The 72089-nt window shown below is 40.1% G+C and overlaps 2 protein-coding genes and 1 long non-coding RNA gene across 3 annotated transcripts in view; 2 read left to right on the forward strand and 1 right to left on the reverse strand.

The window, feature by feature from the left end:
- The first annotated feature begins 8851 nt into the window (after nt 1-8851).
- On the forward strand, nt 8852-57206 carry jph3b (junctophilin 3b). The gene is made up of 5 exons (XM_053505178.1): nt 8852-10280; nt 36071-36875; nt 50526-50650; nt 54011-54810; nt 56780-57206. The coding sequence occupies exons 1-5, from the start codon at nt 9899-9901 to the stop codon at nt 56858-56860; spliced, it is 2193 nt and encodes a 730-aa protein (XP_053361153.1). The 5' UTR covers nt 8852-9898; the 3' UTR covers nt 56861-57206.
- LOC128531366 (uncharacterized) lies at nt 11933-13026 on the forward strand. Its single transcript, XR_008361193.1, has 3 exons — nt 11933-11961; nt 12471-12545; nt 12664-13026. It is a non-coding gene; the product is annotated as an uncharacterized LOC128531366 (long non-coding RNA).
- A 13281-nt stretch (nt 57207-70487) lies between the features above and the next one.
- Nucleotides 70488-72089, reverse strand: part of klhdc4 (kelch domain containing 4) — an 8105-nt gene continuing 6503 nt past the window's right edge. Inside the window, exon 12 of the mRNA XM_053506049.1 lies at nt 70488-70903. Within this exon, the coding sequence (XP_053362024.1) occupies nt 70731-70903 (173 nt within the window). The 3' untranslated portion in view covers nt 70488-70730. The remainder of the gene's footprint in view (nt 70904-72089) is intronic.

Below are 72089 nucleotides of genomic sequence, written 5' to 3' on the forward strand. Positions count from 1 at the left end.
AAAACAATAAGGAAATAGGAAAGCTGGAAAAACTATAGTAATGGCACTAAGGGTATCCTATATTAAAGCTAAATATAATGGTAATATATATAAAGTTTTATATCTGTACATTGTAGTCTAAACTAAACTGTAAGGTATAGTATATCAGAGTAAATATAAAATCACAGTATAGTGTAAAATATACATTTCTTTCACATAAAACTAAATTATTAATTTTTTGAATTCCATACTTTAAATCATATACTATTTTAAATATTAAATTTAATTAATAGTCTTATAAGCATATAACATAATTTTTTTTATAGATTTATTATACGTAGTTTTTAAGTACTATCTACCATAAACTATAGCATATACGTGTATATATATATATATATAAAACTCTCTCTGGAGTATAAAAAAGAAATTTAATATATAATCAATAATAAAAACTTTATTATTAATATTATTAATATAAATTTATAGATTATTAAAAATTTACAATATTAACCAGTGTGTATGTGTATATATATATTAATATATATATAAATATATATATATATATATATACACACACTATTATATGTAAACATTTTAAATGTATCCAGTCCACATGATGGCACTGTTTTATCAAAAAAAAAAATTATTCTAAACAAATAATCAACAGTTATTGCTTGTTTGAGGTTTTTTGAGGTTTTGAGCTATGTTTGGGGTTTTTTGAGCTGATTTGTGAGCATTAAGTCATATACGTAGGTGAGCCAAAAATAATTAATTAAAAATGAAATAATGATTCTTTTTAAGAAACTTTCACCTGCTTTAGAGTATCGTTCCAAATTTTGTTTGCAGATATAAAAGCACTTATACTGCACACAAAATCATCGATAAATACTGGCACCAGGTACACCCTCAGACCACAAAAAAATTAAATCACTACACGCTGCTCTACAAAAGTTTTAAGTATTAATATAACAGTTGAAGTTTTAATATAACCAGAGTGCAGATAATTTTTGACTCACCCCAGATTGTGACATAAGGTCTATACATGGGTCTATTTTACCCACACCTACATCAGCTTTGTGAAAATCATAATAATTTACTAACTTTAACACTTTCTGCACAGTTATACCTCTGTTGTACCACAAGACAAACCTGTTCATTCCGAGCATTCAGGAGGTCAGAACCATTTCCTACAGGACAGACGGCAGAAATATAATCACACAGAATCCCTCTGATAATCCCTCTGAGTGTCACAGATAATTTGTTAATGATTTATATGTAAATAGCTGCAGTTTATGTACTAAAACCTGAGTTCATCCTATTTTCACGAATGAAAAGATCCGTAATGATGTTTAGCTGTTAAATGATGAGCTCATAATAATGAAGTACTATACATTAGTCAGTACATTATAATGAAGAACTTAATTTATTATTTATTTTATGTTATTACTTTTTTTATGGCACGTCATCTAAATCAACACACTGTCTCCTTAGCAATCTAAAATCGAAATCGTTTTTTTTTTCTTATTTCTTATATTTTTGGAGAATTTTTTTATATTTTGTTCTATTTTCTACAGCGAGGTTTCTATAGCTAAACTTATTCTTATTTTATTCCACTTTTGATTTCTTGTGAATAGTTTTTACATCATGAAGGTCATTTCACTGCATATCGTACTGTGTCTGACTGTGTATGAGACAAATAAAACCTGAATTTGAATTAACCTGAAACATCGAGTGTGAGCCAGAAACAAACACAACATGAGGGATAAAGTGAGTTTCTCAGGACCGCCCACCACCTCCATGGGTGATTCTTCTGACCTTTTGGCTACAGAGTACCGCTAAGAGTTTAACACCGCTCTCACCTCCTGTTCATTACACTAACTGTCGCTCACCAGCTCCACCAGTCGCCGTTAGTTACTGTAGTTCCACCAGTTGTGAAAGGAAATGTGTGGGCGGAGCATGTTGATAATAAATGGTGTTTGTGGAACTGATGTATAAAAGCAATTTCACACTCGACGTTGTGCTGTTGTACTGAATATCAGCACGGCTGTGATACCTTCAGTACTCAGGCTGTGACCTTGTGAACTATCCTTACGATTCATTTACAGTACAGTATCTGGACGGGGCTGAAAAACAAACTGTCATTCATTACATACAGTATACTGTACTGCTCTTTACGGAATAATAGAACTTTTTCAGGTTAAAGTTATTTTTCTACAGTATAAAATTGTACAACATCCAGAAATAACTGAAAACTGGCTTCTGTACATATAATTTTTTTTGCCTTGCAATATTTTTACTTGAACTTTATGTTTAAAAAATTAACAGGTAATGCTTCATTTCAAACTGCAGGAAAAAAAACAGTCCTATTTTTATGAAGACCAATAAAAAGCTCATTATGTTTTCCATTTCGATTTAGTTTTGAGCGATTGATACCTGTAGAGGTTGAGGAGATCATTATAAATGCCAGACCCGTGTACACACTCACGTCTCCACACTGACCCAGCACCTGCTCACTAAAACACACACCTGGGCAGGTAGGCAGGGGAAAGGCCGGTATTTAACCTGAATAAGATGTAGCCAGTTAACCCACGTGCTGTCTACCCCGTCCCTGTCCCCGTCCCCGTCCTCGTCCTTGTGCAGGGAGGAGCTTCAGAGTGAACAGCGCTCGGTGCTGACCTCGTGATGATGAGGTAAGCTCTACATTTTCTCTTTTTTGTGAATGCATCGCACTTTTGTTATAAGCCAAGTCTACTTAACTCTCACTGTATCCAGTGTGTCTCTGATCTGGACTTGAAAGCCAACCTGAAAGCAGCCTGACTTATCTTTGTTGTAAGAGAGGACTAAGAGACACCTGAACAAACGTCTCTGTGGTGAGGGTTCGCTTCATGCTTTGGAGTTGAATTTGTACTCTGATAAAATCAGAGCGCTGCACTGGACAGTGTGGTCTGACTAACAGCACGGCTCGGCTGCGTGCGAGGGGAAAGAAAACATCTTTCAGCTCGTCCAATATTGCGTTGCTATGGCAACCGGTACTGCTGAGAGCTTTTAAAGCTGAACTTATGACATGCGGCTCACATTCAGCGTTTGGTCAAGTTTCAGAAAGCTTCTCAAACATGTGCTGCTGAACTTCATAGGCGTTGTAGTATCTGTCATCCTTCTTCTCCATCCCTTTCTGCTCCTTCTTGTCGTCCTCCTCCTTCCCTCCACTTCCCCCCTTCTCTAAGTTCTACTTTCTAATCCTCAACACCAACGGACACAAAGGTGGCAACGCCAGCACAGGATCCAGGATAACTTTAATGCAGGGACTCATGTAGGGAGAGACTGTGTGTGCGTGTGTGTGTGTGTGTGTGTGTGTGTGTGAGAGAGAGAGAGAGAGAGAGAGAGAGGGAAAGCTTCTATATTTATACCTTCTCCATGGATTCCGTGACCTCATCGGCATCGCTGGAGGCTTCCCATTCCGTGACATCATTGTGCTTGTGAGTGCTTTGTGTGTGTGTGTGTGTGTGTGTGTGTGTGTGTGTGGAGAGAACGAGGGAGAGAGAGAGAGAGAGAGAGAGAGAGAGACTCTAAAATGTGTGCAGTTGTGTGAATGGCCAGTATGTGTCAGTGTGTGAGGAGCGCAGCCCGGCTGCAGTTTGGGAATGGAGCAGACTCCATGTGTATCATTAATCACCTCTCACCCCTGGAGTTCAGAAGAACACACCGAGGGGCTTTTCCTGCAGCGTTACACTTATTTTCACAGATCACAATCAAACAAACCTAAATCTATATTTTACATAGAGTTTAATAAAACAAACAAACAAACAAATAAATAATATGAATAGATAAATAAATAGATAAACTTTACACAAAACTCTTAAATAAATTAATAAACATAACTTTATAATTTACATAGACCTCTTTAATAAATAAATAATAAATACATTCATTTAGTAATATTCATTAAATTGATTAATAAACATGTCTAACGTTATAATTTACATAGACTCCTTATAATAAATAAATGAATACACAAATAAAAAATTAATAAGCAAACAAACGTACAAATATACAATAAAAATGTAATATAATTTACATAAAATTCTTCAGAAAATAACTAAACTAATTAAGTTTACACAAGACTTCTTTAATAAATAAGTTTTAATAATATTACTCTGTAATTTACACAGATCTCGGTTTTAAATAAATTATTTCAGTTCTTTAATTTTATTCACTTTTATAAGTAATAATCTTGAACAAAAACTTAAGTACAGTACCGAAGTACAGTTGTTCAGAACCTGCGTGAGAAAAAAGGAAGAATCCAGATAAAAAGACTTTAATAAACAAAAAGGTTTCAGAGACATGTAAAGCCAGATGTTATCGTTTATTAGCAGAACGAGTTGTTCGAGCCAGGGGGTTTTGGATAAAATAAACTACACAGAGTATACTCAAAGTCAGAGAGTAGGCCTTAAATCAGTACATACAGTGAAGTGTAGACTTAGATTTAATTTAGATCCATTGCACTGTTTATATTTGACCACTAGAGGGCAACATCAGCTTTCTATTAAACACACTCATTCCTCCCTGCTGCCCCACCTAGATTTTAGACACTGGACATTCAGAATCTGAGACTTTCCTCCAAATCCTTGGAAATCAGGTCTTTTCCTTGACACTGAACTTCCGACGGGGTGGCACATCTCCAGGGTCCTCAGTTTCATTCTGTGCTCAGATTCGTCTCACAGGTTGTGTCCTGTCCCTGTTCTACTCATGTACACAAGGGTTTCCTTCAGGTTCTCCAGATTCATTCAACTCCAATAGGTGTAATGCTAAAGCAAATTAACATTTAAAAGAAATCAACCAGTCCAGCTCATGTTTATATGATGCTCTATCTATCTATATTATAGAGTCTCATCACGAATTTGTGATCGTGTTAGCTGATGTTCCACTTGGCTGGGATAGTTCAGCGATTAAGGGCATTGAACTACAGTTCAAAGGTCCCAGGTTCGAAACCCCGAATGCACCAGGGTGCACCCTTGAGCAAGACACTTAACTTTTAATTTAATGAGATAAAAAAAAGAAAGAAAAGTAAGTCACTCTGAATAAGGGCGCCTGCCAAATGCCATAATGTAAATGTAAATCTGGCCAATCACTGATCAGCATTGTTTCCATCAGCCAATCACTGTTCACTACTGTTCCCAACAACCAATTACTCATTCCCATTTATCCAAGACTGACCAATCACTGACCAGTACTGTTCCTAAAAGCCCATTACACAGTGCATTTACACGATCTTGTGTAAGTCTGGATAAAAGTGAACTTTTATAAAACATGTTAGTTGAATTAAAATCATGCTAAATGGAATTTCTCTATGTTGCTATGTTTAGCACACCCGTGGTTGGGAGTCGAGCTTTTTCTGCACATTATATCTCAGTCAGACACAGAATTTGGCCTTGGCACTCTCCGCAAGCTCCGCAAAGGAGATAATAATCATCTTAAAGGGATTATTGCACATTTTGGACACCTTCAGTAATGTTTTACAATTTAAAAGGAAATAAAAATCACAAAAGAGTTAGAGGGAGTGTCCAAACTTTTGACGGTTAATGTACCTTTTGTCGCAGTTGTAGAGTCGGACACACTTTGGTCAATAAATCGATTCCTCTGCCGTGCTTGTATAATAGGACATGGACAGTGGTCTAATTAAACGGCCTAGTCAAGCTATAACCAGAGCTCCACTTAACGGTGCTTGGAACTGTACTGCTTGTTCAGCATTGTTCTCGAAAGCTAATAACTGATCACCGCTCTTTGTCTTTTGGTTACGTTTTGATCTTTAGCTTTTATTATTTGAATACAATAGCCAATAATTTCTACACTTTCTCTATTTTCTCTATCTGCCATCACTTTTTAGTTTTTTGTTATAAGCAAATTCAACAACTGGATAAAACCAGGTGGACAGAAAACCCTCTAACACACTTTTATTTCCTGTGTTCTGTTGTTCAGAGGAGCGTTTCATGATAACGCTCTCTTCTTAAGGAGACACCTGTCGTGCTTCACAACCTCCTCTGCATTATCACTCTGGTCTCTCTCGCGCTTTTCTCTCTCACTCCTACGCTCTGCATGCTTCGCTGGGCTCAAAAGACCGACCACACACACACACACACACACACCACCCTGAACTAATGCTAATGAACAGCAGGCCCGAGCTAAAGTGGCGACATCAGCTAAACAGTCTTCTGCGTTTGTGCGGGTTGTGTGTTCATCTGTGTGTCCGACAGGATTTCACGTCGTATTACATATTTATTTAGCCAATTTCAAGAGCTAATAATAGCTAGCTGGCTAACAGGATCTAAAGCTTATGAGAGAATTACAAATCATATTAAACAATTTCGCTGATTTTCACAGATAATTATAGCTAGCTGGCTAAAATGAGCTACATCTGACAGCATTTCAAGTCTTATTACGTATTTATTATCTTCATGGCTAATCAAGCCCAGCTAGCTAACAGGTGTCACATCTGACAGGATTTCTGAAAAGATATTTTTAATATCCATTACTAATCCCAGCTAGGTGGCTGTTATGAGCTAAACAAAGAGGATTTATAACAAAATATAAAATAATACAGAGTTTCAGTGCTAAAGCTACAGTATTTGGTAAATATTAAATAACCTGACAGGATTTCCATGAGGAATTAAAGACATACACTTTGTAGTGTTTAATTAGCTAGTCTTCACTGATAATGCTAGCTAGAGGAGGATGGCCCACATGAAATTTAATGATGGTATCCACTATCTGTTACTATGGTAACTACAGTGCATACCATAATATTCCATAGTATTACATGGCCTTCACATGGACTTTAGTGTGTACCATGGAAGCACTATGCAGAGTACCACAGTACCATAGTGAATGCCTACTGTACCAAGTTGGATACGGAGGGGACCATATAATATATATACAGTATATTTATTCTGTGAATGGGAGGGGGGGGGGCACACATACATACACACACACGGTCACATGATCATTCACACACTAAGGAAACAGGAGTTAGCCTAATCTGCATGAGGATTATTTATGTTAGTAGCATCCTAGTGACATCACACTTTCCAGGTCCAGTGGGGGATTTTTCAGACCCACTACAGGTTTCTAGTCTGTAATGAGGAGGAGTGGGTGGATGGTTGGATACCATTAGTGCAGGACTAGCAGATGCACTGAGATGTCCCCTACACGCTATCCTTTGGGACCAGACAATCCTGATGGTATACTGTACATCGAGGCATCTGTGTATTTATTTTAAGAGGGGGTGAGATCAGGGAATATTTCAGAGAGCTGAAGTCATCATCCATGTTTGAGGAGCATTCCTTGGTGTGTAAGGCAGTGAAGAGGTTTAGCAATGTGAGAAAAATGCTTTAGGGACAAAGAAATACTTGTAGAAATGCTCTCATATGTGCAGTTTTCTGTTCTGAGCTTAAAAAAAGAATGAGTCAAATAGTGTGTGTAGAGGAAAGATTGGTGGTATTGCATGGACCAACTGGAAAGGTGAAGCGGACATTTGTCCAACCAGCCAAGATACTTAGCAAGACAGAAAATGCTAAGTAAAAAAAAAAAACTGCTTTTCATAAGCAAAAATACTACTTATAAAATAAATTATGTAATTAAAATTATATAATTTTAATGTTATATTCAGAAGTCTGCATAATCTATACTGTTAGCAGTAGCTAAGTGCATAACATCATGAGATAATATTCATTCATTCATTCATTCATTCATTCATTCAATCATTCAGGGGCAATGGTGGCTCAGTGTGTGCCAAGTTTGAACCCCAGCTTTGCCAGGTTGCCATTGTTGAGCCCTTGAGCGAGAACCTTACCACTGTCCGCTCCAGGGGCGCAGTATAAGGACTGACCGTGTGCTCTGACCCCAGCCTACTAACAAAGCTGGGATATGTGAAGAATAAAGAATTTCACAGCGCAGTATGATGTATATGTGATAAACAAAGACTGAAATTAATTAGAGGTTACAACCTTTACTATAGGTGTATGTGTGTGATGCTGGGAGATTTGTATCTCACATGTATCAGTGATCAAAATGATGGTTATTATTGCTTTTTATTTGTAGATCTATCTAAAGAAATAAACTGTGATCTCATTATATAAAGCACTTTTGTAAGATATGTGTGTGCATGTGAGATAAAGTGGGGGGAAAAGTGGCATATTCTGACCTGTGAAAAGCGAGCCATTTTACAGGCTATCATTAGCTTATGTCTTATTTCTGTAAGAGTGAGAGAGAGAGAGAGAGAGAGAGAGAGAGAGAGAGAAGGAGGGAGGGAGAGTAAACTGGGCAATTAAAAAGCAATCTCCATGGGGAGAGAATAAAAAAGGAGAAAATGATGCCTGTAATCAGAGTGTCTGTCTCTTTAACTGTACATAGATAGATAGATAGATAGATAGATAGATAGATAGATAGATAGATAGATAGATAAAATCAATCACAGTGTGCTTGGACCCTTAAATCAGAGCTCGTGGTAACATTTATTTATTCATCTGAGGAAACCGGAGAACCCTGAAGAAACCCAGGTAGAGACAAGGAGAAACTCTAACGTGTGTTAGCGATGTGTCTGTGTGTTTTAACTGGAGAGAGATGAATAGGTAGGGAGGGAGGAAGGAAAGAGTGCAAGAGTGATAAAGGGATAGAGGGAGTGCTGTGTCTCTTTAAGTAGAGGTGGAGAGAGAGCGAGTGAGAGAGAGACAGTGTGCGCGGGGGAGGGGAGACGAGGGGGGGTTTGGCTGTGTTGGAACAGTCCTTCTGTAATGAGCAGATCTGAGAGAGAGAGAGAGAGAGAGAGAGAGAGAGATTCAAACACACAGACAGTGGAGATAAACGATAAGAAGCAGCGATCCAAGCAAACCAGGCGGCGCACTCTTCCTGGATACACATCAGAACGGAAGGCTCTCAACCTGGATTTATCACTGATGCGCAAACACTGGATTGTAATGTGGATCTGAAAAAGCGTGAGGAGAAAGAGAGCAAAATAGACAGACAGGCAGGGAGGGAGAGAGGGAGAGAGAGAGAAACAGAAAGAAGCAAAGAGAGACACCGAGCATACGACGGATTATTAACGCTGGATTGTCTGCTGCCCTGCTGATCCATCCATCCATCCATCTCCTGTTACCTAAACGACAGCATTGATACCTAGCAATCACGCACCTCATGTTTTTTTCTCATCCTTCTCTTTCTTTCATCTCTTCATCAGCAGTATCATCCGCAGCGTGATGATGATGTCGGGCGGGGGGTTTGGGTGCTGACGCTTGTACAACAGGACAAGAGCCTTCTCCGTACACTCTTAGGTAGGAAGGTTCTTGGGTTTATTCCTCTGGAGAAACTAGTATGTAGAACCCAACAAGACAAGTTGAAAAAATCAAGAACCGTTAGGAACCCTAAGAACCCTAGAGAACCCTTTTTTTCCCTAAGAGTGTAGAGTAGACGTGTGTAAATGCTGCACAAGCGCTTCCTCCACCAAACAGGTTTCTGAAAAGGTGGAGTCTTGGACCAGTGAAGGATCGGGGCCTGAGAAGCCCTGCACATCCGAGTCGCTGCACTCGTGTCTCCCGGCGCGTGATGGCTGGCGCGGGCCTTCCGCCGTGTCCGTCTCCGAGACGCAGCCGCCGGAGATCCGCACGGGAATAATATCCTCACTCTCCGGGAGCAGGATGGTGTGACCAGCACCGCATTTTATTTTTTTACTTTCAACCTGTTTTTTTCAGTTTCATTCAGTGCAACTGTTGACTGACAGGGATATTTTCAGGTTAACCAACGTCTTCCACTTTGCTTTGGTACCACCATCACCGCCTCCACCTCCACCACCCACTCCCGAGCTTTTTTTTATTTATTTAATTTTACTTTTTCCGAGATTTGTTGACTATTGCCAAGCCCTATTTCATGCATGTCCACTGGGGGCAGGTTCAACTTTGACGATGGGGGGTCTTACTGTGGCGAGTGGGACGAAGGCAAGGCCCATGGCCACGGCATCTGCACGGGGCCCAAGGGCCAAGGCGAGTACGCCGGTGCGTGGAGCCATGGTTTTGAGGTCCTGGGTGTGTATACATGGCCCAGTGGCAATACCTTCCAGGGCACGTGGGCACAGGGGAAGCGCCATGGCATCGGTGTGGAGAACAAGGGCAAGTGGGTGTACAAGGGGGAGTGGACACATGGATTTAAGGGGCGCTACGGAGTGCGGGAGAGCACCGGTGCCAGCGGCAAGTATGAGGGAACATGGAACAATGGCCTGCAGGACGGATATGGGACCGAGACTTACTCAGACGGAGGTAAGAGCACGATTCAGGTTTTCTGGGTACCTGGGTATACCATTTAGGGAAATAGACTTAGCAAAATTGCTTTATTCTACGGTTAATCATTAACGCTTTAAATAAGCCCAATTAATTTTGCGTACCATCCCTCTGGACTAAAAAAAGTTTAAGCCGCTATTACTACACTAGTCTAAATATCAATCATCGCAAAGACAAGTATCATTTCTACACTTTTACAGCTACAATGTCTTAAGGTAACACAGAAATGGAGTCATGCACATTAACAGTACAATGCTAATCTGAGGACATTACTTGCTAGCTACTTTAGACTACATTAGACTCATAGCACTAAACATCATTTCTCATAGCACTAAACATCATGACTCGTAGTGCTAACCATCCTGATATGCGCCTGTTGAGCATCCCAATTCGGATGTCCTGCCCACTCTCCGCTGGTATCTTGAACCAAGTTTGGATCTCTTCCCATAGCAAAGAAACTCCAAAATGAGATTTAGACATTTTCTCCATCTTCTCAAAGGTGTCTCAAATGTGGCTCATTACCTTTAAATCTCACAGATACTGTAGTTCATATTTGTCTTGTGTGCGACTCACATATGCAGAAATAAGCCGTCTTTGAGACTTGAATGAGATTTTAGCCGTTTTCTAAATCTTCTCAAATGTGTCTTAAATATGGCTCATTACCTCTAAATCTCAAAGATAGTTCATATTTGTCTTGTGTGCGACTCACATAATTTTTGTTTTCGCAAAGCAGTGTTACACACACACAAAGTATACAGTATAAACTGTGCATTTGGGTTTCTGATATGTTCTGATATGATCCTTCAAAAAAATTTGCTTAGTCATGCGTGTATAGTTAGTTAAAATGAAATAAAATTGAGGTCTGAATTTTGAAGAATATATTCTGCTGAAAAAATGTCACTTTATATTGCACAATCCTGACTCATATAAAGATTAAAACATAATGCGAAGAATGGCTAAAAATGCTTTTGGGGTTTAAGGGCTAGGGTTCTCTGACAGAGTGTTCAGTATTTTTATATACTTCATCTTACTCCTCACATACGGGTAGATGGAGGGGAGGGTTAGTGGGTTGGATCTCTGAAATGAGGATATGTAGATATGTAGGTTGGTAACAACTAAAGTCAGATACAGAATTGCTTTATAATAGATAAATGTTTTATTTTGAATTTATTGAAATTAAACGGGCAAATGGCAAACTTACTTTGCATTCTGTACAAATGTCATTACCAATAAAGAACTAAAATACAATATACAGAATACGTTTTATCGGGAAATGAAGCAGTGTTCAGTGTGTGTGTTCAGTGTTTTCTATACACTTATCATTTAAGACCAAACCTATTTTGGATTATACATTTATGACTAAATGTTCAAAATTTTTTCATGGCCACCCAAGTAAGCCTACAGTACATAAAGATTCAATTAAGACATAATGTCCCACAATTTCTCCCACACGTGCTCCAAGTCTGTGAATGTTAAAGTGTCCAGTGTGTTAGAGACACGTGCAGGACATCACCAGGCCTCGGTGTCAAGGCGGCAAAAACACGTAATCTATCATTCATCCAGACCTTTAGGGGGCGGTAGCGCACCACCTACACCACCTACACCACCTGCCGCAGATCAAAATGAAGAAAAGACCAGGAAGACAAGGCGCACTGTCAAGGTGGGTTTCGCGCCGAATTTTAAATTAATTATTATTGACAAGGAGTCAAAATGTAGGTTAAAAACCACAGAGTCTGTCGTAAAAAAAAAAAAAAAAACCCTGTGGTATACTTAACTGGAATTTACGTTTGTTCTTAAATGGCAAAAAGAATTCAAATGCAACCTGTGGGCGGATTAGCATGTGGATTAGCATATCTAGGTAACTAATGCTTGTGAGGGTGAAATTTTTTATTTTATTTTTTTATTAATTTTTTTTTGTAAAAATCAGTCAGCTGGATACAGTATTATTATTAGGCTTTTTTTTTTATATTAAGTTAATGTTACTGCATGATCAGTTTTTATGAACCGTAGTTTTATTACAGAGTGCTGAGTGTTTAACAGTAGTTACCAGAACATGTAACTTTAGAGACATCAGTTAATTATATTCTGTAAATAAATACCAATATGTTTGTTTGTGAAAATGTTATCTTGGTAATTTTATAAATTTTACTTTAACTGGGTTCTTCTCAGAAGCATGCCACCTCAGGAGACCTAGACTGCAGGAGAATGTTCCGGAGTCTCCATCAGCACCACGTCACCAGTCAGGTAAACACCAGCCCATGAGTAAGATCAAGCCCACCTCTCACCCTTCAGACAGTTGGGAATGAAGTATCTGAATGGTGTTTAGGTAAATCGCAAATGTTTTATTTTCTTGTTCCATTAGATACTAAGCATCTCCAGGAGTTGCAGACTTTGAACAAACTTGTTGGACGTCCACCACAAGAGAAGACTGATGTAGCCGGTGAGAGAGAACTTATCCAGGCATTGGTCCGTTCCTGTAGCCCTTACACACAGCAAGCAACCAATTTTTCTCTTTCTCCTTTTTGACTGATTCTTTTCACTAGAAGATCGTCACAATGCTGTGGACTTTGTGTAACTCCTGTATAAATCATACTATGAGTTGAGCAGTGTGACACTTAATATCTTTGTCAGGTTGGGTGACATTTTGTATGATTTTGTGTCTTGATTTGCCAGATTTTGCTGGTGTCTGTTATATTGTGTGAATTGTAAATTTATTACACTGTATGCTGTTTTTTTTGAGGATTGAGGATTTTTTTATACGTTCAATAAAACCTTGAATATTTCTTATTTATGTTCCATGCGTCTCATTTATATCTGACTTTAATCTCATTGTGGTCTTATATATGGCTCATTTGCTTCTCCTTCAAATGCAGTTCTCGAGTCGAGATTGTAATGAGACAGCTCAATTCAGTCTCATGAGACAAGAAAGAGCTCAGCAACAAAATTTTGCTGTGTTAGCTCCAGTAAAGGGAAGCCATAAATTCTAGGGAGCTTTTAATATGGATGTGGGTGTGACTACAGTAACTATGTATGATAAATATAATCAACCTACAGTACAACTTGTATTTCCTGATGTGATGGCCTGTAGAAACATCTGTAGACAAGAAAATGTCAAGACAAACACCACACAGTTATATCTCTGTGTACTGCTTAGCAAAAAAAAAAAAGTTTTTTTACTACAAAATAATTTAGAGGCATTTGCTTAGTTTATGAGCTACAGAAATGCATCACTTAGCAAAATTATCTAAAGTTAGGATTAACTTTCTAGCAGCAGCTAGGTGATGTGCTACCAGCCTGGCTAGGATTAGGTTATTATTGTGTAGTTTACCATAGTAGGGCGTGATATAAAGTAAGAATATAATATGACTTAAATTCATTTATTAACAAGAAATAAATTGTATCATTTGGTAGCATGTTGCTGTCCAAAAACTTTGCAACAAATGCAACTTTATTTTTTGTTAATATCAGAATCTGTGTCGTCTTAAAGTGTCATCTTACACCATCTCGCGCTAAAACACAATTACAGTTAAGAAGTTTTTTTGTTTTGTTTTATTACATTTTTCACTTTAAAGAAGTCGTTTCCATATTTTTGGTTTTTCACCTGTTTATTTTCATTTTTATCATGCTTTCTTGTTTTATATTTTCTGTTAAGCTTCTTTCTTTCTTTTTTTGCTTTCCATTAAACACCCAAATTAAGGCCATTTAGAGCGGCCTGCACTCGCTCGCTAACGAGAGAAAAGAAACAACATTACTCATTTAGTAGAAACTCAGAGTAGTGAGGTCAGTCAGATTCACCCACGTAAGCAAGTGTGTAACGAGGTCTCGGCACGCTGATGACCCCGAGCAGAGCGCTGAAGCAGCCCAACTCTGAACACACACTGTACTGAAATATTAAAACACACACTGTTGTAACGCTGAAGGACACGGCTCTGTAATGCTGAAACACACTGCGCTGTTGAACTCAATACACACTATCATGTAAGACTAAAACACACACCGTCCTGTAACACTGAACACACACTGTCCCGTAACACTGAACACACATCATCCCGTAACACTGAACACACACTGCCCCATAACACTGAACACACACACTGTCCTGTAACACTGAACACACACCATCCCGTAACACTGAACACACACCGTCCTGTGACACTGAACACACACTGTCCTGTGACACTGAACACACACAATCCCGTAACACTGAACACACACCGTTCTGTAACACTGAACACACCCTGTGTGGGTCAGGGGTAGCTCAGTGGTTAAGGCATTGGACTAGGGTTCGGAAGATCCCAGGTTCAAACCCCACAACCACCAAGTTGTCCCTGTTGGACCCTTGAGCGCGGCCCTTAACCCTCCCTGCTCAGATGTGTAATGAGATAAAAATGTAAGTCGCTCTGGATAAGAGCGTCTGCCAAATGCCTAAATGTCCTGTAACACTGAACACACTCCGCTCCACATTTTGCTCCTTTGTAACATTAAACACACTCTACTATAGCAGTAACGAGACCAAATCATTTCACTGTACCTCTGAAACACATCAGAACCTCAAAATATATCGTAGTTTTGAATTTTGCTGTTTTAAACAATTGTATGTCCTTTACGTTTATTTTGGGTCGACAGCGACTCAGTGCTTTGCAGTCCTTATTAAAAAATGTGTTCTTATAAAAATTTGTAGAACAAAAATGTGGATGTTGAAACTAAAATTTTTCCAAAATAAAAAATAAAGTGATTAAAATGTGAAATTTTTTAAATATTTGTAAAAAACAAATAGTAAAAAAACATAACCAAATAAAAGTTCGGTACCATGCGCATCTGTAGCCGTGCTCCCAGAACAGAGGTTTAAAATACTGATGATTATTGAAAGCTGAATTACACATTACAGACGTGTGTAAGGGGCGGTGCCTATAACGCTGTCCGGGTAGGACTGAGAGTGTCTGAATCACACGTCTCCTGATACAGACGCTTTACATTTCTTCTTTTACATTATACTGTACATACTACTCATGTCTGTTAGAATGCAGCACTCAGTGTCCTGTTGCATCTTAGTGTATTATACTACTGCTGGACTAAAACAAATATATACAGTATTTATAGACTAGGATTTCTAGGATTTAGTTTTTTTGATTACGGTGCACAACATGGTGTCCAGGTTCATGTGTGAATATGATTCCTCGTGCTTCTTGGAAGATGGCGCGTGCCATCAGGGAAGAAACCCTCCATAGATGTGATCCTCTGGTGGTTCAGTACATCCAGGTGGTCAGCTGACTTCATTTTATTGCCCCATAACGTTACTGAGTCTAGACCTGAGTAACTGATCAACCCCAGATCATAACACTGTCTCCAGAGGCTTGTACAGTGGACACTATGCATGATGGGAGCATCGCTTCATGTCCTTCCCTTCTCACCCTGACACGCCCATCACTCTGGGATAGGCTCAGTCTGGACTCATCAGGTCACATGACCTTTCTCCATCACTCCAAAGTCCAGTCTTTATAATCCCTAACAAACTGAAGCCCTTTTTTAGGAACTGACTTCACTAACAAGTGGTTTTCTTATGGACACACAGCTGTTTAGTCCGAATCCTGTGAGTTCTTGTCACACTGTGTGTGTGTGTGTGTGTGTGTGTGTGTGTGTAAATGCTCTTACTTTCACTATTAAACACAGCTCTGATTTACATTTACATTTACATTTGGGCATTTGGCAGACTCTCTTATCCAGAGCGACTTACATTTTTATCTCATTACACATCTGAGCAGTTGAGGGTTAAGGGCCGCGCTCAAGGGCCCAACAGTGGCAACTTGGTGGTTGTGGGGTTTGAACCTGGGATCTTCTGAACCATAGTCCAATGCCTTAACCACTGAGCTACACCTGGCCCTGATTTCTACCCCTCATTCATGCTTTTTTTTTAACCACATTACGTCTGTGAAGTTGAGGGTTCAGTGCTGTCCTTCCGGGTTTTGAGAATTGTGTTGGACAGTTTTTAACCCAGTTCCAGTAACTGTAATACTTTCTTTGCTGGCTGAGAGGACACGCTGCTGTCCTGACGTCTCTTTATGTAAAGCTTCAGCTTGTTCCAAATGCAGCAGCCTGCTTTCCTTACCAGGAAAAGAAGATCAAGGCTAATTGCACCCATCTTATTCATGCTACACTGGCTAAGGGCTGGAAAATTACTGAGAAGCTGTATGTAAGAATAAGTAAGGATATTGTTTCAATTAAAAGCAGACGAACAGAGACGAAAATGACCTGTATAAATTGTACAGTGTTAAGTGTAAGCTTGATTGATGTAAAAAACTTTTCCTTTTCCACCTATGCAAGTGATCGGTATACAGACGCTCCAGGTTATAAGGAAATCATTTACTCGGCAGGGGGGTGATTATATTATTTCTTTGTTCTTTTTTTTAAGTTTTTAGTGAAAAAGACCCATAAATACTGTAGTATATATATTTTTGGGATAATAATAAAGACAAATGTAATTGGTGTAGCAGCAGAACAGGAGCAACATAGAATACAAACCTGGGACATTGAAAACTTTATAAAAGTCAAAGTGAAATGTAAAAAACACCCTCTTGATTAAAAGTACGCGGATGTTTAATTTCCAATAATATTAACTAAAATAAACAGCTACCAAAATAATAGTTGGGAAAAGGGATCAAATAGTTAAAACTCTCTCTCTGGCTGCAAATTCCTGATCATTGTAAAAAGAAAACAAAAATGGAAGGACCTTCATTGTTGAGCAGCACGTCACAGTGGGGGGAAAATCCTAGGAGGAAAAAACAAATATATATGTAAACGAATAACCAATCGTCTTTAAAAGTCACCTAATTAGTCCGTCAATAGAGTCTGTCTGAGTGTAATTTAATCTCAGTATAAATACAGCTGTTCTATGAAGCCCTCAGAGGTTTGTTAGAGAACATTAGTAAACAAACAGCATCATGAAGCCTGAGGAACCCACCAGACAGTTCAGGGATAAAGTTGTGGAGAAGTTTAAAACAGGGTCCGGTTATAAATAAATATCCTAAGCTTTGAAAATCTCACTGAGCGCTGTTCAATCCATCATCTGAAAATGGAAAGAGTACGGCACAACTGCAAACCTACCAAGACATGGATGTCTACCTAATCGGACAGGCCGGATGAGTAGAGCATGGTATCTCTGGAGGAGCTGCAGAGATCCACAGCTCAGGTGGGAGAATCTGTCCACAGGACAACTATTATTCGCGCACTCCACAAATCTGGCCTTTATGTAAGAGTGGTAAGAAGAGAGACATTGTTTAAAGAAAGCCGTAAAAAGTCCCATTCGTAGTTTGTGACAAGCCATGTGGAGACATGTGGAAGAAAACATGTGGAAGAAGGTGCTCTGGTTAGAAGAGACCAAAATTTAACTTTTTGGCCTAAATGCAAAACGGTAAAGTATGTGTGGCGGAAAACTAACACTGTACATGGTGGTGGCAGCATCATGTTGTGGAGATGCTTTTCTTCAGCAGGGACATGGACAGGGACAGCTGGTCAGAGTTGACTGAAAGATGGATGGAGCCAAATACAGTGTGATCTTAGAAGAAAACCTGTTAGAGTCTTGAACCTGTTAGAGACTGAAGACTGGAGACTGGAGACTTGGAAAAAAAAAAAAACCTGAGGCTGAGATTCACCTTCCATCAGGACAACGACCCTAAACACACAGCCAGAGCTACAAGAGTGGTTTAGATTGGACCAGGTATATGTGTTAGAACCCAGTCAAGGTCCAGACCCAAATCCAATTGAGAATCTGTGGCAAGACCTGAAAATTTAATCCAATCTAACTGAGCTTGAGCTATTTTGCAGAGAAGGAGTAAAAATTTCACTCTCTAGATGTACAAAGCTGGTAGAGACACAACCCAAAGGACCTGTGGCTGCACCTGCAGCAAAAGCTGGTGCTGCAAAGTACTGACTCATGGGGGTGATTACAAATGCACGGCTCACTTTTTCAGATAATAATTTGTAAAAAAAAATTTTCATTTTACGTCCACTTTGTGTTGGTCCATCATATAAAATCCCAATAAAAGACATTTACCGTCGTGGTTGTAGAGTTTACGGGATGTGAATACGTCTGCAAGGCGTTGTGTATTAGGTGTCTTGTTAAGTGCTGAAGTGGAGAACTTTAGGAGCACTGCTAAAAATGTGCAGTACGTTTAAAAATGATGTAATTATAATACAAATAAACCAAATTTGAGTAAAGTTAGCTCGTTAACATGGCGGCGGCGGGCAGCTCCTTATTAAGAACATGATTAGCGCTAGCTAGCTAGTTTCCAATTGTAGCTTTTAAGCGAGCAGTGTATATTTGTTTGTACAGCTAATGTGTGTTAACTGTGTGTGTATGTGTGTGCGCATGTGTTGTGTGTGTCTGCATTTGTGTGAATTAGGTGTATTAGCTTACTAGCATGGTAAGTGTGTTAGTTAGCAATATAAGTAGGAAAAAGAAGAAGTGTGTGTGTGTGTGTGTGTGTGTGTGTGAGCGTGTGTGTTTTAAAACAGTTGTGAATTTCAGCCGTGACTAAGTAGCATAAAGCTAAACCTGCACTTAGCAACAGGAAAGCAAACAAAGCATCATGTCTCTTTCTCTCTGCCTCTTTATTCATATCTCTCACTCATCGTGTGTGTGTGTGTGTGTGTGTGTGTGTGTGGTACAGTAAGTTGCTGTGGAAACCCACTCGGTCTCCCGCAGCAGGTCAGCGTATCATCAGGGACGTGATGCTCCCTCGCTCCGATTGGCCAGCTGACTCTGCTAATGGTGTTTACCTGCACGGCCGTAATCGACACAGTGTAATCACTTCCACACGAGAGAGAGAGAGAGAGAGAGAGAGAGAGAATAGACAGGTAGACAGAGAGAGGGAGAGATGGTGTGGTGTGATGAAGCAGAGTTACCGTGACCGTAACAACTGTGATTATTTTCCTGTAATCTTATTATTATTAATTTCCTACTGAACAGCATGTTGTACTTTTTATCCATTCGAGTTAGACTGAAGCTTCGGCTCATCGTGTTACTGAGGAACCATGAAGCAGTGTGAACTGCTCCGTCCTAAAGATTCTGGAACACTTACAGTTACAGAGTGTTACACAGTGCTGGCACTGGAGACTCCTTACACTGATGTCACAGTAACAGAGAACTTACAGGGAACTTCACCATAACTACACTATAACGCCTATTCTGTACAGGGTCGCGGGTGGGCCTGGAGCCCATCCCAGGTGGGTACAATACACCCTGGACCAATGCATCGCAGGGAACACGAACACAAACACTGTCACACATACTACATGCAATTTGGGTAAAACAAATAGACTAATTGTATGTCTTTGGACTGTGGGAGGAAACCGGAGTACCCCGGGGGAAAGCCACCAAGCACGGGGGGGGGGCAAACTCCACACACACACACACACACACACACACACAGACCAGAGACAGGAATCCCGAAGGTGCGAGGCTACAACACTAACCACCACATCACCTACCATAGCATCAATTATTACTATTATTATAATTATTATTATCATTGTTATCAGTAAAATAACCACCGTACACTACTGTAAATGAGCCGTTGCTATGGAAACGCCAACGCATATGGAAAACAGTTGTGCTGATGTCAGAGATAAAGACCTAAAGCTGTCTCGTTAATATTAATATTATTAAATAATATGCAAATATCTACTTTATAAATATTACCTAGTGGCTGAATTCAGTCGTCTTTTGAAATGATATTTTTATGACATCATCCCACACCTAGCTGTGTGTTTTCTGTGTATACACACACTCGCAGTCCCACAGTACACAGTTACTCTGCACTAAAAGTGCTGACTTGTTGAAGAATGAATAAATGATGGAGAGAGTGGATGAGGAGCCGCTTTACACTCTGCAGGAGTCGGAATCTTCTTCCTTTGTGATTCTCTCTCTCTCTCACTGCAGGAGACGCAGCGGTACGAGCGCTCGCTCCACAAACAGGACGACGAGAACCAAAGGAGGGTGATGCCTTCCGAATACAGACACATACAGTCCTCAGGGCTGGTTTCAATACCTGCATGTCTCTATGTGAAAAGAGAGAGAGATTTAGATTGAGCAGGAATGGAGAGGAAAAGAGGAGAGGACTGGAGGAGAGGGGGAGAGAAGAGGAATCAGAAGAAAAGAGGAGTAGAGAGGGAAGAATATGAGGAGAGAAAAAGAGTGGAGATGGTAGAGATGAGAGGAAAGCAGAAGAAATATGAGACTTAGAGATGAGAAGAGCAGAAAGAAGAGGAGGAGAGGAGGAGGAGAGGAGGAGGAGAGGAGAGGAGGAGGAGAGGAGATGAGGAGAAGAGAGGAGGAGGAGAGGAGAGGAGGAGGAGAGGAGGAGGAGAGGAGGAGGAGGAGAGGAGGAGAGAGGTTGATTCTGGCCAATGTGATGTTTACGTACGTGATTGTTTATGAGAAGAAGAGAAAAGAAAGGGTGAGGAAAAAAGAGGAGAGGAAATGAGAGGAACAAGAATGAGGGGAGAGGAAATGATGAGCAGGATATAGAGGAGACGGACAGACGGAGGAGAGGACGGAGGACGGCTTTTTTCCTCCTGCATGAACCATTTCGTTTCTGTTAGCCGACAGTGAGAGGCGTGGGGGACAAAAATACTTCCGTTTCCTGCAAACAGACGACCAGTGCAGTGAAAAATGTCTCCACTCCCCTCCTCTCTCTCTCTCTCTCTCTCTCTCTCTCTCCTCCCCATTTCTTCGCTCTTCTCTCTCACTGTCTGTCTGTCTGTCTGTCTGTCTGTCTTTCCCCCACCTTTCCTCTGTTCTCTTTCTCTCCCCTCAGTTTTACTGATTCATCTAGAAGAACTTAAAAACCATAGTGTTTAAGTCAGATGTATATCACACATAAATAGTGTGTGTGTGTGTGTGTGTGTGTGTTTCACAGGCCTTACATAGACACAGCAGGTCAATCTCACATTAAAATAAACACAGGACAATCTGTTTAGTAAGTTTTTTTTTCTTTTACAATTCCTTGCACCTCCAGGGTCCGGGTTCGATTCCCGTCTCTGTGTGTATGGAGTTTGTATGTTCTCCCCGTGCTTGGTGGGTTTCCTCGGGGTACTCTGGTCTCCTCCCACAGTCCAATGGACATGCAGATTAGGCTTATTGGCATTCTTAAAATTGCCCGTAGTGTGTGTGTGTGTGTGTGTGTGTGTGTGTGTGTGTGTGTGTGTGTGTGTGTGTGTGTGTGTGTGGGTGTGTGTGTGTGCGCCCCATGATGGACTGGCACCCCCATCCAGGATGTACCCCCACCCTGTATACAGAATAAAGCAGTTTGACATCAAGACAATGAGATGAGACAACGTCCTGTGTGTAAGCAAACAATATGGCTTAAAAATGTAAAAAAACAAACAAACACACCTTTTAAATAAAGTGTTTTGTTTATAAAGTGTTTTGGGTTTTGGTGCGATAAATGCCATTCTGGGACGGTCTACTGTATCTCATTAACAAAACCTTTTTTTGTTCTTTGCAAACCACACTTTTCTTGTGTTAGACGCTTCGAAAGTACAAATTTCTGGCTAAATTCAGCCGTAAACAAATGCTTATGTTGACAAAGAAAAATAAAATAAAAGGCAAAATCATATATATATACTCAGCAAAAAAAAGAAACGTCCCTTTTTCAGGACTGTGTATTTCAACAATAATGTTGTAAAAATCCAAATAACTTTACAGATCTTCATTGTAAAGGGTTTAAACAATGTTTTCCCTGCATGTTCAATTAACCATAATCAATTAATTAACATGCACCTGTGGAATGGTCGTTAAGACCTTAACAGCTTACAGAAAGTAGGCATTTAAGGTCACAGTTCTAAAAACACAGGACACTAAAGAGACTTGTCTACCGACTGTGAAAAACACCCAAAGAAAGACACCCAGGGTCCCTGCTCATCTGCGTGAACGTGCATTAGGCATGCTGCAGGGAGGCATGAGGACCGCTGATGTGGCTAGGGTGATACATCGCCACGTCCGCACCGTGAGACGCCTAAGACGGCGCTACAGGGATGTGAAACATTTTTACTTTATGTCTTATGGTGTTGACTCTTTTAGTGTTCATACAAATATTTACACATTGAGTTACTGAAAGTAAAAACACTTGAAAGTCAGAGGACGTTTCTTTTTTTGCTGAGTATATGTAAAATTTTTTTTTTTTGACATAATAGTTTGCCATTTTGTGCCTTTTAAACTCTTGTAATTTAAACAAAATATTTTTTATATCCCCCAAAAATCACACAAAAGTTTAATATCACACAAAAAAGAAAGAAAAAGAAAGGAAGAACTACAGAATGGACTAACAGAGAGTACCAGAATGGATTAATCTCGTTTTGCAGTGGAACGAGTCATTTATGCCCTATAAGGCCATCATGTGTAAAGGGAAAAAGAAATATCAGACAATTTCCGCACATACCTAATGAATATAGATTTATGACATGACCTTTGACCTTTTGTGCTCATTAGCTGTACACTAGCATAACCTGAACACAAAGCACAGAGAATATTTTCACCTTTCCATTAGCATTTCACTGGTGTGTGTGTGTGTGTGTGTGTGTGTGTGTGTGTGTGTGTTTTGTCCCACAGGCTCGATTTCCAGCTAAATTCAATCAGATGTTCAGCGTTTCTCAGAAACGCTTTCCTAGGAACTGATTATATTGGCACTCGCGTCGCTCGTCACACGCGTCCTCATTAACATTATCAGTGTACGCTCTATGCGGGGAATCTGAATATCATTTAAAGTAACTTCAAGGAGAGAGAGTCTTACTCACGCTATCGCTCCTGAGCCACAGACGAGCCAGACGCGGTTCTGTCTTAGCGTGAACTTTTATAGCTGATTGGCATGTTCAGGTACTTAATGTTCGGCTGTTACTCACCCAGTTGGTTATGTAAAGTTAACAGATGTTATTTTTGTTAGATTATTAACTTTGTTACTGATGTTGCACTCCTTTGAGACGAGTGTGTTTTTGGAAATAACATCTTTTTCCTGTTAGCTGCCATTAATCCCTGCTAAGACACGATGTAGTTTATAATGTCTTCAGACGCTGATGTTCGGCTCGTGAGGAGAAACACTGCAGATACCTCAGAGTTACATCAATAGCTAAATTAATGTTGGTTTCTCACATAGTTTTGGTTTAAACTTAGATAGACCGTGATGGATTGTTCTAGATTAAAGTTCTTGATGGTTCTTGGTGACGTCACAAACCTCCTGTTACTCACTACTGAGATTTAACTGTTGAATTCGAATCTATCAGAGCGTACTGTTTAGTATTTTAGCCTAGCCGTAGTGACCAGTCAAAGCTGTCCATGTCACACTAAACAGGGAATTCTTCTTTTTATGGACTATTCAGTGAGCACACTCCCTTGGCTGAGCAGCGACCCCACACATGAACCATCTCAGGAGGCTTTACTGTTGGCCTGACACAGGATTGATGGTAGCGCTCACCTTCTCTTCCTTGGACAAGCATTTTTCTGGAGGCAACAATTGGAAAGGGGATTCATCAGAGAAAATGAGCCTTAACCCCGTCCCCAGCAGTCCACTCCCTGTACCTTGTGCAGAATATCCAACCGTCCCTATTGTTTTATCTGGAGAGAAGTGGCTGCGTTGCTGCCTTTCTTGAAACACAGTAAAGTGTCCTGAGCCCAGTCATCTGTGAGGTCGCTTCTCCACCAAGGGACGAACACGGCCATGAATAAATGAACGATGTCCAGCATGATGGAGCTCCTCACCATAGGGCGAAAGTCATAACGAAGTGTCTCGGTAACAAAACATGGAGATTTTGGAAATCAACATGTCCAGGGAACTCCCCAGACCGTAATCACATTGAGCATTGATTATGTAAGGATGGGCCGCGCCATCAGTCAGGGTGTGGCCCAGAAGGTGATTGACAGCATGTCAGGGTGAAGTGTTGAGGTCTTTAATAAGAAGATCAACACTGCAGACACTCATCTTTATATAAACAATGTAAATATCAATAAAAGTCTTTAACTCTTATGAAATGCTTGTAATTATACTTCAGTACACCAGAGTAACATCTCATAAGAGGATCTAAACACACTGAAGCAGCAGACTTTGTGAAAATTACTATTTGTGTCATTCTTAAAACTTTTGGCCCCCGGCTGTAATTGTGCCGGCTGCCCCTTTTAGTACAAAAACAGCAGGTATTATTAATAAAATCACTCACATGGGGTGGAATTATTGAAAATCTGCCCTTTCGAGGTGTTCATTCAGTGTGGTAAAGGTCAACTCAAGATTGCAGGTGTTCCTTCATCACGGAACATGAGCGAGAGCTTGGCAGTGTGGAGTCGGATCTGATGTCGCAGGTAGAAATCGCAGGGTCTAGCTGTTAATCCGTCACTGTAACAGTTCATACAACACTGTAACTGTTAATTAGGCAGTGGGGATTTTACTGTTTGTGTGTGTGTGTGTGTGTGTGTGTGTGTGTGTGCGTGTGTGTGTGTGAGAGAGAGAGAGAGCGCGAGAAGGTTTATTCTCCTGGTCCTTTTGAATATGACCTCATTCAGCAGTGTGACGTACATGAGTGTGTCACTTTCAAAGATAGTACAATCATACACACACACACACACACACACACAAGCATAATTTTACCGAATCAGTCAATAAGTACATTATTGTCATTGTAGTTGTTGTTGTTACAATCTGCAGTATAGTGTGGAATTGAGAGTGACTCCGCCTCCTAATTCGGTGTGTTTACAGTGTGTACAGTAAGTGGATCTGATCTTGGAATCTGCAGTAGTTTAGAAATCTCTCAGAATGTATATCTACCGTCCTTTTTCTCAGATCTGGACTGAACTCCTGGGACTTCCCTTTTGTACAGTGTCAATCTGATAAGTGTTAAACAAATCCTGTTTATGATGCTTAAAGACGCTACCAGCTGGAGTCCATCATCATCATCATCATCATCATCATCATCATCATCGCTAACAGGAAGTCGACAGGCTTTGTGTGTGTGACAAATTAAAATTAATTTTAGGACTTTCTTCACCGTTGAATTAATATTCTAGGTGGGTGTGTATATTTACAGTATGACCCTGTACTGTATATAATTTTGAAGGAGGTTTGAGTTTTCTGTCCCAGTAAAAGACCAGTTCAGAGAAATCAGAGACAAGTCCAACATTATCATGGCACTCCTGTTCATGATGAGAGTACAGTATGTAAACCTCCGGTGCATCTGTACGTTACTTAATTGGTACCTTCACTGTGGAATTAGCATAATGAATTAATGTCTATACTAATAGATTAACATCTGCATTGGAAAACTTATATCTACACTCTAAGGAAATGTACCCTTCTACTGCAGATGTGTATTTATGTGTAAGTGAGTCAAGGTTTACCTTTTTGGAATAAACACATACAGTAATCGCAGTGACCTCCAGAGTGTGTGGGGTGAGGGTCAGCACCTCAAAGACTTAGGCCATGGTTCTCACTGGGAGAAGGGTGAGTTGTCCGTTCAGTGAGATTCTGCCTTAAGTGGAGGAGTTCAGGTATCTCAGATGCTTAGTCACGAGTGAGCGACCCTCCTCTGTGGCCACAAGCAGGTGGCAGTGACTGAAAGTTGTGGATACATTTGGCATGGCTTCCTCCACCAGGGGTCTGGGCTCAGCCTGAGAGATAAAGATGAGGAGTTCAGACATCTGGGCGGAGCACCTGAGTCTTCACAACGAGGGACACCGTCTCAGGTGGTTCAGGCATCTGATAAGGATGTGTCCTGGATGCCTACCTAGGGAGGTGTTTCAGGTATGACCGACATGGAGTAAACACACCCCAGGGTGAACCCAAGATGAGGTGGAGAGATTATTATATCTCCCTTTTGGTATGGAAACAGCTCAGGGTCCCCGTGTGTGAGCTAAGAGGAGAAAGTGGCTGGGTGATTCTGCAGAGAAAGAGCGAGAAGAACCATTGGCTCAGTTGTGATCACGTGACTCTCAGCAGACAAAGTGCATATGTACTGTACTACAGTACTCGTATATCAAGACCTTGTTCGTTTAACAAGCCCAAACTTTAAAAAAAATGTAGCTTGTTTTGCAAAACTCTAAATGAACTTCTGGTCCACGGCAGAGGTAGGTTTTGGTCTCGCCCTCCTGGGACGGCCTTAATGAGAGACAGTTTCATTATGGTGCTCGACAGATTTTGCAAATGCACTTGACACAATACTGTTCTTGCAAGAACTATTACAGAAAGACTGACCTCTGTGTCTTAAAATATTAACTAACTGTTGTTTTTGTTGTTGTTACGTAATTACCTAATTCCATATGTGTTATTTTATAGTTTTGAAATCCCCAGTATTGTTATAGAATGTAGAAAATAAATCACTAAACAAAAACAAAGAAGTTTGCAAGTGACCCCAAACTTTTAAACAGTAGTATGCATCCACACACTGTATATATATATATATATATATATACATAAAAAAATCTATATACAGTTCAGGAAAAGAAAAACTTGCATAAATATTTTAATACTAAATTAATTACTTAATGTTTTATATATATATATATACTCAGCAATTTCAGAGGAATGTTTTTTCCTTGTTAAGCCCCACAGTGACCTATGAATCATTCAAGCTTTTAAAAACACATTTTAAGAGAAACAGGTGCAGATGATGACAGATGATCAGGCAGTGATTAGTAACTGCTGATGCTGAATGCTGAGTGAATGAAACAGACGAGAGGGGAAATAAGGTTACAGTGGAACCGGTTTTTCAATTGTACTTTTGCATTTTAGGCGTAGCTCAGTGGTTAAGGCATTGGACTACGGTTCGGAAGATCCCAGGTTCAAACCCCACAACCACCAAGTCACCACTGTTGGGCCCTTAAGCGCGGCCCTTAACCCTCAACTGCTCAGATGTGTAATGAGATAAAAATGTAAGTCACTCTGGATAAGATCGTCTGCCAAATGTCTAAATGTAAATTATGAGGGAGGTCAGGACTTCTCAGGTCTTAGCTAAATGCAGAGCTAAGGAAGTCCATGAGCTTTTCTGAGCATGAAATTATTACGTTTCATACCTGTGATGTCATTAAATAACTTAATAATAATTCCTGTTGTAAATAAGGTTAAGAGACGAGAACAGAGGAAATGGGTTCTGACAGGGTCGGCTACATAAAGAAAAGAAACATGGATTTTTTATGCTTAAACGTGAGAACGTGAGAACGTGCGTGACATGGCAGACTTAATTACGCAGCTGTGTTTAAGAGCGCAGGGCTGCGTGACCGAACACACCCCGCTCTGATCAGATCTCTGTAAGATTAGTTCCACTAAATGAAGGAGATTATTCCGGAACTCATCGCTGCTTTTCTTTCTGTCCCATCAGCTGCGTAAAACCATTAACCAGCCTGAGAACATAAAATAAATAAATCACACGGGGAAATGTTTACTTCCTGTGGATGTGTCCATATTCAACCAGCGCCGAATCTCTACGGAGACAACGTGAATACAGTGGAACCTCAAATTCAAAGATTTTTAATAAATGTACTTTTTAATTTATAGTAAATTAATTTACTGATTAAATAAAAAACGAACAAGTCTTATGAGTAATCAGTATCATTATCGTGCACACGCTTCTTGTAATGACGCCGAGCGTCACGTGATCACAACGGTTTTTACTCTTTCTTGTGCTGTGGAATTCTGGGTAATCGTCTCCCCTGCTGGGAGCAGTAACATCCATGCACTTATGTACTGTTTACTGTAACACTGTGACCGTGTGTGTGTGTGTGTGTGTGTGTATGTGTGTGTAAAACATATTTTATTTTGTGTCTGTATGCGTGTGTGTACAGCGCGCGTGTAAAGCAAAAGCAAGGCTTCATTAGAGAGGTTAAAGATCCATTTTCTCTCTCTGCTCAAGGGTCAGCCTGCAGTTTGTGTCTGAACACAGACCCCTCCTACTTTGGCCTTCACACACACACACACACACACACACACACACACACACACCCCTCCTCACCTCCTCTCCTCGCTTTCACACACACTCTCTGCTCTACACAGAAACACTGCTCTGTCACGATTCTTTTCAGAGGTAAATGCAGGTTAATTTGTTTAGTTTTTTTTTAACTTTACAGCAGTGATTCCGTTAGTATGTGTGTGTGTGTGTGTGTGTGTGTGTGTGTGTGTGTGTGTGTGTGTGTGTGTGTGTAAACAACCCAGATAGGAGAGGAAAAAGGTTTATTGTGTAAGATGAGAGGGGGAGGGGCTGATTCCTCCTCTCCACCTACTTTAGCTTCACACACACACACACACACACACACATAGGGACAGCGTGTTCTGTGTGTTTATTTTCTGTTCAACTTTTTCAATGGGATTTGGTGCATTTTTTTTAGAAAAGATTTATTTATTTATTTATTACAGATTTTTGTATAAATTTATAAACGGTAAACAGACAAAAGAAATGTGTTTATGCTTTTAAATGGAAACACACACACTTTCTCTTCGCACCATAACCCGACACAGCTTCATCTAGGAGAGCTTTAACGCCCCTCTTTAAGACGTCACTTTTTTTATTATACCTGTATGTTTAAATTAGTTTGCCTTTATTACACTAGTAGCCCAGATAGTTAGCTTTGTGTTACACAACGTTACACAAACCTGCAGCTTTTACTGTAATAATCCCAGAAACTTAATTCATTTCCCACAAAATTTCTAATTTAAATTCGTCACAGGCACAAGCACACAGTGAAATACTTACACATCTGCCAATGACCAGGAAAATAAAATAAAGTTTTAAGGAAAAGGTAAATTTTAAAGGCAAGTTAAATCAAACTGAACAAAAAAAATGAAACTGTAAAGTTTGCAGATATTAAAAAGAATATAATGGACATGAAATAAGAATAAAAAGAATAAAATATACAAATCAAATAATTATTTGCAAGAGGAAAATATAAAAACTACTAATGTACAGTAATAATGTGTGAAAGGATGAGTGGCAGCAGCAGCGGTTATAAATCTCTTAACATAAAGAGTTATAGGAGTTACTATTACATTGGAGGGATTGGTTCTGTTTATGGAGAAGTGAAAAGCTCCAGTTTAAAAAAAAAAAAACTGTAATAACTGTGATATTGCATCCCAGAAATGTGTGGTTATTACATTAAAAGCTACGGATTTGTTTTACGTTTTTGGTTTATTGCGTTTCTGGGCTGTTGTTATGCTGGCGGGTGTAAGAGCATGAGAGATACTGCATTTACAAACCACAGCAAGTTAACATTAACAAACGAGTCATTTAAACTTCCAGTCTTGTAACTATCTGGGTAGTTAAAAAGTAGGCAATGTGGAAGAATTTGGGAAAAGTTTAAAGGAGACAGAAGAATGTGGGGGTGGGGGGGGCAGGGACAGAATGAAATAATGGAGGGATGAGAGAAGAAAGAGAGAGAGAGAGAGAGAGAGAGAGAGGAAGAGAGAGAGAGAGTGGTGTGTTGTTTATGTGTGAGGTGACTCGGGTAATAGCAGCATGTTCTAGAAGGCTGAATGAATCACTGGCGTGCTGGGATCATAATTACATCACACACACTTAAACACACACACACACACACACACACACACACACACACACACACACAGATAGACAAAAAATGATGGCACAGATCTAAGTGCTCTGAGAGAGACAGAGAGAGAGAGAGAGAGAGAGAGAGTCACTTGTCAGCACCACGGACAGCACCAAGTCAGGGGGTTTTAGTGAAATAATCATTTATTAAATTAAAATTAAAATTGTCACATACACAGTCATAGACAGTAGGGTATGCAGTGAAATGCTTGAATAAAAGACTATTAATAGGAAATAAATATAAAAAAGAAAAATAGAAATTAATTTTACTAAGAAAGAATAAAATATCTGTACAATACAAAATATACAATATGAGAAAAATATAAGAAAAATAAGAAAAACCTAGAATTGATTGATTTTTTGTGAGGGAATAAAGTTGAATATAAATGAAAATGTCCAGGTGGGGTGCAAATATGCCTGAAAGTGTCGTATTTAAAGTGACTTTTGGGCATCAGGGAAACAGAATGAAATAGAATAAGTAACTAATGTCCACGAATGTGCAGGTGTGCAGTGACCACTAGTGTCAATAAATGTCCAGAATGTCCAGAGTGAATGCAAGAAACATGTGTGTGGACGTGCAAAATGGATCAGTACTGTGTGGTGTACTGATTAAGAGACCGTATCACCTGCTTAAAGAAGCTCCTCCTCAGTCTCTCTGTGTTGGTCTTCAGGGATCGGAATCGCTTTCCTGACCTCAGCAGAGAGAACAGTCCATTGCTGGGGTGAATGAGGTCCTTCACCATCTTCCTGGCCTTGGTCCAGCACCGCTTGCTGTAGATTAAGTGCAGGTCAGGAAGCTCAGCTGATCGCACCACCCTCTGTAGAGCTCATCTGTCCTGCATGGTGCTGTTCCTGAACCAGGTTGAGATGTTTCCCGTCAGGATGCTCTCTATGGTGCAGGAGTAGAAATTCCTGAGCACCTTGGAGGGCAGTCTGAAGTCTCTCAAGCGTCTGAGGTGGTAAAGACGCTGTCGGGCCTTTTTCACCTTGGTGTTGATGTGATAGGACCACGACAGGTCCTGCGTAATGTGAACACCGAGGTATAGGAAGCTGTCCACTCTCTCCACTGGGCTCCTGTTGATGATGAGGGTCTGGTAGTTCCACTCCTGCTCCGTACTAAAGTTTACTATCAACTCCTTTGTCTTGTTGACGTTCAGGAGGAGTTTGGCACCAATTCTCCAGATTTCCAATCTCCTCCAGGTAGGCCGTCTCATCGTTGTCAGTGATAAGGCCAACAATTGACGGTGTCGTCAGCAAACTTGATGATGGCGGTGGAGTTGGTAGAGGCTACTCAGTCGTGTGTGTACAATGAGTACAGCAGGGGGCTTAGAACAAAACCCTGGGGGGCTCCTGTGCTGAGAATGAGGAAGGCTGAGACATGTCCACCCATCCTTACTGCCTGTGGTCTGCCAGTTAGAAAATTGGAAAACAGAATAAAATAGAATACAGACACACAGACACAGAGATGAGCTGAGTCCCAGGAGCTCCAGCTTGCTGGTGAGTGTGGAGGGAATTATGGTATTGAATGCTGAACTGTAGTCGGTGAAAAGCATTTTAACATAATTCCCCCTTCTAGTGTCCAGGTAAGTGAGAGATGTATGGAGAAGATGAGAGATAGCGTCATCTGACCAGTTTCTGACCAGGCATTCAAAGCACTTCATCACTACTGAGGTGAGGGCTACAGGATGATAGTCATTGAGGGAAGCAGGATGTGGTTTCTTTGAAACAGGAACAATGATGGACTCTCTGAAGCATGTGGAGATCACCGGCTGAGATAAGGAGGGGTTAAATTCTTCAGTGAACACAGGTGCTAGCTGGTCTGCGCAGGCTCTGAGGACTCAACCTGAGATGCCGCCTGGTCCTGCTGCTTTCCTGGTGTTCATTCTCCTGAAAGCTCACCTCACATCATGCTCGGAGATGATGAACGCATTTCCCTTGCTGGCAGTGTCTTCCTGTCTGCAGCCATTAGCGTAGCTAGTAGCATCGCTCTCGTCTGCCAGAGTCACGTCCGCGTTCATCATACCGGATGTTGGTGCTTTATAGTCCGTTATTGTCCTAAGTCCCTGCCACAGGCTCCTAGAGTCACTCTGTTGAAGTTGTGAATCTAGTTTTCTCCCTTAGCGTTGCTTCGCCTCCTTCACCGCCTTCCAGACGTTGTATGACGCAGCCCAGTATTAGTGAGATTTACTGTAGCATCACGACACAGAGAGTTTTATTCCTCTCACACTTTTAAATCTGTGCTTTTTCTCATTTGTTGGGGGTTTTATTAAAATACAGATCAAGCACAAAAATTTGAACAGATACAAAAGAACTAGCGCTAGGATATGGGATAAGTACTAATACTAAAGCTAAGACATTAAAATGCAGCATATTGTGGCGTGGGCGGGGCGGCGGCTGACGACCAGCATGCCTTGCGGGGATGTCGGTGTGTTCACCATGATGGGGAAAGGTGTTTGGGTTAGTGATTTCGGCCCTGTTGTGTGTGTGTTGAGGTGTGTGACGTGTGAAATGTGCTCCAGTTCAGGCTGACGCTGAATTAGATGTAGGCTCCTGAGTGAAGGTGCTGCTCATGCCATACCAGCTGTGTGCCGAATAAAGTACTCCCAGCCATTGCATTGGGCAGCAAATAAGCTCACTCGTCTCTCCAGCATTCTTCCCGGCGTAAAAACGCTACAATATATACAGAGACAAGACGGAAACAGTTATGGTCCAATTAAAATAAACAATTTAGCTGTGTTATGTATATTACATTTTTGTGGGATTAATAAATTAAAAGCTGCAGATTAGTTTTGTTGTTTTTTTCTGATTTTGGTTTATAAAATTTCTGGGCTGTTATTATTTAAAAACATTGTTTATTAATTTTTGCTTAATGCTCGACATAGATGTACATTTGGTTAATACGGTGGTCATTTCTTAACAACCAACAAAAGAGGAAGAAAGTGAATCAAGAATAAACCACACAGACCTGAGTGACAGGGAAACAGGGAAACAGCAAAGGAACAGAAAGATGCCAGAAAACTGAAGACACACAAAACAGAATACAGTTTCATGTTTAAACAATAAGTGAGAAACACAAAGAAAGAACATAAATAGAGTATTTTGTTCACGCATGGCTTTTTTTTCTTTTCTTCTAAGGTAGAATTAATTAGACTTCAGCATGTAATGACCTGAATAAACAGTGTAAGATCAGAGCGCTGATCAGAGGCAGCGAGGGGAAAAATAAGTCCTGATTCACATCTCTGTAAAAGAAAGAAAAACAGTAACTCTTATTACAGGCTGGTTTTACACCAAAAGAATTCAATGTGTAAATACACACACACACACACACACACACACACACAGAGAGAGAGAGAGAGAGCTCTTGAAAACGACCATCTGTGTATGAGAGTGGCTTTTTGGTGAGTCACGCTTCATCCAGAGGTTTTATGAACGCAAATAAAAGCGACGAGATTTAAACCTGGGCTTTTTACCTTCACTTTTTACTGTGAGCTTTGTTAAAGACTGAGCTATAATTCTAAAAAAAAAGAGAGAGAGAGAGAGAGAGAGAGAGAGAGAGAGAAAGTATTCATTTAGCCATCAGTAGGATTGTGGCTGAGGAGATGAAGAAAAAAATTCTGTAATAAGTTAAAAAAAAAAAAGTTCTTTGCACAAATAAGACTGAGATGTTTATGAGTTTCTTTTAACAGCAAAAACAAGAATTTTAATAATAATGCTCCTAAATAAATAAATAAATAAATAAATAAATAATAATATCTAATTTCAGATGAGTTTTCATAATTTTCTTTTGATGTAAAGCTGCTTTGCAACAATGACAATTGTTTAAAACACTATACAAATTAATTTTAATCTAATTGAATGAATAATAATAATAATAATAACAATAAGAATAATAATCCCATATAAAGTTTTTATTTAAACATTTATGTAACCTTTCAGGAAGGAGTCTCCAGTGTCAGTGATTTGTAACTTTAAGTTTTAGAGGAGTTTAAACTTTAAACTTTCTTAGCAACAAACTGCTTTTTTTTATTGATGTATGTTTTTTCATTATATAATTTAAGAGAAAAAAGAAAGGCTGGATTCTTATACAATACAGTAAGTGTAAACAGGAACTTGTTAAATAAACATTATAATCTGCTAAAAGTGCAGTAACTATGAATACATAGAAAGTTTGATATTTTGAAAATTAAGAAAAAGAATTTAAAAAATATTATTGTGGCATAACAGTTTATATGTAATTTAAATAATAAAGTTATTAGGATGATTTAAAAAAACTTTCAGATATGTTTATTAATGTAATTTTTTTAGCTTTAACAATGTAACAGTTTATTCCTTTTTAAAAACCACACATCCTGATGTGTTTTTGTTCTTAAATAATTTATGTTTTATTTCACAATTACATTTTGTGGATGTTTTTTTTTTTTGTAAATTACGTCAGACATTCTGCAAACATGAGGACTCGTTTAACGGTTAATGAATTCTGGAGTTGAAAAAATACATAAAATAAAATAAAACTCCGAACACTCCCAGTGTGTAATTATTTTTAATTTTTTTCACTTTTTTGCTGGAGCTCGTGCTTTTCCTGTAGCCTGAATGCCAATAATTAGCTTAGTATGACAAGTTTCTGATTCTTAATGCGCTCGAAATATGTTTATCCCCTTATGTGTGTGTGTGTGTGTGTGTGTGTGTGTGTGTGTGTGTGTGAGAGAGAGAGAGAAAGAGAGCAGATGATGGGTGATTCTAATGATCCAGGTTTGGTAGGAACACACACTCCCATGCTCGCTCCCAGGCCCTCTTTAAACACACACTAACGCTGAGTGTGTAATTAACACAGTCTCTTAAGAACGCTTTAAAATAAGCAACAGCAAGTCCTGGGCTTGGGTTTAATTTGTGTTCAGAGCGCCAGCCTACGAAGGATGAATCATCCAAGTCACCGATCATCTACGCCTCCTGACTCGCCGACTCTCTGTCCGAGGCCAGGGGAAACCCACACGCTTCAGAGCTTCCCTGAATATACGCTCGGAGAGAAATCCAACACACGTTGCTTTCTTATCTGAAACAATTACCTTCTAGATGGAGATAATAAAGGCAGCTTTTGGACCACATCAACATCCTATGATGTAAATATCTGTGTTGATGTAAAGTTCATTATTTATGAATAAACTGTAAAGAGCGAAACACTGTAGGATCATGAGGTCGGACATCTTGCTTTGCTGCCAGTCTCTGGGACCAGTACTGAGGCCGTTCGTCATTTAGTCCCATGTTAACCTTTAACGGTAAAGAATTTCATCTAGCGGGGTTATTAAGATACTGTACCAGGATACAGCAGGAATCAGGTGTTCTACTCATTCATTCATAAAATAATTATGATAATAGTATATAAGATACTCTGTGGCGTAATCCTGCGATACCACTATACAGAGGAAACATTAAATTCATGGTGAGTGACAATTAATGCAACCGGAGCTAAATGAAATGTTGAGAAGAAAAACATTACAGTCAGAATGTTAAAATTTGGGCCTGAATTTAAGCCAGTTGTTTTTTCTCTCCATGTCTGGGTTTGTAAAAATCTGGGGTCACTCGGTAATACCCTTTTTTTTTAAACATCCACAATTATGACACTGTCTCTACGCACTCATCCTGGACACTTATGGACACTTATGGACACATTCATGCATAAATACACACAAGTCGCTTTGATAAGTCACTTTTTGATTCTGCTGATTTGCAGAGCTCCCAGTTATTTAGTTTCTTCATTTTTTTCTTAATTTACACTTAATTTGCACAAGTTCTATATTTTACACTAAATTTGTATATTTTCTATATTTTGCTATATTGTACAGAATGTCCTTATTTGTACAGAATATTTAAATTTTTATCCTAGTTAAATTTATTTTCTATTGTATTTCTTTTTTATTTATATTTATTACTTATCTATAAGCTTATATTTTTTAAGGTCACCGGCGGTCGTATAAGCGTTTCACTGCGTATCTCACTGTGGTTCGGAGTTCGGAGGGTCCCAGGTTCAAATCCCACGACTGCCAAGTTGTGCCTGTTGGGCCCTTGCTTACGGCCCTCAAATGCTCACATGTATAATGAAATGCAAAGGATAAGGGTGTCTGGCGAAGGCCTAAATGTAAAAATCATATCAGCGTATCCTTTCCTGACTCCATGCCATGCTTGTGTTTTCCCTTCTGCAGGTACGTACCAGGGCCAGTGGGTGGGCGGCATGCGGCACGGCTACGGCATTCGGCAGAGCGTCCCATACGGCATGGCGGCCGTGATCCGCTCTCCCCTGCGCACCTCCATAAACTCTCTGCGCTCGGAGCACAGTAACGGCACGGCAGGGACACCCGGCACTGGGGGCGGCATCAGCCCGGCGGCGTCGCGTGGAGGCTTCGTCCTGACGGCGCACAGCGAGGCGGAGCTTCTGAAGGCAAAAAAGAAAGGTCTGTTTTTCCGGCGCTCTCTGCTCAGCGGCCTGCGTCTGCGCAAGTCCGAGTCGAAGAGCTCGCTGGCCAGCCAACGCAGCAAGCAGAGCTCGTTCCGCAGCGAGGCGGCCATGAGTACGGTGAGCTCTGCCGCTTCCGATGTTAACTCCACCATCAGTCTGGGCGAGGCCGAGGGGGAGCTCCTGCCCACCAGCCCCAACACCAACGATGACGGCAACGACGATGACGGCGTGGATGCTACGGCCACCGAGAGCTACGCAGGCGAGTGGAGGAACGACAAGCGTGCCGGGTGCGGCGTGAGCCGGCGCTCGGATGGTCTCTGCTACCAAGGCGAGTGGTTGAGCAACAAGCGCCACGGCTACGGCTGCACCACCTTTCCAGACGGCACCAAGGAGGAGGGGAAGTACAAGCAGAACGCCCTGGTCAGCGGCAAACGCAAGAATCTGATCCCGCTACGTGCCAGCAAGATCCGTGAGAAAGTGGACCGTGCCATCGAAGGCGCAGAAAAGGCGGCCGATATCGCGAAGCAGAAGGCCGAGATCGCTCTGTCCAGGTGAGTGTGAAGCGTCATCGCACGTCACGCTCGGAGTGAAAAGGGGGAGGAGTTATTACTCTATTGAAAGTTAGGATTGTCACAGGAATGATTCTCAGGACTGCCCTCTGCTGGTGAGCCACAACGGCGATTAAAACACCATCTGATCTCACCTCTCTTGTGAGCCATGTCCCTCCTGGATGACTTTATTTACAGTTATGATGTAGCTAGGAGGCGGGGCTTATATATATATTGCCAGAAAAAAAGCTAATCTTAGATCGAGAAAGAAAGTTTCTTAAAGAATCCAGTGAAACTTCAGATTATTATTTTTTACCAACTTCGCTTTTTCTTATAGTGTAATTAAATACAGATCTAGAAACACTTACAGCATGTAATGATACGGTATGTATACATTAAAGTACACACACACACACACACACACACAGCATCGGTAATCCTGCGCAGTGTTCTGCCCCACCTACTTGGCACCTTTAGATTAGTTGATCATCTGTATCTGGTGTGACTGTCTGGAGTTTCGTGGGTTTTAATGAGAAGTTCTCCTGCGATCTGATTGGCTACAGCAGACCCAGACTCGGTGGATTGTATAATCGAGTCGAGTGAGAAATATTTAAAAAAATCCCTGAATACAGTAAATGCAACATGATGCACAAAAGCACTTGAAGCGATCGACACACACACACACACACGCAGGCACCTTCACATCAAAACTAAACCAGGATGTGTTTTAAAGAAACATTCATGGAATTACATTTAAGATAATTATCTTGTGAAATACTCGCTGTATGTATCAGATTATTGGAGCTGAATGAGGCTGGTATGGATCGCTGATGTATCAGCACACTGACAGACATGTGTGTGTGTGTGTGTGTGTGTGTGTGTGTGCGACAGCAGGGGTTTGATCGATAACTGTAACTGAAAGTGTGTGCAGTGTGTTTGAACTGCGTCTGATGTGTGTAATGTAACACTGAGGCTTTGTTTCGAATGGATCGTGTGAGTTACGGCTCACGCCCAAGTGATTGTCTCAGCACGGCTAATCGCACTAGCCTGGTTTTTTAAGGGGGGGGGGGATTATAGGGGGTCTGCTGCTTATAAGTTTATAATCTGTCAGTAAGAAGGTTCACGCTGGAAATCGAGGAAGACGTGAGGTGAGGACGAATAAACAGAAACCCAAATCGCTCTCTGTCTGTCACGTGGGTTTACGTTTAACTTTACATTGTTTCAGGCTTTTTCTCAGCTAACTATACTTTTCCCACGCACAACGTTCTCTATAATCAATCTGTTCATTTGAAACTCCATAAAAATGTAAAAGTTCTGCTCTGCGATGACATCAGTTTTACCTCCCAGATGATGTATGTCACTGTAATTTTTTATAATAATGTTACAACACTTAATGCACCAGCGCTTTGTGTTCAGGAGACAGGAGTTGCCCGCGCTGTGCGTCGCGCGCTGATGTGTTTGTTTAGTCTGGTTCAGGTCACACCACCTTGTAGTGTTAGAAACCTCAGGGGACGACTGACGGAGACGGATAGACATTATACAGTGGACCTGTACCACTGAAGTCAAACTGGTGGAGGACGCCGCTGATGATGCTCTAAACTGACATTTGTGTATTGTTTAAAATCTTTCTCATGATCTTCAACAAACAAAAGGTTGTGTACGCAACAAAATTCAACAATGTTTTTCTTTATTCAATTTCCTGCCACTTTCTTTGATTCCCTTCACCATCACAATCAACACAGGAGTTTGCTGTTATATATTTAAACTTAATAACATTCAATCGATACTAAATTGCATACGTGTATAATTATGAGCAGACCTGCAGGCTGATTTATCCAACGTGTGTAAGAGGTGGAGGTATCGCGTTTTGCAAAATGGCACAGAATTACCACTGATTAAAGACTAAAACCTTTTTAATATAAAAGTATAATTTTTTGACCGCTTGGACCAATCATACAAATTGGACGTGTTTTAGGAGCTGATTAACTGATTAAATGCCACCAAACTCTGGTTGTTATGGAAACGGCAGATTTACACATACAGTTTTGGATCGCAGTGGAGCAAACCAAGAGAGCAATCCAGAAATCACGCTAAACTGCAAGCTAGTTAACATTAGCATGTCTAACCAACCCGCTATGTCCTCTAACTAGTTACTAGCTATTAGCTATCTGCTATTTCTCAGGTATATCACTCCATGTTGTGATGTTATAATAAAATAATAAATGATGACTTAGTGTTACTCCTGTGAAGCTAATTATTTTCCTGTAATAACACGTTCCTGTAAGTGTCTTATTCCTTATAAAAGAGCAAATGTGCACCGATTACAAATAACACATTTATTAAAGAACTTTTCTGTTCATATAAGAAGTTTAACCTCCTCAGTTCTGCAGATTACTTCAAAAAACTTCAAGTTAAAAGCATTAGCAATTTTTTTACTCTTCCTGTAAATGCTAAATAAGCATCTCGTTATCTGTTACTATAGAAACAATAACGTATCAGAACGAGATTCGCCCTTCTAATTATAGGGAATGAATTTACTCCCACTGACCAATCAGAATTGAGAATGTTGAGAATGGACCAGCACTGTGTGGATCAGGCTTTTATTTTAATATCACTGAAGTGTGTGTGTGTGTGTGTGTGTGTGTGTGTGTGTGTGTGTGTGTGTGTGTGAGTGAACGTTCCGAGGTATGCATGCGCTATATCTAGATCCTCACTCACCCTTCAAATCCCATTGACCTGGTTTTAGAGCGAGTGATTACGCACTAACCGCGCTCATCTGCTCACTGCTTAGCCTCCTCTTCTCCCATTCACCCAACAGCATTTCTTAAATCCCCAATATAGACACATTTATTATATAGACACCTTTTGCTCAGGTATAAAATGAACACATAGTACACACACACACACACACACACACACACAGATAAACAAAAAGTAAACGTGTGTATGAACTGAGTTGTTCTTTCTCGTTAGTCTATAATCAAACGTGACTCAGACCTAAATAAATAAACCTGCTGTAAGAATATCCTGAACACTGACATGTTAAACACATCACACGTCACCTCGAATGACCCTGAAACACCCTTTCACCCCACCCCCTCCCCCCCCGCCCCTTTCTTGGTACATATGAGAGTGAAAGGGCCACTTAAAAATAAACAAAATGGGACGTTCATATTGTAAGAGTTTTTACACATAACATGGTAAAGCAACACACATTCAATAAACAACATGTAAATTAATAAAACGTAATTAATTTATAAATGTATTACATTGTGCATCTTTATGAGGCTACGATCCTGAAGAGCGAACGCTAGTTACCATTGATTTATCACAGGTTTAATTCTGTGCCAAATGCGCTGCATGTTGTATTTGATTTACAAAGCTTTTTAAATTAAATGAATATTTTAAACAAAGTTCTCAGATCTGATTCACATTATTACATTTATTTATTTTTTGGTTTTGTTTTTGGTCTGTTAATGTTTAATGCTAGCCTAAAGGGGAAAATAAAAATAGACAGCTGTTGCTTCTTTTATCCTTCATACGCTTAATGCTAACACAATTCATGCTAAGTGCTAATTTTGCTAAAGCACTGACAGGTGTACTACCTAGTTTCACTCTCTCACTCGCTCACTTATCGTCTTTACCACTTTATCCTGTTTACAGGGTCGCAGGGGGCGGAGCCTATCCCAGGAGACTTAGGGCACAAGGCGGGCACACGGGGCACACATACACGTACACACTTACACACCCATTTCCACAGACTATGGGCAATTTGGGAACGCCAGTTACCCTAATCTGCATGACTTTAGACTTTGGGAGGAACCCGGAGAACCCGGAGAACACGGACTCTGGAGGTGCGAGGTTAAGCCACAGTGCCAACTCTTTCTAGTTTGCCTTTGAAAGGCTCGTGAAGGAACGAGTGTTTACGGCTGCTATAATGTGAATCAGAACCGGAACTAATCCATGTCCTGGCGTCTGCCCGGCTGAACAATGCATCTGGTAATTCATCATCTATGTCATCATCATCATCATCATATCCTGATCAACAGTGTTCCCAGAGACAGCGCCTAGAGTAGAGCTCAGTTCCCTAAAGAAACCCTTCAGAAGTCTCTCAGTGGTCCTTAAGGTTTAATTATGCGCTTTTAACGAGTTTTATAAGTTGTGCTGCGTCCTCTAGGTACTCTATCTGGAGTTACAGAAGACATCCCCTTGAGGGCACCACCACAGTGACAAGCAATTAGCTTTAAGAGATACGGTTTAGTAAGGCTCTGAGAGGGTGAAGTCCTAAGCTCTGTGTCTGTACTGGATACAGGTGGCCTGAGGGACTGCAGGAGGACTGGGAGAAGAGGTGTGGAGTTGATATTACTAATGAGGAATGGGAATTGATCTGGGATTGGGTGAGATAAATATGTTTGTCTTTGTAACGGCTCCGAATGAAGCATGGGCTGCTTATCCAACATCACAAGTGCAAACGAGATGGATCCTTCTCTTTAGTAGGGATCATGATGAACACGTCACCAGTTGACCCAAGTCACTCAGCCTGGAAATTTTCAAGTTTCGTCAAAGTTCCATATATTTTTATAAAGTGTGAATCACTATGACGTTGCAGGTATGAAGACGCATTGTTTATTTAAACATACAGCACCATGGACTCTACATACTGTACTGAATGTAAACGGGACGGGATCTGCCTCTAAAGCAGGCCAGTTACTCAGTAGCTGCGTTTACATGTGCAATATTTATACACTTTGATTGAAATCATTTAACTTAACTGCTTACATGGATGCTGATCTGATAAGATGTGTTCACATGCTTAAAGTACTTAATCAGAACATTCCCTCCTTTTTTACATGTACAGTAGTTTACAGTTTTGCTATGAAGCATCTAATTGGCCGTAAATATAACAGAAGTGGAGGTATTGTGTTATGATTGGTCACAAGAATTCAGTTTCCTCTCTGATTGGTTAGATGTTTTACCACGTGTGAAAAGACGAGCTAATCAGAGCTCCTTCCCCAGCCACGTACCCAGTGGATGAAAGTAAAGACGTCCGGGTCAGGGCTGGAAGTTAAATGTCCTTCCTGAAACGTATCACCTGATCTAATGTCACCCCATGTGGGGCAAACATTTGCAGAAAGACTATTTATTTCAACAAAAGAGAAATGATCAGAACAAGTGTTTTACCTAATCAACAGATTATCAGAGGTTTACAGCCCACTCACATTCCCATTGGAAATCCATTTGGATCGGGTCAGACCGTTCCGACTGAGGTGGTCACATGACGCAGGTTTATTCTGATTAGGTGATTATTGACATCATCAGTGAAATCAGTGAGTCCACAAAAACGCACCCAGTACCACACAGGCTGTTTCGTGGTGTAAATGCCGAACATGTGCGGTGACCCGCCTCTCAGCTTTGGGTCAGAACCGTTTACAACACAGCATGAATACGACAGGAAGGACACCAGGGAGAGTGTGACATTTTCTGTAGACTGAAAACACAGTTCCCTGAGAAAGCGAGCGCGCCACAACACTCTGCTAAAGTTCTTAGAATAACCGAAGCCTCAAAAACAGAATGTTTTAACGATTTAAAGGAGGTGGAACATAAGGCATCTTTATTTATAACTATAAACAACATAAAACGAAAAGAAAAGACAAACTGAGAACTGAGACTGAGAACTGCGAGTAGCAACGCAATACAGAGACACGAGTCTTTCAAAACAACAACGGTGAAATAAATCCCTCAGGGGGAATAAAAACAGACCAGGAACCAACTGAAACCTGGGCTTTAAATAAATGAACCAAAACATGGTGCCGGTGATTACGGTGATGATCATGTGACTGAGATGAGGCACATGCATGGACCGTATCCAAAGCGCTGGACAAACCTGCGGTGACGTCGCCTCTGGTCAGCCACGGTTTATCCATAAATGGGCAAATGGGCGGAGCAAACAGAGCCTAGCCGTAGAACATGCCTACTCATCTCAGTTACCACAAGCTAGCTAGATTAGCTTTAGCTTAGCTAAAATGCTAATTTGGCTAATGTTAAGATTGGTATACATTGTCCCGTGTTAACTCCTACATTTCTTGCAGTAAGTTAAACTACAATTAGCTGGTTAGCTAAAGTGATCCATAGCAGACAGCTAAAGCTGCCACTCAAAGTGTCCACACCCCTAATTAAACATAATACTTAACATAATTTACTGATGAGTAACTGATGAGTTACATAAAAATTCACCCCCTGTACAGTTGTCACAGATGGGAAATCTAGTTATTGACACCAAAACCATGTTTTGTAGCAGGCTGTAGACATGTTTATTTCTGTTTGACATTTTAATGTGGCTGTCAATGGGGATTGATTTGCTGTTGGACTCACTGGACCCTATTGGTCATTTGAGGAACTGCATGTTTTGGCACTTCTGCGTTTTTATTTTCCAGAACCGAAGGACGCCAATTGAATGCATGCTACAGTAGGAAGTCGGTGCAAAAATAAAAATTCTTCAAAGTCCACAACAATATTCACCATGATCCAGTATGTATTGTCTACATGAACATGCTTTATCTTTTTATTACATTTCTTAATTTAAATTACATTTATTGAGAAAAAAAGCCCCCATTATCTGAGTAATTTCTAAAGTATTTATTCCAGCTGCTCATACATGCTAGAGCGGTAGAATTGATGTAGAACTGACCTTTAAAAGAGCTCGCTATCAAAACAAATGCTTTGAGATTGTGTTAAAGTTTAATTTAAAAAAACCTTCTAGAACCTACAAATAGGAAACACCATGTCTTTGCACTAGTGTAGCGACTTTATTATGTAGCTATGAGACAAGGAACTAATCAACACTTACTGTACCGTGCTGCTCAACCAAAGGCACGAAGGTGTGTTATAGAATATTATATTAATATTATAAATACTATATGAGCCAGTGTGGTGTGATGAAGTTGATTATTTTCCACTAACAGCATGTTCTGCAGTGATGTACACTACCATTCAAAAGTTTTGGAACACTTTCTAACTCCATGATGGTTCCTGATGTTTATTTCTTTCTACATTGTAAAGGAATGCTGAAGCCGTCCAAAAAATGTTGTTGCAGTTTTTCTTGTTGTTACGTAATTACCTAATTCCATATGTGTTATTTTATAGTTTTAAAATCCCCAGTATTGTTGTAGAATGTAGAAAATAAATCACTAAACAAAAACAAAGAAACTTGCAAGTGACCCTAAACTTTTGAACAGTAGTGTAAGTTCCTGCACACGATGCATTATAGCAGCTATAAAGCGTCAATCCTTTATCAGACTCTCTTTTATTCTCCCCTTTGAAGTTTAATAAGATACACAAACAAAAACACAGCTTGCTACTGTATGTTAATAAGGAAACAGTTGCAGTTTTACTTTTAAACTTCATCGTATGAACAACAATAAATTTTTCGCAGCTATACTTCACCATTTTTTTGTTTATTTCATCACTGCCTCTTTGCTTAAGCTCTTTTTAAAATATACTTTTAGAATTTATTCTTTTAAAACCTGAACACAGGTGTGTAACTTGATGCAGGGCATTACGCACCAGATTTAGCTCTTAATTTGTTGTTTTAAGAACATAAGACAAGCCACAGAGTGTGTGGAGTTTCATACAATTTAGCAAAAGAATAAATAACGGTGTGTGTGTTTTACGCTGTGACACGATGATATTCAGCTCTCTATTAGACTATTTTTAAAAAAGAAATTTAAAGAAGAAGTGACTGATCAACAATAATAAATCTAAATAAATGACGTTTAAATTAAAACTTCCCCAATCCTATGCACGTTAGGTCGGATGCTAATGAAAGACGATCCTACGCTGCAGGTATTGCGACATTCCTTGCTAGTTTTTCTACTCACCCGCACTTCGTACGTTTATTAAACGTGAACAGGAGAAAATTTAAGCTTGGAATGAAGTAGCAGAGATCGTGGTATCGTGGATGGCGCTAGTACTGCCTTGGTAAATTTAAGCTAGTTAGAAGCTAAAAGCGAAACGTTTACAGCAAATCAAGCAAACGATTATCACACTGATAAGTGCATCATGCAATTTGGGTTCCACTAGCTAGCTTACCTTAGACAGGCCACGCCCACAAACCTGTTTAGTTCAATTAGTTAGATAAAATTTGATTTGCCAATTTTTTTTTTGCTTTTCCTTTAATATTAGTATTAAACTAATATTATTAATTACCTAATTAATATTAATTTTAAGTGATTTTTTTGTAAAACTTAATAATCAAAATCGCTCAGGTGGTTCTTATTATATTAGCATCCACATTTCAAACAAATCGCAGTGGTCACAACCTGAGTGTGTCACAGATTAGAGGAGATCTGTTTGTGCAGGATGTGAGCTAGCGGCTAAGCCGATTAGCTTCTGGGTCATCGCTGTTAGGTGCAATAAAGGAACCCAAACGCCTCCTGATGAGCTAACACCGGAAATTAGCATGACTCAGCGCCACATCAACGCACGTTAGTGGTGTCGGATTAGAGCTACATCACCGACGTTTATTATCAAGGAGCGCGCGTCAGGGGCTTCTGTGTTCCCTGGCTAGGAGTTTAACTCCAGGTTCTGTTAGCATTCAGAGCTGTGTCAGGTGAGAATGTTGACGAGCACAAGGCTGGAGATCATTATGTCGGGCTGATTGGGTTAGAATGGCAGACTTGACATGTTATAAGGAGGGTGATGCTTGAAATCATTGGGATTCTTTTGATTGGGTGAAGCTGCTTTGCGACAATGACAATTGTTAAAATAAAATTGAATTGAATTGAATTTAAATGGTGTAACACAGTAAATGGAACGTGAATAAAGTGTGAATAATGTCATCTATTTAAAAAAATGCCTTATGTGACATTGTTAAACTTCGTAACTTAATTATTAAACAAGCCGATGGAAGAGAACGTAATTTCATTGTTATTCGGATCACTTCTGGGTTTCTGCTGTTAAGGGGGCGGAGTTATGAATAAGTGATTTCACTCCTCCAAAGCCATTAGTTATACACGTGGACGTGGTTGATGAAATCACTCCTGAGGTTTACCTGAGACACATTTCCTCCTGTTTTATGTTGCAAATCAGTTATTTTTACATGATGTATGAAATGAGACGGAGAAACAGCCCACCTCGATGAACCTCGATAAACCAACTGAACTGACACATGGGTCGATCCAGTGATATGTCCTACAGGTAAAGAGGTTCTGCACTTCACCCACAGGCAGGATAAAGACACTCCAGGAGGCACTTAACGCTCTTTCTTTTTTCTATACGGCCAAAACACAGCATGGGCGCTTAAAACTGTCTTATCTAGGTGAAGAAAGTGAATTTTCAGATAGGATCATGTACAGTTACACCATGGTACATAATTCTTAATGCTTTTTATTTCCTGATCCATGCTTAGTTTTTTGTTAATATGCATACACATTTTTTTTTTTATTAGATAAAAGAAACACATTAGCTAAAAACACATTTCATGTCATTTTCTGTAGTGTCCGTAACTTTTTTTAATTTAAATCTTTCAACTTAATCTCAATTATCATTCAGATGAATCTTGGCCAATTTAGATTTTACATGTAAAGTCATAAATCTAAAAAAGTGTATTATTCTAAAATGCTACATTTTTGGGGTACATACTGTATAAAATCATCTACTCAAAACCGCTGAAATTAGCAACCTAAAGGGAAGCGAGATTCCTCAGCGAGATGTTACGTAAACTTCTTTGGCACACACATTTTCTGTATTATAAGTATAACATCAAAAGACAAATTTAGCAAATAATTCACTCCTACCCCAGAGGACTCTGTCCTGCCTGTCGATATGTAAATACTTTAGAGCACCACCTGTAGTATTATAGAGGAACAGCAACATTTTACCACCTTAAATAAAACTCTCTTTCGGCCACTCCTATCAGGGGGTCGCCAAACCGATCGGCACAGAGCACAGAGATTAGAAATTTATTTTAAACAGTTGATCTTAGTGGTGTGTAAACTAGCACACAAAATTATGTGTAACTATGCAACTGAATCAATTTATTCTCTTATCTTTAGTTACTACTGATATAAACCTTAATCTGAAAAATTACAAAATGACACTATGTATTTTTCTTCTCTTTGCTTTATTGGATTATTTTTTACTTTCTTTTTTAAAATGTCCGTTTGTCTATTGCATAAATTGTTATTTATGTTGTTTATTTCTGTTTTGTGCTGTATTTGCAATTTTTGCTCAGAAACACTTTCCTGTAAAAATGAGTTTCATTCCACTTTGATCAATATTTCACTTTTTAGACATGACATCCCACTGCAACCAAATCTCTGATATCGACTTCATCATACTGAAAATCTACCTGATTTATCACCTATAAGATGTTAATGAAATAAATGGACGAGGCTTTATCATGTGTGTCTGGGATCGGTTCACTGTTACACGATTCACACCGAACATTCAGCATCCAGCTCTGACTTCTCTTCTACGTGTTAATGAAGGAGACTGTGTGTGTGTGTGTGTGTGTGTGTGTGTGTGTGTGTGTGTGAGAGAGAGAGAGAGAGAATACTGTGCTTAGGTGTGAGAGGCGGGGAGCTGCGTGTTAGGGAGGGTGTGTGTGTGTGTGTGTGTGTGTGTGTGTGTGAATGAGAGGAAACTCTGATGTCATGCACTGATTAACTCATTAACAGTCGAAGTGATGGAGCTGCTGCTACTGAGGAAGGAAACAGAAAGAAACAAGAGACTTAGAATTAAATATCACAGAGCTACATGTTATAGTTACACTTTATTATATTTTATAATCATTCACATGCGTCTTCTGTAAATACACACGCTGCTTAAAAACAAAAGTGTGTTGCAGTGCATAATGGGTAAAGCATCAGTGACTTGCCTCAGGCGTGATCAGCCACGCCTCCTTGACTGAGACTGAGACACAGAGGCCACGCCTCCTTCACTTAGACTGAGACAGAGGCCACGCCTCCTTGACTGAGACTGACAGATACACAGGTGGTCTTTATCAATGGTTGTTTGGTGAGAAATTTTGCTCTTCTACACTGAATCAGTCCGAGTGAGTGAATTTGATTCTGAATCATTTGAGTCGACTCTCGATTCACAAACCCTGGACTCGAATAACGGACTGTTTTTTTTTACCCTTTACGTCTCTGTACTGTGTGTCAGTGAGCAATCTTTTAAATAGCTTATACTCGAAAAACACAATCTACACTATCTAACACACACACACACACACACACACACACACACACACACACACACACACATCTCCAGGAAACTGACTGAAAGTGAATAAATGTTTTATCATGTCCACTCTCGTCCTCCTACTATCCACCTGCCTTTTTCTTTTTTTCCCAGCGCAGCATCTCTCTCTCTCTCTCTCTCTCTCTCTCTCTCTCTCACTCTCTCTCTCTCTCTCTCTCTCTCTCTCTCTCTCTCTCTCCCTCCCTCTCTCCTTCTTTTCGTCTCTCTCCCCCTCTCTCTCTGTCTCTCCGTCTTTCCCTCTCCCTCTCTCTCCCTCTCTCTCCCTCTCTCTCACTCCATTCCTCCCTCACACATTCTCCTACGGTTGCCAGGACAACCAGAAAGGCCTGTCCCACCTCGGCTCACCTCACCCTCACACACACACCCACACGAACGGTGAAGAGAAGCCGTCACAGCTCGATCCCACTCAGCACAAATCACACGCTAGCACACAGCATGCCCACACACACACACACACACACACACACACACACCTGACCTGCTGCCTGAGAGAGTGAGAGAGTGAGACAGGGGACCTGAACTGAAAAGAAAGAGGGAAATGGATACGCGGTCACGTGCAGACTCACACCAAGACACAGGAATAAAAGACCGTTAGAGAAAATAATCAATAATCATCTTCTGTTAAAACAGTGTGTGAGCCGAAATGTTTAAATTCTCGTAACAACTGAAATATTGTTATTTGCTGAAGTTCGTTACATCCTGTGTCGTTGAACGACTTCTGAGAAACGTGAAGTTTTACAAAGTGGTGAGTTTAAAGCGCAGGAGCGTTTCGGATCTCGTCCACTGTATTGTTTATCAGGTGGAGCCTCATGTTGACACACACACACACACACACACCAAAGACGCTCCTGGTGAAGTTTATGTAATATGGAGGTGACCGATCTCGCGACAAATCACTCCCTTCAGCCGTTTTAGAGAGATGATTGTATATGTGGACATTTTCCAGTGTTATACTGTCTCACTTCAAACGATAAGCATTTAAAATCATAATTATTCATATTTCTTGAAATGTTGTATTGAAGGTAAAATTGGTGTAAACGTTAAAACTGTAAAAACTGTGACTTAAATTGGTTTTTGGTTAAAGTTTAAAAAGCAAAAACATCTGTAGTGTCAGTAACCCTGTCTCAATATCTTTACAATTTTACAATAATAGACTTTTTCAGATTTATGACTTTTCATGTGAAATCTAAATCGGCCAAGTTTCATCTGAATGACAAAATAATTGAAAGATTTGAATTTTAGTTACGAACACTACGGACTTTAAAGGGCAAATTATATTTGTTATTTATTTCGAGATAAGAAACATTAAAAATGGTGAAACATGATCCCATCTGAAAACTTTTTCACCTACTGTAGGTGAGACGCTTTTTAGCACCATGTTTGGACTGTGAGTCTTTAGATGTCTCTCCCAAAGAGAATCACAGCGTCTCCACCTCTGACGCCTCCAGCTCTGCTTCCCGTCTCCAAACTCTACATCTGCTTCCACACAGGGCACAAACTGTTTTAACACTTCCTGATGAAATCCTGAGGAATGAAGAGTGGAAGTTATACAGATGGATAGAGAGAGAGAGAGAGAGAGAGAGAGAGCATGGGAGCGTTAGCATGTTAAGATCAGATCCAAAAGGAGACAGGAAGGTACAAACATTGGAGATTGTAGGCTCAAGCCACAACTGAGCTCTGGTGCTCTGGTGCTCTGGTCCTACTCCGTGGTCCTTGAGATGCTTCTACAGTTCGACTGGAGTCCACCTGTGCCTAATTTAGGTCATTGGACAGAATTAGAAATTAGAAATACAACAACCAACAGTCAACAACCAAACTGAGAAATCAAGGGTGAAGAGACTTGGACCCATGAGGGGGGCGGATGGCCTGGCCAGCCCCAAAAAAACGCCCGCTTCCTGCGACAAAGCGCTGTGGACGTCGGGAGGGGAGGAGCTTCTGAAATTCAGGTTTTGGTAGAAGGTCGTGGCCACGGCAGGCCGAGTGTAGGGAGCGGATTAGGGGAGGAACACGTGAGAGCGGTCACCGGCACTCCTCGACCAATCAGAAGGTGTCGTCGAGGGAGAAGTGGGCGGAATGGACTTCACACCAGATGAAGCGATCAGCGATGAAGTCTCTTGCTCCGCCCTTATAAAATCTTTTTTTACTCCATCGGACCACACTAAGAGGTTTTAACTAGTGCGAGTTTTAGGTTCACTGATTACAGAACATTCTGTCTTATTTTTATTTATTTAAAACATGTTTCTTTGTCCATCTCTTACGAGAGAAATCTTACAAAGTAAGGCTGTTATAATAATTTGTATTCGTTTCTGTATTTTATTTTTCTTTTGTAACTGATTAATACAGTGATGATGATGATGATGATGATGATGATTGTTGTTATTGTTATTCCAGGACGGCCCATGCGAGGGGGAAGGCGGAGGCGGCCATGACGGCGGCACAGAAAGCGCAGGAGGAGTGCAGGCTGGCCAGAATCGCAGCTAAAGAGTTCTCACCTTCGTTTCAGCATCGAGGAAACGGTGAGAACCCGAAACACGAACTAACACGCTTACACTTGGTCAGATCCCAGCCGAGCTCAGACGTGAAGCCCTAGTGGGTGGACTGAATCAGCCGCACTAATTAAATATATAAAAGTATTAAATAACACGGCGTTCGATCCTGGATTCTGATTGGTTTATTCTCTATAACAGCAGTTCTGGCTGTAGTGTGGGTTTATATTAACACACTCGTCCTGATACGATAGAGTTCCTATAGCGACGACTCGCTCGCGGGGAAGTGAGGAGATGTTTGTTTATGGAAAATGTATGGAAGGAGTCTCCAGTGTCAGTGCGTCGTACCACTCAAGTGTGTTTACACATATGGCAACCTTTATTCATTATAATATATTTTATACATTTGCTTATTTTAAAAAAAGGAGACTAACGACAAAGCTTGGAGTGTCGACTGTAGTAGAGATTTTATAGAGATTAATTTATAAATATATATTTTGAATTTCAATAAATGTAGCGTTTAAAATGAGTAAATGTGTTTAAATGATGGTTAGACTTGAGCTTTTTGACTGCTGTGGGTGGTATAAGGGAGCTGTGTGTGTGTGTGTGTGTGTGTGTGTGTGTGTGTGTGTGTTTGGGTGAGGGCGGTGTGGGAGTGAATGATGGCACAGGCAACAGGAAAATGAGGGGAGGTCAGGATTGACCTTTCTAATGCGCCCACGCGTATCAAGCTTAAACCCACACACACACATATACACACACACACACACACACGTATACACACGCACACACATTCACACACATATTTCCTCTCCCTTTATGTGAACCCCCTAGCAACCAAAAAGTGATTGTGGCTCAAATAAAATAAAATCTGTGAAAACACCGGGCTTGTAAAGACACTTATTATTATTATTATTATTATTATTATTATTATTATTCTGTGGACCTATGTTCGTTTGTTTATTTATTTATTTGTTTATTTATTTTCACTAAATCTCTACACAGTCACAGCAGCAACACACAAGCACATAAGTACAATAATGTACACCCACATTTACACTGTATGTTATATATATATACTGTACTGTACTGTACGTCCACGTGGAAAGGATTCACAGCGCATCAGTTTTTCCACATTTTATGTCACAGTCTTATTCTTAAATTCTTTTTTTTTCTCAGAATTCTACACACAACACCCCATAATGACAACGTGAAAAAAGTTTACTTGAGATTTTTGCTAATTTATTAAAAATTTAAAAATTGAGAAATTACGTGTATATAAGTATTCACAGCGTTTGCAAAATTGAGCTCAGACACATCCTGTTCCCCCTGATCATCCTGTTTCCCCTGATCATCCTTGAGATGTTTCTGCAGCTTAATTGGAGACCACCTGTGGTAAATTCAGTTGATTGGACATGATTTGGAAAGACACACACCTGTCTATATATATATATATATATATATATATAAATCCACCAATTGGTAGAGCGGCCAGAGAGTCTCATCAGACCTGAGTATTTTGTTTCTCATGGTTTGAGAGTTCTTCAGGTTCCTGATTGGTGGATTGCTGCAGAGATGGTTGTCCTTCTGGAAGGTCCTCTTCTCTCCACAGAGGAACTCTGGAGCTCTGACAGAGTGACCATCGGGTTTTGGTCACCTCCCTGACTAAGGCCCTTCTCCCCCGATCGCTCAGTTTAGATGGGCGGCCAGCTCTAGGATGAGTCCTGGTGGTTTTGAACTTCTTCCACCTACGGATGATGGAGGCCACTGTGCTCATTGGGACCTTCAAAGCAGCAGAAATGTTTCTGTAACCTTCCCCAGATCTGTGTCTGGAGACAATCCTGTCTCGGAGGTCTACAGACAATTCCTTTGACTTCATGCTGGGTTTGTGCTCTGACATGAACGGTCAACTGTGAGACATTATATAGACAGGTGTGTGTCTCTCCAAATCATGTCCAATCAACTTAATTTACCACAAGTGGACTCAAAAACATCTGCAGAAACATCTCAAGAATGATTGGGGGAACAGGATGATCAGGGGAAACAGGATGCACCTGAGCTCAATTTTGAGTTTTATGGCAAAGGGTGTGAATACTTATGTACTTTCAGATTTTTTATTTTTAATAAATTTGCAAAAATATCAAGTAAAATCTCAGTATATATAAAATTCAATTTCACTATAATGTTTTGGCACACTCACCATGTATCCTTATATGGTCAGAGGTTCCTGTGCTGTGTCATAAATGTTGCCTTAGAAGTGCACTGAAATCCATCGTGACCTCTATAGTAATTATACAGTAACGTATTACACTGGAGACGTCCTCTTTATGTTGTCATTACAGGAAACATCCTCCGCCTGTGTCCCGAGCGAGAGCTGCTACTAGAGAAATATTAAGCCTTATGGTATAAAGAATATAAAATAAACACACTGCCTGGCCAAACAAACATAAAAATAACACACAGTGTGATGAGAACCCACAGGATTGGGACTAAACAGCTGTGTGTCCATAATAAAACCACTCGTTATTGAGACTTATCAGAATAAAGTCTTCAGTTTGTTCGGGATCATAAAGACTGGACTTTGGAGTGATGGAGAAAGGTCATGTGACCTGATGAGTCCAGACTGATCCTATTCCAGAGTGATGGGCGTGTCAGGGTGAGAAGGGAAGGACATGAAGCGATGCTCCCATCATGCATAGTGTCCACTGTACAAGCCTCTGGAGACAGTGTTATGATCTGGGGTTGATCAGTTACTCAGGTCTAGACTCAGTAACGTTATGGGGCAATAAAATGAAGTCAGCTGACCACCTGAATGTACTGAACCACCAGAGGATCTCAGTGTTAACCTTAGCGAGTGATTCTGGGAGCATGAGCCATCATTTTCAGCTCAGTGAATATCTGGAGAAGACTTTACGGAGCGGTCCGACTTCCCTCTTATCAATACAAGCCCTCGGCCGAACATTAATGCGGCTCTGGATGGAAGTGAATGTTGTGTTGCTGCAGAAGGTTGTTGAGAGCGCCGCAGTGAACACACACCCTCACCAGTGAAATTTTACAGTGAGCAACTTTAATTTTTTTGGCCAGTCAGTGTGTATTTAATAAGTATAAAGTCTGCATTGTATTTTATTCTAAGCCATGTTTTCCCCAGCCGTGCTTTTCTAGTGCCTGATTTTTTTTTGTCCTTGTCCTCATCCTTAGTGTTTTATTTTTAGGATTTTTTTTGTTTTTGATCCCGGACTATCAGTTTATTTTTATAATACATTACTGCACTCTGTTTTTGCCACACTCCATTATAATTGTTGGTAATTCTCTGATTAACGAAATAGACATTCAGTAACTGCAGAGAAAACTGAACAAAAAAAACGTGTGTGTGTGTGTGCGTGTGTGCAGGAGTGGAGTGTGAAAGGCCGAAGCCGCAGCCCTCGAGCGACAATGACGTGGAGATGATGTCGAGCGAGACTCAAGACAGCACCGAGCTCTACATGAAGGGCTCGACTCCCACAGAACTCACTCCAGACGCCAGCCCGGGTCCAAGTCCCACCTCCAAAGCTCGGGCCCGCCCCAAAAACGCCCGCTTCCTGCGACAAAGCGCTGTGGACGACGAGAGGGGAGGAGCTTCTGAAATTCAGGTTTTGGTAGAAGGTCGTAGCCACGGCAGGCCGAGTGTAGGGAGCGGATCAGGGGAGGAACACGTGAGAGCGGCAAACACCAACGGTCACCGGCACTCCTCGACCAATCACAAGGTGTCGCCGAGGGATTACGGCACGTCCAATCACAAGCCGTCGTCACGGGAGAAGTGGGCGGAATGGACTTCGCACCGGACACAGACGCGACTTCTCGAGCAAGACGAGGAGAAGCTGAGCAACTACGAGATGGAGATGAAGCCGCTGCAACCCATGGACTCCAACTCCCAGAAGCCCTATGGGCAAGGAGAGGAGCGCCACCGGGGCAAGAACCGGGGCAAGAACCGGGACCGAGAAAGAGACAGGGACAGGGAGAAGGAGAGAGAAAAAGAAGACACGGAACGTCCCAGTGTGGACCCGGTGCAGAAGCTGGACAGTCTACGCACGGGGGAGAAACTGGAGGCTCGGCCTCTGCGCAGGGACCTCATGCTCTCGCCCCCACAAAAATCCTCACCCATTGCACTAGAACACGACAACGGGAACCGCACACAGCTCAAAGCCAACTCGGTGAGTGTGTGCGCGCACAAACACACACACACACACACACACACACACACAATTAAATTCAATTTGTGTTAAAACTAAAGTTGACTGATTGCTTTACAGCTGAGACGAGTTTAAGAGATCTTTAGGAGAGATTTAAACCCATCAGTAGTGCACAAGGTACGAGGGAGAGGAAATAACCGTAAATAAACAGAAGAGAACATGTGACCGTGCTTTACATTGTAGCAGATAGAGGGGGGCGTTCAAGTCAAAAAGGGACTTATGATGACATTTCTGGTGGAGGAAGACATAAAAGTGATTGACGTGTACAGAAGACTTCGGTCACAGTACGGTGATGAGACTCAGTAAGACATCAGAACGGTGCGAAGGTGAGAGAAGTACGTGTGTGAGTGCTGATCTCGGCCGAGGTGACTCGGAGCTCACTGTAGTCGTTCACGTGAACGTTCAGCGGGTGGAAAACGCCCGGTCACTGAAGATCAGTCGTTAATAACTTGCTAAAGAGACGCGTGTGTGTGTGAACTGTACACACACTCATTCACCAACACCACTCACACATCACAGGAACTCGGCTGGGAGTTAACATAAACTCACAAAGAAGAAGAACTGAGACTTTGATTGATTCTATTTTAAAGCGTTTAACGTTTGTAAATTTACCTAAATTACTAGAGGGTAAGATGTGAACCGATTCTGACCGTTGATTCGGTACATCAGTGAAACTGCAGGATACATTTGAACGCTGGAGACGTCTCGACCCAGGTGTGTCTGCGTGGCGTCTCGGTCTGGAGCGCACGTGTCCTGGGGTTAACCCTGATCTCTGAGAACTTTAACTCCTTTATGTGAAAACAGGTGGACGGAGAGAGCAATACAAGGCAGGCCAAACAACTCACACACACACACACACACACACACACACACTGCGCCGGCGGCCGCGTGCACCTTGGTAACAGCAGCTCGCTAAAGTGGACTCCGATTGGCTGCTTCACCTTGTTGCTAGGGAACAGCTTAAGCATCGCTCTGATATTAACCAATAGTAGAGTGTGTGCAGCTTACAGAGTGTGTGTGTGTGTGTGTGTGTGTGTGTAGATAGCTGCAGAGAGGCAGGATAGTTGTGTTAAACAGGTTTACATGACACACCAGCACACTAAACACACACACACACACACACACACACACACACTCAGTGTGTGTTTTATATATATTTTTAATAAATCTGAAGTGTTTGTTGTTAAATATATTAACATAAATTTACATGACTGTTTTCTGTTAATGTCACAGTGATGCCAATTTGTTATGATATTTATCTAATTTGGATTAAACCATGACAGTGTGTGTGTGTGTGTGTGTGTGTGTGTGTGTGTGTGTGTGTGTGTGGTTTGTAGCACGTGTTGTTGTTGCAAGAAACACGCTTCACTCATCATGGTCTGATTTCATGCCTTGCATGCGATGCTCGTGTTGCGTGTACGTGTGTGTGTGTGTGCGTGTGTGTGTGTGTGTGTGTGTGTGTGTGTGTGTGTGTGTGTGTGTGTGTGTGTGTGCGTGTGTGTGTGTGTGTGTGTGTCTGTCTGTGTGTGTGTGTGTGTGTGTGTGGGCTCAACCACAGCTGCAGAATCACATCAATTAAAAATCACATGCAGTCAGACGCTGAAGCTTGAGCACACCGATCCTAATGATCTGCTGAGTGCCACGATCAAACTGTGTGTGTGTGTGTGTGTGTGTGTGTGTGTGTGTGTGTGTGTGTGTTTATCTGACAGGTATTGTCCAGTCATTCATTTATAGATTAATTTGTTAATGATTTTTTTTAAAGAATAAAGGCCACATTTTTCCGAGGTTAAGACCAGGGTCAGATTTAGATCCTCAAGTGTGTGTGTGTGTGTGTGTGTGTGTGTGTGATCTCAATGTCAAACAAATTGCTTGACTAAAGAACACTAAGAAGTATTGATGTCCCTCCCCCCCCCCCCTCTCTCTCTCTCAGGGCTCCAGCTCAATTCTGGTTGTCATGGTGATTTTGCTCAACATCGGAGTTGCCATTCTGTTCATTCACTTTTTTATTTAGGACTCTAGTCGTTTCCTTCACTCCCTCTCTGTTTATCTGCTGTACGGATCGGGTGTGAACGCTGTATCTCCGGACACGGATCCGGTTCGAGGAAACGCAACGCAAACCACGAGGACGGAGGAGGCGGGAAGGGACGGAGACACAAAATCGGATTCTCACTCAACTCTGGGCTCAGCGTTTCTCTTTTTCTTTTCCACTTCTCCAAAGAGCTCTTGTTTTATTTAGATTTATTTTGATTTTGACTTTTTCCCATCGCTTTTCTCTTTGTTTTTTGTTTATTATCGGTAAGTGGGCTTGGACGAAAGGTGGCTATTTTGACATAACAGATGAAAAGCGTGTGTGTGTGTGTGTGTGTGTGTGAAGTGGTGTGAGCTCACAGGTGAATTTAACCCCATTGGAACGCTGTGTTGATGTAATGGGCTCCGTGTGAATTTTTCACCCCGTACACACACACGTCGGCCCTGAACTGACCGGATCCAGTAAACACTCCACATACCTGCACACATGACTGTTTGTTCCCCACAGCGTGGAGGATGACCATCATGTGGAGATAAAGATTTCAGTGGTTTAATGGGAAAACTATCAAACATATTACAGCATTAATGACGTGAAAGTAAGACGTGACTCACTATTTAACGTGCGTTAGTTTATAAGATTTCTTAAGTCGGCGAAAATCACTACATTGGTTTAACTGTGCGTTCACTTTTCCACCACTAGGGGGCTCCTCACTCACTCTCACTCTGACCCACTTATCCTGGACACGAGGGGGGGCACGAGGGGTCTGGAGCCTTTCACAAGAGGGGTACACCCTGGGCAGGGTGCCAAAACATTACAGGGCGCAACACACTCTCTCTCTCTCTCTCACACACACACACACACACACACACACACACACACACTCTCACACACACTCACACACACACACACATACTCTTACACACACTGTCGCACACACACACACACACACACTTTCACACACTTACACATACACACACACTCACACACTTACACACACGCACTCACACACACTTACAAACTTTACTACGCACACACACACACACTTACACACACACGAACTCACACACACTCTCACACACACTCTCACACACTCTCACACTCTTACATGTGCACACTCACACACACACTCACACACACACACATACAAACACACACACTCACTCTTACATGCACACACATACACACACACTCTCTCACACACACACACACACACACACACACACACTCTCACACACACACACACACACACACACACTAGTAGTCAGTAGGGATGGGACTCACCAGGGAACTCCAGATATGATATTTTCGATTATTTTGATTGTGATTCTGTAAATATCATGATTTTATAAAAGTCCCATTTTTATATATTATTTTCTGATCTTCTTCCCATCTTAAGCCCTTAAACCTTCAGGACCAGTTAAATACCTCTGAGAGAACTGAAGACCTGTTGAGAATAACTCTGATTCTTTAGTCTAACTTACACTCACAGTGTTTAAAAGAAAAAAGACCGATTGGAAGATTTTTAATCTGCACAAATTTTAATGTAAAAATGATAAATTATGATAAATTATGATCCAAAAAAGCGTTTCTGTTGCACCACCCGGAAGCTTGACTGGGTTAAATCCGAGGCTCATCATCCGAGTCACAGCCGATCAAACTGAGGACCGGGCGGATCCGGTGCCGGTCCATCAGCCAGTGCGTCTCTATTATTAAGGTAAAAAACGTTGATGTTAGAGTCAGTGTGGGGACGAATCGCAGTACAAAACCGAATATCTCCACCGATTAGCAGGGAGAACACACACACACACACACACACACACACACACACACCTGATGCGGATCTGTGAGGTCGCAGTCTTAACCACTACAACACTGTCCTTCTATACACATAAATATACACACCTCCTCCTACACAATTATGTTGTTTGTGTGGAAAACGGACTAATAAAACAGTAGTCGTGGTTAATAAACGAGAACGTTACTGACTTTATAAAACTTTACTACTGAATGATTTTGAAATATTTTTTCACTGGAACTGTCATAAAGGTGTCTATGGCACGGTGAAGCTCGGCTGATGGTAAATCGTCTGACATCATAACATCCATGAGCATGATTTATTCAGCCTCGCCCTGTAATATGTAGCTGATGCTTAACGGCGGACTCACACACACCACACACATCGACATGCTCCGGTGTTTAAACACCGTCTGAATGTTGGGGGGGGGGCTAACACACGGTCTCCTGTAAGGTATTAAACCCCGACAGGGCGCCATTAATTAACGTCAGCACCCACTCCACTGCACACACACACACACACACACCCGAGGAAGCCAGTGTTGTCCACCAGAGTGTCAGAGACTGTTAACTTTTTTTTTTTTTTTCAAAACTGCTGCTTTCGAAAAATAAATATTTATTGAAAAATTATTACAAAAATCTAAGAAAAAAAAATAGATTTTTTTAGCTATTTGCAAAATGTCTGGAAAAAAATGCCGACTGCCTTGTTTTATAAAGAGACCAATTTGCATGCTGATGTATGGTTTAGTTTTGTAAAAGCTACCTTCTGAGACAAATACGGATATAAAAGTCTTCTAGTTTTTGGAAGCAGTATACGGTTGCTTTTTATTTTTATTTATTAATTTATTTGTGGAATTGTTTTCTCTCTTGATCCCTGATGAAAATATCGAACCCACTCCAGCACCGCAGTGATGTCTTTCCAAAAAAGAAAAGAAAAGAAAAATCATCTTTCAGCAGGACACAAACACCTGAGACGAACTCCTGATCCAACCAAAAGGGAATAAACACTCCAAGGGATGCGACCACTTTATTTATTTATTTATTTATTTATTTTCTTCTATCCAGCTAACTGAACTTAAAGACTCTGAGCTGAGTGTGTGTGTGTGTGTGTTTTTATAGCATGTGTGTGTATGGGGCCTGTATCTCCTGCCTGAGTCACTGATCACTCACAGTCTGTGCTCTCTCTCTCTCTCTCTCTCTCTCGAGCTATATTTTCCTCTCTTCTCCCACCACATTGATTTTGAAAAAAAAAAAAAAGAAAAAAGGTAAAAAGAGCAATCAAATCGAAGAGGAACTAGTAGGTACTAACCAGGTGGGAGGTGAGACCTGCAGAAATCCAGCGCTGGGTTTAACACACCCTCGTCCTCGAGCCGAAGGAGCCGAAGGGACTCCAGTAATTACACGTCCTGAAGTATTATTTGCACATGTTTATGCTTTAATTAACATTTATTGAAATTGATTACAGTTTAAACAAAGTTTAAGTTATTTAATCCTCATAGATCTCTTATCCAAAATATAAATCCTGCACATTTAATTTGCATTTTATTTACAATTAATTTTCATCCAGGTTAATCGATCAAAATGAGAAATAAACTATACTGCCAATGAATCATTTATTCTATTTAAGTTAAATAAAAATGTTGACTTTTTAATGTTTGAGTGCATTTTAAAACCTTTTTAAACATTTTCTATTCGTCACTTTAATCTTTTCCCACGTCTGACAGACATCGACTGAACATCGTCACTTACGTTTTAGCTTCATGATTCCTCAGTAGGAGTTTATAAGGATTGAGTAAACTGTGATAAGTATTTCAGAAAATGGAGGGAAAAGGACGAGGACGAAAGTGTTTGATAAAAGAGGATTTAAGGGAGATCAGGACTTACTGGATGCCAAGTGACACAAAAAAAAGAAGAATGTTTAGAAAACTTTCCACGGTAAAAATGTTTCAGTGGTGACGTGTGGACGAGAAAAACGACGTATTCGCATGAGGCGTCTCTCTGGTGTCTGATGTAAAGCATGACATTAAAGTCAGAAATCTTTCTGGTTATATCGCCACCTGCTGGCTTGGCATGCTTAAATGGTGGGTTTTTCTTTGTGGACAAAGTTTTTTAAAGATGAAGGAGGAAAAATATCCCTTTTTATGCACAGCCGTGTACGTGTGGTCTGGGCCTAAAATCTCCTGGGAGGCTACAAATATGGTATTGCCGATAGAGAAATGTAAAAGAAAGAAAGAAAGAAAGAAGCTTACTTTAAATAGTATTTGCGTTTAGCATTCCAAATAGAATGTTAAATTATTTCCTTTATTTATAGATCTAGTTTCAGATTTTTATCTTCACAGCTTGTTAGCGAATTCGGTTGAGATCATATCAGACTCTCGTACAGCATCGCCACGAGTAATAACATGCGGCAGTCGCGCAGGCAATTTCTTTTACAAAGAAGACGATTGTTAAAAGGTTTACAACCTCGTTTAGGTCATGACACTGAAGTTATGATAATTACACATCCGGATTTGTTTACCTATATTAAATAACTTTTATTTTTAGCATGCTGTTGAATGTTTTAATAATTAACAGCCGTTGTATAGATTTTGATAGCGAACTATCTGTACTAGCTACTAACTATGAAGCTAGCTAGTTGAAGAGTAAATTATTTATTGTATAAGGACATAGAAGATGTAATGCTAGTCAGCCTATTAGCTAGCTAGCTAGTTTTTTTACATTTACCCCTCGACACCCTCAGACGCCCCTCGCCCGCTGCACTGCTGGATAGATTATTTAAAAGAAATTAAAACATTAAACACAACTAGCTTTATCAAACTGCCATATTTTTAACATTTTGTTTTTGCTAATGAATATGACGACCACAATGAATGTGACCATGTGAATGACTTCATGCGCGTTAGCATGCTAGCTGCTTAGCAATCTGATATGAAAATACACAATTAAGATACACATCGACTCAAATATGTTTATTGAAGTCCTTTTTTTAAACGTTTACACACACCTCCAAATCTGAACCGCAAGTCGATGAGAGTGTGTTAAAAGCAGCACCGGATGCAGGTCACATGATCTGGTATAAATGGTACACTTGGATGGCCTTTAGGCCTGGTGTACACACTCCATATGCTGGGTTTGATACATGTGTGTGTATGCGTGTGTGTGTGTGGGAGATGTTTGGAGATGAAAACGAAGCATGCGGTGGCTGAAATCTCCTCTGTAACCTCCATCCTGCCCGGACGGACGCAACACGACCCTGCGGTCGGCCATCGCATGCCCGAGCATGCCCACTTCTTTTACTCTCTTTTTCTCTTATTACGTTCTGAACTTTTGTTTTCCTGAGGGTTTGTTCGTTTTTTGAGTTATGTGGAGAACATAATGAAAGTGTTTGAAAGTAAACTCTTGTTCTTGTGGTCATTAAAAAAACAAAAACGGGTTCTCATTTTATCACTGCCATCTAGCCAAAGTCACACTTAATAGGAACGACAGCCAAGGGGAAAATGTACAGTAATTATTATTATTAGTAGTAGTAGAAGTTTACTTGGTTATTTTTCTGTTTTGTTGTTAGTTTACAAGGTACGTGTTTCTTATTAAAGACTATAAAATGTTTTTTTCTTAACCCAACAAAACTAAAGACAAAACCAATTAAATTACCGTAAGTAGTAATTAAATTATTACTTAAATAATTTCAATACTGTAAACAAACTTTGCTCTAAACAGAAATGTAAATAATTATAATACAAAACTCTAGAAATCTAGAATCTGACAGGATGCAAAATTTCATTTATTACAATTAACTAATTTAATAAATAAATTGAATAAGATTCCATGCATTAAATAGCACATTAAAAACATTTTTATATATAAATTATACTTACAGTAGTCCTTATTTTTGGTATCAATACTTATCTTTACTCCCTTTCTGTTTATTTCAATTTCACTTTTTCCATTAAGAAATTTATCATTATTAAAATTGTCATTTAAATGTTTTTAAATGAAAAAAAAAAACAGTGAATTTAAACACAAACTACGCTAAGCTTAATTTAATTAAGGAATTTAAAATACAACATAGATAATATAAACCTAAAATAATTTTAAGTAGTTCCGATTAAGAGTCTGGAGAACTTCGTCAGGTCCATTAAGACATCGCAAGACTTCTGGTCATACCTGCTTTATTCACCAACAGTCAAAATCTGTATTTCTACATGCACTCTGTGTGTGTGTGTGTGTGTGTGTGTGTGTGTGTGTGTGTGTGTGTGTGTGTGTGTGTGTGTATGTGTGGGTCTTTTAACAATATTACTTATTCTAATATTAAATTCACTACATTAAACACTTTATTCCCCCCCCCCCCCCCACACACACACACAAACACACACACAAACACACACATCAAGAAACGTAAAGAAAAACAACCGATCTCCCTATCCCCCCTGCTGAGAAGATTACGATGGTTTATTGGGATGGTAATATTAAATAAGGCAATTTCTAATCAAATAAATTAATTCAAGGTTTTGCTGCATCCTGTAACAAATACAAAGCTGTAAAATCTTAGTGGAAAATCTTATTATTATATAAGAAATAAGCAAATCTTACATCATACATTCCGAGAGCCAATCATATAACAGTATGCAAATGATGGCTCCGGCGCACTGAGAGAACTTTCTACCTTGATGGTGTCCAGGCTCTAGTGAGACACTGGGATCAGTGCGTTAGTGTATCAGGGGATTATAGAGAGACATGAAGACAATCAGTGGTACTGTCTGGGTTTCACTGTTTAAAAATCTCCCATAATCCCTCTGTTTGTCTTGTTTAAATGTAGTAATGTTTCTGAAGTCTGTGTGTGTGTGTGTGTGTGTGTGTGTGTGAGAGAAAGCGTGTATACTGTGTGTATATGTGTGTGTGTCTCTCTCTGCAGGGACACAGGGAAAGTTTCAGCAGAGATTAACTGCAACAGAACGGCCACACTGAGTTACGCCGTGTCCCCAAAGCGGGAGAGGATTATGGGTTATTTTTCTAGATATGACATGGAATTAATGAGAATGAAATGAAACGGAGGCACATTAAGATCAACTGATTGTATTTGTGTGTGTGTGTGTGTGTGTGTTATGATGCTTTCGCAGCTGACTAAACTTAAAACTAAAATAGTTTTGTGATGTCACTTTATTCCACAGCCAGTAAAATCATTATCAGTATAATAACATGTGTGAGAAGGTGAGAGACGGCAAAAATCACAATACTTTGTATTAAAAATAATAATAATTTGTCTAATAATAAAGTCTGTACTTTATTGTCAGATTTTGTCAATTACCATAGAGTGTTCAAATTTACACTCTGAAGCTTAAAGAATAAGTATATTATCATTTACATCACACCCTGTTTTCTTCTACATTTCCATATTTAGACTTTTGGGGGCGGGGCTTGAGGGGTGGAGTGAACCCAATCAGGGGTAAATTTCATGATCAAAAATGGCCACTGTTATGATGTTCCAGTGTTCAGCTACGCAGTTGCAGTTTAAGTTAGTGATCTTTTCTTTTCGCACGGATCTTTAACATGACTTATGAAGATTCGTTCATTTTCTATTGGGAGCGCATGCACAAAGCATCGCAAAACCTCCATATGTAATATACAGGAAACAGAATTGAACGATTCTCAGCAATGAGTCTTTAAGTCTCGAGTCGTTCATTTTTTTTAAACGTGACTCCCATAGACGCTGTGCGGTGTAATAGATTTAAAAGAACGAACGACTCAGATTGGAAGATATAAGAGGTGAGCTACTCATTCTGTTTATTATAATATGTCCTTGGTTACATTGTAATATTGTGTGTCCAAAATTTGTGTATGTAGACACATTGGGGGTATTTTTATTGAAAACACAACATTTTAATTTATTTCTGATTAAAAGATCGAAATGAACGAAATGACTCAAAAAAAGATTTGTTCATTTTGATGAACGAGATTCAAATAACCGAGTCACTAAAATGATTCGAACTTCCCATCACTAGTTTAAGTTAATATTTAGCTACGCCTCCTTCACTGGGACTGACAGATACAGAGGCCACATCTCCTTCACTTCGGCTGATAGACACAGAGGCCACGCCTCCTTCACATTAACAGATGGTGTCCTCTAGGCACAGTTTTTTTTTTTTTTATAATAAATTGCTAATTTATATTTGTTAGAACTTTATCCCAGACTTCTTGTACCTTATAATCTGGTGAACAATTAAATTGATATTAAGTGCCATAAAGTTTTACAGGGGTAAATACTTATGCCACATGCTAACTTATGCACTTTTTTTTTTTTTTTTACTTTTGTCATGATTTGGTGGTATACTGGCTGTTGTTACTGCCGTGGGCTTAAGGGCAGGCATAGGCACAGAGGGGGTGATGGGAAATAAAATTATTTTATTAAACATAAACATAACTAAACTAAACAAACAAAGAACTCAAACTATAAACACAAAGTTTTATACCAAACAAAGGCTCTTTAGCTAAACTTAATCAGAGAGCGCAACATACGCTCTAGCGCGACCAAGGCTAAGAGCGCGACAAAACACATGGAGCTGAACCTAAACGGGACTTAATCGAGACTAGACTAGAGACGGGACGGGTTAGTAGTTAGTGGGGTCAGTAGCTAATCTGATTATTGTAGACGTGGATGATGATCTAAGTATATACGAGTGTTAGTATCTAAATGGATTAGTGTTAGCACCTGAACCTACTTGGGGAACGGACACACAAAAGGCTAAGCACACATGAGGCTAATTCCTACTAGCGGCCAAACCTGCTAGCAGCTGGCTAAACAGACAATTAATGAAACCTACTGGGACCTACACCTACACCTACACCTTCACCTACACCAGAGACACCCAAAACAGTACTTACACCGACCACGAGACAAACTAACTGGTACACTAACAGACACAGCTTCATGACATAAAGTACCAAATAAAACATGAGAAACATAATAAAACTAGAGCCTACTTAAACAGGACAGCAAAATACAAAACAAAACAAAAAGCCCACATGACAACTTATTGTAAATATAAATAATGCTTGACCCAGTTTCTTTCTTTCTTTTTTGGAGTTTAACGGCGGCTTGCATCCGTAAGTGTTGCACTACCGCCACCTTCTGGTTGATTCTCCTTTGGTGTTTCTTCTCTCTATTTCCAGGTTATTTCCTCCACATCTTATATTCTACTCATCAAACCAGGAGTAGCTAAGAAATTACAAATGTTTTTCTTTCCTCGCCCTGTCATCCCACTTTTCAGTACATCTTTTATCTCTGTCCCAACCAATCCACCTTTTATTAATTCTTCCATCATTTCCCTCCTTTGTTCTTCGTATTTTCTGCAATTTATAAGTACATGTTTTATGGTTTCAAGTGTCTGACAAACCTCACACTCCCCAGTGGGATTCTTCCCTATAATGTATAATGTATTATTCAGTCCAATTCTTAGATCTTGTCATTACCGTTTCCTCTCTTCTTGTTCCTCGCCAGTTCCTCTCAACTTTATTTTGAATGCCATATAAATGTCTCCCTTTAATTCCCCTCTCCCACTGCTGTTGCCGTTCTCTCACAGCTTCTTTTCAAACTATACTTTACCTTTCAGCCTTTCACATTTTTATATTTACTTCAATTTTATCTATTTGTTGTTGTTGCTTGGCTAATTTATCCACCCTCTCGTTTCCCAAAACACCTACAGTATGTGATCTGGAGTCCAAATAAGCTGAATCTCTTTACCTTTTTCTTTTATTCTCATATATGTTATCAATATTGTATACACCAGATCCTGACGGCTATTGGACCCCCTGATCTGAGACTGCACAATGCAGACAGTGAATCACTTCCAATTAAGAATTTGATTATTTTTTCCTCCTTTCCAGCCCATTCTAATGCCCTTACGATGGCCTACAGTTCGGCTGTATACACACTCAGATTATTTGAAGTTCGTTTGCTTTCTTCATTTCCCTGATCCAGTCCTTCCAGTTTCAGGTTCTTTTGATCCATCTGCGTAAATCTGAATATGGTCTCTATACTTGTGTTCATCTACTGGGTCTATATTATTATTTATTGATTTGATTTGATGCAATTTAAAATCAACTTCCATGGTTTCTATTTTCCACACTGGATAGTCCACCCATGTCACAGTTGGACGGAACTCTTTTTCACTCATCCCCAGTTCTCTAGCTGACTCATCTCCAACCCACCCAAAACTATTCCTCTGTACCCTTCCCTTTTCCCAAAAAGTTCGTAACACTTTCTTAGTGGGGTGACTGTCTTTATGTCCCTTTAAATTAATCCAACAATTTACCAGCAGTCGCTTATGTCGAATGTTTAAAGGCGCTCGACCCAGTTTTCCAGAACAAACGGCTATTTATAAGAGGTCTAGTGAGCTACCGTAGTTCAGGTGAGCACTGAGCTACAAACAAAAACTACAATAAACAAGACTTCGGGCAGAGCGCCCTCTAGTGGAGAACCCTCACAACTTTTTTTTGCTACTTCACTAATAATGGCGAAAAAATATTAACAGATTTTTTCTGTTTATTAAAATAATTTAAAAAAAAAACATGACATCTGAAAATCTGCAGGGTTTAAATTTTACTTAAAACACACACACACACACACACACACAATGACTTCGGACAACTCCTGCTTCATGTGCCATAGAACATCAGAGCTACAAAAATGTAAAACAAGTCTTTTTTATGTTATGTTATAAACGTCTCGGTGCATGATGAGACATTAGAGCAGAGGAGGAGATGATTCGGCTCAGCTCGGCTCGTTTGCATCGTAGTAGATCTCGCCCATCTCTCGGTACCGCATTCATTTTTCATCAGGTTTTCTCTGGCCCTCATTTCGCTCAGCCGGATGAAAAATTAGGTCAGGCCTTTTAGTTTGCAGAATCTATGATTCCTAGTAGATATTCTGCAGCTCTACTGCTGTTCTCGACCTTAATCTGATCTACATCAACCCGCTCACATCCACGTCCAGTCTCTGTAGGATTAGACTTTTTTACTGTGTAAAAAAAAAAAAAAACTGGAGAGTTGAAGGTAAAAACCGATCGCCTTATCTTTCCTATTCTTCACCTGTGCAGGTTGAGTTTGATTCTTGTCACTGGCCGACAGATGAGGAACCTGATGTGGTCTTCTGCTTTTGTAGCTCATCCACCTAAAGGGTGTATATTTTTTGTGCATGCTGAGATGTCTTTCTGCTCACCACAGCTACAGCTTCCAGTCTGATCAAACCGGTTCATCTTCTCCTCTGAACTCTCTGTTTCAGCCTGCAGACCCTCAAACCCAAGACGGTTTTTGTTTTTCACACCACACTGACTAAAAATGTAGGACTGTTTTGTGTGACAATCTCAGGAGATCATCAGTTTCCAAAACACTAAAACCAACACCAACAAGCATGTCACGGTTAGAGCTACAGAAATCACACCTTTTCCTCATTCTGATGTTTGATGTGAACATTAACTGAAGCTCTTAACCTGATCCTGTATCTGATTTATGATTGTACAGGTTGTGAGGCGGCTACTGTACATGATTGGCACAGACTACATGATTGACAGACCATAAACACTAGCTAATAAACTGCACTGAGTGCCAATTTTGTAAATATTAATAATAATAATAATAATAATAATAATAATAATAATACTGCCACTAAATTTAATTTTCAATATTTCAGATATTTGGTGGATAATTTTCCATAATCTATCTGTCTAATAAATCAATCGATTATTTTTTTTTTTAGTTTACTTTACAATTCATTTTGTCTAAAATCAAAATTTAAACATTACTGCAGTCATTAAAACGATAATGTATCTCAGTCTGCTAGTCAGCTCTGCTAGTTGGCAATTTTATTATCTTTAGAAACTTAGCATACTGACTCGTTGTAAGCTAGCCAGCTAGCATGTTTTGTAAAGATATTTTAATGGCTAAGACTTAAACATTGACACTTTATAGACGTTCAAGGAATTGATTGAGCAAAAATGCTGTAAGACGTTTGTTGGTGCAAAAACCAACATAGCTATTGAGCTAAATTTAATTAAGGAAATAAATTACTCTAGCTAAGATACAAAACATGTCAAGTATTAAAAATGAACATTAAACTATCAGCATCATGTACTGCATGTTAGATTACGCTATGTAAAATCCAGTTATGACTATTTTTAGTCGAGCACTACTAGATTTTTATTAGATATTAGATGTTAGCCTGTTCTGTTTACTCTTAATCACCTTATTACCTGTATAGCAGCAACTAGCATAGCACCATGGTTTAATGCCAGCATGGTTATGACGATAATTTCCTTGGATTACAAGCATAATTCGTTCCAGAAGCAGCTTGTATTTTAAAACACTCATAAACCAAATCAAATTTTCCCATAAGAAATAATGGAAACTCAAATTATTTGTTCCATAGCCCCAAAAAAAACCATAAAAACAATTAATACAAAATATAAAGTAAAAATAAAACAAATTAACCTGAACTTTACCTTTGCAAAGAATCGCGACAGAGCAGTGTATCTGTGTGGAGCAGAGAGAAAGAGTGTGTGTGTGTGTGTGGGTGGCACGGTGTCCGATGAGGCGCGCGCACACAGACAAAATGCAGGCTGATACAGAGATAAAATGGATCTTTAACCTCTCTAATAAGACTTTTTTTGCTTTACATGCATGCTGTACACACGCATACAGACACAAAATAAAATGTTTTACACACACACGTGGTCATATCAGATCATTTCAGATATTTATATAACTTATTTAAAAAGTATCTCACACCCTACTCCATTTGATGTCAAATGTTTTTTTTTTTTTGTCGTGCTGTTTTTGTCTTGTCATTTGTTTTCTGTTCTGGAAGCTCTGTCACTAAAACAAATTCCTTTTACGTGTAAGCGTACTTGGCAATAAAACTCTTTCTGATTCTGATATACAGTAAACAGTACACGCGTGCACAGATGTTGATTATACCAGTGATAGACGCGCACTAAGACCCAGCAGGGGAGACGATTACCCACAATTCCACAGCGCAAGAGAGAAAAAAAAACAGAGGCTCAGATGTGATCATTTGACACTCAGTGTCAAAACAAAAGGTGCATACGTGATACATGATACTCGGTACTCATAAACCAAGACTTGTTCATTTTCTAAGTCAAAATGTATTAAAAATCTTTGTTCGTCTTGCGAAACAAACCGCTTTACTCGTAATCCGAGGTTACACTGTAATAGATATTAACTGAGAAAGATGATGTAGATTAAGAAGTTTGAGTCTGGGAGCACACAACAGAGTAGCTTGTCCTAAAGCCACTGCAGCTGATTTGGCTAGCAAGCTAAAGTCAGCTAAGTGGACAAAACCTATGGATTTTAAACCCACCATGTAGGATTCGAAAATGTCGGAATGTATCTGAAATCTTCTCTGGTAATATCAGCAGCTAGCACATTGACCAATTGGTAGTTGGTCCATATTTAGGCAAACGTTTCACTATCAAACATCTCTTTGAATTTTATTCTCAGTGTTATTATGTAACAGTTAGAATGTATTTATAATGATACACCTTCATGTATCTAAACTGTTTAAATCATACTAGCTGTCTTTCATTAGTTTGACCTTATTTAACTGCTGAATTCCATTGTCTCTCAGTTTTGTTTATTAAACTCACCATGCAGTCCAAAAAATGGTATCTGGTATCAACAATGGCAAATTATACTAGCTCGTAATATTTGTTTATTTATTAGATTTTTGTTAAACCCTGGTGCATTTAAGAAACCAAAGATTTTACACAAAGTTTTACCTTTCAACACAAAATCATGAAACACATGAAATAAAAGATTTTATTGAGCAGAACTCCTCACCGATGTCAAAGAAAATAGAAAATGCTGCTTTTGAAAAATCAGGCATGTAGAACTGTACACACACACACACACACACACACACTCTTTCATTATATCATAAAGATAATACTTCAGCATGCACACAGACATTAATAGAACCAAACACACACACACAGGTTTTGGCCTTCTCTCCCTCTCTCACATCTACACACATTATAAACATCCTCAGCTATGCCTGATCTTCGAAGAACACCTTGGCCATAGCGAGCCCCACTTTGTTGACCTTCTTGTCTTTGGCGTCAGGGCCCATGTTGGTGCGGGCCAGTCGCTGCCAGTACGCCTCGGTCCGGCTCTGATACTCGGTCACATTCTCGCCGGGCTTCACCGGTGGATGTTCATCCTCTGCAACACACGAGCGTGGACATACGAGTGTTAGGGATCACAACTCCCTTTGGGTGTTAAACTGTATTTTAAGCACCAGTAGATATTTATAACATCACTATAATTTACTTACATTTACCAGATGTTGATTGTAACATGTACAAGGCAAGTTAAACCAAAACCATAAAAGTGTAATAATGTAGGACTTTACATTTTAAATTGCTAAACTGCAATGCACTTCTCGTCCACTGTTCTAAATAAAGCTTTCTATTACTAACAGCACAATAAAGAAAAGAAAAGAAAAAGAAAAGAAAGGGTTTTCATCACAAACTTTTTTGGATTAAGCAAGTAAGCTTGATAGTAATGTTTTTGTTAAAAAATGACTGTCATTTAATTTAACTATAAATGATTAAAATGTGTAACACGTCATTAATTAATAATTTAAACCCTAATTGGTTTAGCGCCCCTAGATGGTGCTAGAATAAAACATACAGTGGCAAAAAGAGTATTGGAACCTTTTGTTGAAATTTCATGGTCAAGTGAACCCTTGGAATTAAGTGGTTGACCCCGCCCCACTGGCAGTGATGACCTCAACCAGACGCTTCCTGTAGCTGTGAATCAGACCTGCACATCGTTTGGGAGAAATTTTATCACTTTCTTCCTGACAGAACTGCTTTAACTCCGTCACATTCTTTGGACATCTCATGTGTGTGACTCTCTCCAGGTCGTTCCACAGCATCTCCATTGGGTTGAGGTCTGGGCTCTGACTCGGCCGCTCCAAAAGGTGGATTTTGTTTTTCTGAAGCCGCTTTGGACTTGCTCTGGTGCTTCAGGTTATTGATGTTTTCATGATGATATGCCGTGACCTTTTTACATCAGATGTAGTGCTGCTTGTTCTTTCCAGACAGTTCAATCTGAGTTTCATCCGTGCATAAAACATTTATCTGATACCGCTGTGGAGTGTCAGTGTGATCTTTCACAAACTTCAGACGTGCAGCGATGCTCTTTTTAGCAAGCAGCAGCTTCCTTTCTGGTGTTCTACCATGGACACTTTACTTGTTTAATGTTTTACATCCTGTAGACTCATGAACACAGATGTTAATCAGCTCCAATGATGCCTTCAAATCTTTAGCTGTCACTCAGGATTGTGTCTTTACTGTAGCTCAGTGATGAGTCTTCATTTTGCTCTTCAGGTCATTTTGACTGG

This window comes from Clarias gariepinus, chromosome 10 (assembly GCF_024256425.1).
Source record: "Clarias gariepinus isolate MV-2021 ecotype Netherlands chromosome 10, CGAR_prim_01v2, whole genome shotgun sequence".
Taxonomy (NCBI): Eukaryota; Metazoa; Chordata; class Actinopteri; order Siluriformes; family Clariidae; genus Clarias; species Clarias gariepinus.

What these genes read in the sequence shown, in the direction of transcription:
- jph3b (XM_053505178.1), top strand. Translation starts at nt 9,899, where the DNA reads ATGTCCACTGGGGGCAGGTTCAACTTTGACGATGGGGGGTCTTACTGT. An exon ending in GCCGAGATCGCTCTGTCCAG is followed by an intron (nt 36,876 to 50,525) that starts GTGAGTGTGAAG and finishes TTGTTATTCCAG; the next exon opens with GACGGCCCATGCGAGGGGGA. An exon ending in CACAGCTCAAAGCCAACTCG is followed by an intron (nt 54,811 to 56,779) that starts GTGAGTGTGTGC and finishes TCTCTCTCTCAG; the next exon opens with GGCTCCAGCTCAATTCTGGT.